This window comes from Pan troglodytes, chromosome 9 (genome assembly GCF_028858775.2).
Source record: "Pan troglodytes isolate AG18354 chromosome 9, NHGRI_mPanTro3-v2.0_pri, whole genome shotgun sequence".
Classification (NCBI taxonomy): domain Eukaryota; kingdom Metazoa; phylum Chordata; class Mammalia; order Primates; family Hominidae; genus Pan; species Pan troglodytes.
Window position 1 is genome coordinate 6,378,277 of NC_072407.2, and position 62,885 is coordinate 6,441,161.

At 59.8% G+C, this 62,885-nt stretch overlaps 3 protein-coding genes, 1 long non-coding RNA gene and 1 pseudogene across 11 annotated transcripts; 2 read left to right on the forward strand and 3 right to left on the reverse strand.

Annotated features, from left to right (window-relative positions):
• Positions 1 to 17,985: 17,985 nt before the first annotated feature.
• IGF2 (insulin like growth factor 2) lies at positions 17,986 to 36,555 on the reverse strand. 5 transcript variants are annotated; one of them, XM_016920179.4, is made up of 4 exons: positions 36,470 to 36,555; positions 24,287 to 24,449; positions 22,437 to 22,585; positions 17,986 to 22,143 (listed from the first exon to the last, which is right to left on the reverse strand). In XM_016920179.4, exons 2-4 carry the CDS (start codon positions 24,441 to 24,443, stop codon positions 21,907 to 21,909), a joined length of 543 nt encoding a protein of 180 aa, XP_016775668.2. In that variant the 5' UTR covers positions 24,444 to 24,449; positions 36,470 to 36,555; the 3' UTR covers positions 17,986 to 21,906. The 5 variants fall into 5 exon arrangements, with proteins under 5 accessions (XP_016775668.2, XP_016775667.2, XP_016775670.2 ...); XM_016920178.4 differs by lacking the exon at positions 36,470 to 36,555 and adding an exon at positions 29,041 to 29,205; XM_016920181.4 differs by lacking the exon at positions 36,470 to 36,555 and adding an exon at positions 27,141 to 27,225.
• IGF2-AS (IGF2 antisense RNA) lies at positions 29,490 to 37,579 on the forward strand. Its single transcript, XR_002938414.3, has 3 exons — positions 29,490 to 29,853; positions 35,260 to 35,431; positions 36,222 to 37,579. It is a non-coding gene; the product is annotated as an IGF2 antisense RNA (long non-coding RNA).
• LOC134807324 (uncharacterized) lies at positions 35,751 to 37,579 on the forward strand (annotated as a pseudogene). The gene has a single exon (XR_010147428.1). The product of XR_010147428.1 is annotated as an uncharacterized LOC134807324 (transcript).
• Positions 37,580 to 48,698: 11,119 nt separating this feature from the next.
• INS (insulin) lies at positions 48,699 to 50,471 on the reverse strand. 2 transcript variants are annotated; one of them, NM_001008996.2, is given in 3 exon segments: positions 48,699 to 48,868; positions 49,661 to 49,864; positions 50,044 to 50,085. In NM_001008996.2, coding segments are annotated over 2 exon segments (333 nt in total). In that variant the 5' UTR covers positions 49,848 to 49,864; positions 50,044 to 50,085; the 3' UTR covers positions 48,699 to 48,722.
• Positions 50,472 to 52,704: 2,233 nt separating this feature from the next.
• TH (tyrosine hydroxylase) lies at positions 52,705 to 60,612 on the reverse strand. 2 transcript variants are annotated; one of them, XM_016920185.4, is made up of 13 exons: positions 60,447 to 60,612; positions 58,420 to 58,641; positions 57,261 to 57,435; positions 56,861 to 56,949; positions 56,636 to 56,703; positions 56,205 to 56,255; positions 55,657 to 55,802; positions 55,403 to 55,538; positions 55,250 to 55,319; positions 54,774 to 54,830; positions 54,440 to 54,535; positions 54,004 to 54,137; positions 52,705 to 53,164 (listed from the first exon to the last, which is right to left on the reverse strand). In XM_016920185.4, the coding sequence occupies exons 1-13, from the start codon at positions 60,534 to 60,536 to the stop codon at positions 53,005 to 53,007; spliced, it is 1,494 nt and encodes a 497-aa protein (XP_016775674.1). In that variant the 5' UTR covers positions 60,537 to 60,612; the 3' UTR covers positions 52,705 to 53,004. The 2 variants fall into 2 exon arrangements, with proteins under 2 accessions (XP_016775674.1, XP_016775673.1); XM_016920184.4 differs by having other exon boundaries at positions 60,435 to 60,612.
• Positions 60,613 to 62,885: the final 2,273 nt, after the last annotated feature.

Below are 62,885 nucleotides of genomic sequence, written 5' to 3' on the forward strand. Positions count from 1 at the left end.
ACTGTGGGGGCAGTGAAACTACTCTGTCTGATAGTCTGATGGTGGATATAGGGCATGATAACTTGCGTCCAAACTCATAGAATGCACAACCCCTAGAGTGAGCCTGGACCTCAGTGTGTGCTGGTGCCGGCTGGTCAATTCTAAGAGAAGGCCCACATATTGCAACATGTGAATAACAGGGGAAACTGTGGTGGAGGCATGAGGCAGGAGGTCCATGGGAACTCACTGTGCTTTCCATGTGATTTTTCTGTAGTCCTAACCCAGTTTTACTCTTGTCCAAGGACCGTCTGTCCATCACTTTTTAATGCCACTCTCAGCAGCTCCCTTTGTGGAGAACAAACCCGAGCCAGGCTGTTTACACGCGCATCGGGTGGGAGCCCCCGTGCTCAGGTGCTCGCTTTTGCACAGGGGGACACTGAGGAACAGAAAAGCGAGGCAACACTCCAGGATTTGAAACAGTCAAAACACTTGCCCCTCTGCTAATTATAAGCACAGCTACTGGCCCCTAAGCCTGGGCTCTTCGACCTCGGTTCTCAAATGTTCGGGCCTCAGGGCCTCTTGCATTCCCCAAAGTTATGAACAAGTCCTTAAAGAGAGTGGGTTGATGCGGGGTCACCCCTGCTGATATTTACTGTCTTAGAAGTTACAACTAAGACATTGAAATATTTCAATATTTAAAATATTAGAAATTTTAAAAATAGGTTAAGTGAATTAATTTAAAAGTCACAACAGAGGCTGGGCATGGTGGCTCATGCCTGTAATTCCAGCACTTTGGGAGGCCAAGGCGGGAGGATCACTTGAGCCCAGGAGTTCAAGACCAGCCTGGGCTATGTTGCTATGTTACCCAGGCTGGTCTTGAACTTGTGGGCTCAAGTGATCCTCCCACCTTGGCCTCCCAAAGTGCTGGAATTACAAGGAGGAGTAATCAAAAAGAAAATCTACAAGCACATAAGGCCATTAAAATATCCTTAATTAAAAAAAAAAAGCCAGGTATAGTGGCACACACCAGCTACTCGGGAGGCTGAGGCAGAAGGATCACTTGGGCCTGGAAGGTCGAGGCTGCAGTGAGCCCGGATTGTGCCACTGCACTCCGGCCTGGGCCATAGAGCAAGACCCTGACTCAAAACCATATGAAACAAATGAACACAAAACAGTAAAATCACAACAGCAATAATAAACTCACTACACATTAACATAAAATATTTGTTTACAAAAGACAACTAGGCTTTTCAAAACAAAGCAAGTTCCGTGAGAAGAGTGAGATGTCTTTGCACTTTGCGAATCTCTGTGGCTTGCTGGAAGGCAGCGGATTCCCATCACGCCTCTGCAGGCTTTGGCCAGCGCATGGGAAGAATGTAGATGAGGACATCTACGAACATACGTGGTTGGGAGTGGGGGGCGGGGGGCGCTGGTACTTTAATGGCCTTATGCGCTTGTAGATTTTCTTTTTGCTACTACACCAAAACTTGACAAGTGTCATTTCTTCAAGCTTAGCTGCAATGCAGAATCTGAAACCCATGACCTTTAGAGACTCCGTGATGTTAAAGTCCCTCAGTTTAGGAAACGACAGAGGCATCATAACCAAATGCACCGGGGCTGGGCGTGGTAGTGCACGCCTGGAATCCCAGCACTTTGGGAGGCCGAGGCAGGCAGATCACCTGAGGTCAGGAGTTCGAGACCAGCCTGGCCAACATAGTGAAACCCTGTCTCTACTAAAAATATGAAAATTAGCTGGACATGGAGGCAGGCACCTGTAATCCCAGTTACTAAGGAGGCTGAGGCAGGAGAATCACTTGAACCTGGGAGGTGGAGGTTGCAGTCAGCCAAGATTGCACCACTATACTCCAGCCTGGGCGACAAGAGTGAAACTCCATCTCAATGTGGCCAGGCACGGTGGCTCATGCCTGTAATCCCAGGACTTTGGGAGGCCGAGGTGGGTGGATCACGAGGTCAGGAGATTGAGACCATCCTGGCTAACATGGTGAAATCCCGTCTCTACTAAAAATACAGAAAATTAGCCGGGCGTGGTGGTGGGCGCCTGTAGTCCCAGCTACTCGGGAGGCTGAGGCAGGAGAATGGCATGAACCCAGGAGGCGGAGCTTGCAGTGAGCCGGGATCGCACCACTGTACTCCAGCCTGGGTGACAGTGAGACTCCGCCTCAAAAAAAAAGAAACTCCATCTCAAAACAAAACAAAACAAAAAACAAAATAAACAAATGCACCGTGGACCCTCAATGGCATCCTGGAACAGAAAGAGGATGTGAACAGAAACATTGGTGAACTCCAGATGAAGCCTGGGTAACATTAATAAGTCGAGAAGCAATGTCACACTCTTAATTGTCACAACCATACCACAGTCAGGTGTGACCTTAACAAAGGGGGATTGGGCGAGGGGGGCTGTGTGTACAATCCTTGCAACTCGTCTGTCATCTTGAAATTGTTCCAAAATAAAAGGTGTATTATGGAACGAGTCAACTGGTGTATCTTGCACTTTCCAAGGATCTTTTCCTCTTTTTTGTTTTTATTTTTATTTTTGAGACAGGGTCTTGCTCTGTCATCCAGGCTGGATTACAGTTGCATGATCATGGCTCACTGCAGCCTCAGCCTCCCCAGGCTCAGGGGATCCTCCCACATCAGCCTCCCCAGTAGCTGGGACCATAGGCATGCACCACCACACCCAGCTAATTTTAACATTTTTTGTAGAGACAGGGTTTCACCATGTTGCTCAGGCTGGTCTTGAACTCCTGGGCTCAAGCAATCCGCCCGCCTCAGCCTCAAGGATATTTTCCTGTGTGTGCCTCTGTAACGTTCCGCATTGATCGTTTGGAAAATATCAATCTCACAATCAGGCAGCTCTTCCAGGAGTGGATGCCATTCTTTATTGTTACGGAAAACTACATTTGTGACTGTCCCCACCAGGCTCCTCAGGAAGGTCTTTAAGGATTGGAAAACCATCTGGTTCAAGGGGGCAGTTGTAAGTTTCTCAAAATTCTGCTGTTTGCATGAAAGCTCCAAGGTGGTCACCAACAGCAAAATCCAGGAGTTGTTTTTCTCTAAGTGGATCTTTTTGTTCTTCTCTGAGGAAACAACCAGCCGGTCGCCGGTTCAGTAAAAGCGGTGCACGCAGCCCGTTGAGCCTGCAACTCAAACCACTGTGCAGGAGCTTTTCCTGGGGACGCTGGCATGCTTCCGGCTACAGTGGGAGTGCTTTGAGCGTGCCTCCGAGAATATTAAAAAGACACACTCCAGGGTCAAGATTTAATAGAATTAATAAAGTTTAATGCTTCATCAAGGACATTCTTAAGTGAGACTGGCAGCTGGCCCACGTCCCATGGGCTGGGAGACCTGGGCTCAGTCCCACCTCCTGCCCCAAACTCAGCCACACCACCCTGTCAGGAGGCTTTGGTGGGATGGTTCCCAGCCGCGTTCATAGACCTGCCCTCTCCCCTGTCCCCTCCACCCTCCACCACCTCACCCTCCCCATTAGATTCTCCTGGAGCTTCTCCTCAAGGTTCCAGGGAGCCCTCACCGACCAGCCCGGCCTAGAGAAATTCACTTCCTGGGGCTCCCTCTGCCCATTCTTTACCATCCCTTATGTTCCTTGGCTTCCCCCACCAGGCTGCGAACTTGGCAGAGGCAGACACCCTGACCCAGCACGGTCTCCTATCTGGCAGTGGTTTATCTCCTACTCGCCCAGGCCGGGACGGCCTCCTGCAGTCCATCCCACGAGCTTGCAGCCATCCCGTAGGGCCCTCTGTCTCAGGCCTGGCAGCAGTGGGATTCCTCTGGATCTGGGAATTCTCTTGACCCCCTGGTGAACCGCAGAGAGCACAGCCCTCGCCTCCTTGCTAATCACAAGCAGAGAGTGGCGGGTGCACGCCTCCTAGCTGGACGGGCCCTGCCCCAAGTTTCTTCTCATGCACAACGTTCAGTGAGGAACTTTCCAGAACGTGCCGGGATGTCAGATCCCAGTGCTGCAGGAAGGAGTTTCCGGGGAGCACTGGGTGAGCGGGAAAGACCAGGAGTAAGGAGTCGACCCCCTCAGGCTTCCTCTCCCATGTTTTCCACAAGGGAGCCCCCCAGGCCCAGAGGCGCTCAGGGGAAGGCCTCGCCCAAGCTGGGCTTGCCGTCTGCCCTGAGCGCCTGGAAGTGCTCGTGCTCTGAGACAGTGCCAGCTGATTCCCCGACTCATGCCCCGGCATTCCCAGGACAGGGATGCATGGAGGGCCTGACCCAGACACCCCTGGGCACACGGGCCCTGGCCTGGACCCAGCGTTCAGACAGGAACTGGGCCCTAGTGGGAGGATCTTGCCCAGCTGAAAGAAGAGACGACTCAGCCCTGAGCCAGCCACACCTGATGGGGTCCTGCTGGGGCACCACAGAAGCCCTTCCTCGCCACTGCCCAGTGGTGGGTCCAGCGGCGGAGACTGGCCTGTTCTGGGAGACAGAGAAGGGAGGCCGCACACAGGGCACTGGCCTCCCTCCTCCAAGCCGCCCTCCTTCCTTGAGGGATCTTCCAAGCTCCAGGTGGTGTTTCCTGGGCCTGAGTGGGGGAGGTGCCTGGTGGAGGAGGCGTAGAGGGGAAGGGAGGGGCACCAGGGCCAGAGCAATGGCCCAGAGGGGACACACACAGGGCAGCCTCCTGGTCGCACCCTGAGCAACCCCGGCCTGCCCCTCACTCGCCGGCTGCGGTCTCAGTCTTCTTACCTGGCAGGTGGGGCTGGTAAGCACAGAGCCTGCCCCTGGCACATGGGGAGCATTTAGGGAGACACACACAGAGGGCTCTCGGTAGGCCCAGCCCCATGAGCGGGAGAAATGTGATGCGAAAGCCCTATCTTCACACCCAGAGTCTGGGGAGGCAGGAGAGCTGGGCAGCAGGCTGGGTCCTCCACCTGCGTGGTTCAAAACCGTACCCTCAAGCAAGCCCTCAGGCCTGACCTGGGGCAGTAGGGAGACCCCAGGTGGGGTCTAGAGCTGGTGCCAGAGGGTCCTAAGCCTCAGAACAGCTTGCTCTTGTCCTCAGGTCAGCAGTGAGGAGTGGAGGCAAACCCTAGGGCTGCCTCTCTGAGTGGCTTTCTGAGCTGGCCAGGGTTGGGCAGGAGGAGGGTGAGGCTGCTTCCATTTCACCTGCACCCAGAGCTGTACCTGGTAGAGGAAGGAAAAGATGACTGTGCTGAGGCCGGGAACTGCCTGGTAGACACAGGCCCACAAACATGTCTGGCCTCAGCCTTGGGAGGCAAGATGGCGTGGGCACTGCCTGACCACAGGAGGACTTGGGGGCACTGGGGTGAGCAACCCCACGGCCCTGCTATTCTCTGCAGCCTGACATCATGCCATCAGGGCAATGGACTCCTTGTTGGCTGTCTGTGCCTCCAGCTGTGTGTCTGCAGTTGCCCGTCTGCTGCGTGGCCAATGCCCAGCACAGTGGCTAACCTGGGGCACTCAAGAACAATGGAACGACCATCAGCAGGTCCCTGTCTTTCTCAGTTGGCCATCAATTAAAATGTGGAGAATAGCTCTACTTTTGAGGATCAAGTGATAGAACAGATGTACAGCAGGTAGCACAGGGTGACACCCTGTCTGTGGAAACTTCTGGAGTGAAGGCTGGCTTGTAAGGACTAAGACTTGCCAGATAGCAGGTTCATCAGATATGATGGAAGGTAAGAGAGATGGGGACTGCTAACACCCGGAATTCTGGTGTCAACAACTGAGGGGCTGGGATGGTTATTCCTTGAGATGGGAGGAAGAGCTTCAGATGCTAGTGGATAAACTGAGCAGGCATTGGATCTACGTGCCCAATCTCAAGAGGGCGAAACAAGAGGTCCGCGTTTGGGAGTCTTCAGGACATATGCTATCATCAAAGCTGTGGTATGGAAGAGTTCATCCAGGGGGTGAAGTTGGAGGAAGGGAAGGATAGAGGAAGCCCAGGCCAGGATGAGGCCAATGCTTAATGGAAGGGAGAGCAACAAGGAAAACAAAACGACGGGACAGTAAAACTGGACCAAGTGGCCACAGGAGCCAAAGGGATAGCACATTTCAGGGTTTAAGGAATGTTATTCCATTGTCTTCCAGCCCCCATGGTTTCTGACCGGAAGTCTGTGGTGATTCAATTCACCATTCCCTGCTATGTGGTGCCTTGTTCTCTTCTTTCAAGATTTTCTTTTTTAATTTTCATTTTTATCCATTTGACTTTGATGAGCCTAGGCATGATTTTCTTCAAACTGATCCTATTCAGATTTTGTTTCTTCAAATTGATCCTATTCAGATTTTGATGAACTTCTTGAATCCATAAGTTTATGTTTTTAAAATCAATTTGAGAACTTTTTCATCATTATTTCTTTAATATATTTTTTTCTGCTCCATTTGCTCTCTCCTCCCCTTCTGGAACTCCAATTTCCTATATATTAATTTTTGGGGTTTTTTTTTCTTTTGAGATGGAGTCTCACTCTGTCACCCAGGCTGGAGTGCAGTAGTGTGATCTTGGCTCCCTGCAACCTCCACCTCCTGGGTTCAAGTGCTTCTCCTGCCTCAGCCTCCCAAGTAGCTGGGATTACAGGCACGTGCCACCATGCCTGGCTAATTTTTGTAGTTTTGGTAGAGATGGGGTTTCACCATGTTGGCCAGGCTGCTCTTGAACTCCTGACCTCAAGTGATCTGCCTGCCTCAGCCACCCGAAGTGCTGGGAATACAGGTGTGAGCCACTGCACCTGGCCATCTGTTAAGTTTTTAACACTATTTACATGTACTTGAGTCTCTGTTCATATTTTTAAAGCCTTTTCTCTCTCTCTCATTTTCGTATTGAGTTGAATAACTTCTATTGCTCTGTCTTCAAGTTCACAGACTTTCTTCTGTCCTCTCTACACTACTGATCCTTTCATCCAGTATTTTGTTTTTTACTAATTTCAGAGAGTGTATTTTTCAGTTCAAAGCATCAATTTAGATATTTTAAAATATTTTCTACTGGTCTGCTGAAATTTCCTGTCATTTCATTCACTGAAAGTGTATTTTTCTTTATCTTCATGGGCATAGTTATAATAGAGGCCTTGTTTGATGATTCCAACATCATGGCTGGCCTCAGTCAATTGTCTTCCCTTGAGAAGAAAATACCGGTTTCTGGCCCTGACATATGTCATACAGTTTGGGATGGCATCCTGGACTTTGTGAATATTATGTTGTTGGAGACTCTGAAATGTCCTGTATTTGTCTGGAGAGCATTGATGCATTTGTTTTAGCAGGCAATTAACTTGATTAGCTGCCAGTTGCAAAGAGTCTCACCTGAGGTGACAGGAGTCCCAGTCTCAGTTCAGATTGCTTTCTGCCCCATACCAGAAACCAGGGCAGATTTGACACATAAAAGGCCCTTCTCTAGCCTTTTTTGAGAGTCTCATCTCACTCTCCAGCGACTTTGATTGCCTCCAGCTCCTTTCCTGCTTCCTCTGGCCATAATAATGGCAGGACTTCTTTTAATCCCCTCTTTTTTTCACAGGTGTTGAACATGGCAGGCTTTCTATTGGAATTATAGACACCCACACCATACCCTGACTACCCCATCAAAATCTACCTGCTTTTGCTAACTTTCTAGAGTCCTTGGTAGTTTCTGTTTGTTTGTGATTCGGGGTTTACAGTTGTTATGTGCAGGAGTGCTGGTTTGTTAAAGTTTGCTACTCCATACTAGAAGGAGAACCAAGAGAAGTTTCCGAGTGGGGAGTGAGAGCAAGCAGGTGAGCAGGAAAAGGCTGCTGAGTGGTCGAGTCTAATAAAAAAAAAAAGGGTGCCCTGAATTTGGCTACGAGAAGGTTGGTGGTTGTCGTGAAAAGTCCTCTCAGTGGGTGAGGAGATAGCAGGAAACTGAGGACTAGGTATCTTCTCTTACGTTGAGGAAGTTTCTTTTTAGTCCTAGCCTGCTCAACACGGTTTATAACTGGAAGTGCATTTTAGATTTTATTACATATATTTTTGGCACTTCTCAATATTATCATATGGTTTTTTTTCCTTTGGCTTATTAGCATCATGATATTAATGGATTTCTTCATGTTGAGTCATCCTTGCGTTCCTGGAAACAAACTCTACTTGGTCATGGTGTGTTATTACTTTAATTTAATACGCTGCTGGATTTAATTTGCTAATTCTCTTATTGACAATTTTTGCATCTTTCTTTACATGTGACCTTGGACTGTGGTTTTTCCTTTTTTGTGCCATTGTGTTTGGGTTTTGTTAATCAGGGTTATGCTAACACCAAAAATGAATAGAAACCGTGTCCATCTCCTACACTTGAAACATTTTGTATAGTACAGGCATGATCTTGAGTGTTTAAAAAACTTTCCCGTGGAACACTCTGGGCCCTGTGCCTTTTTCTGGGGTAGCATCTTATAACCCTCAGTTGACAACCTGGTAATTGGTATGTTCAGATTTTCAGATTTTTCTTTTTCTTTTTTTTTTTTTTTTTGAGACAGAGTCTCGCTCTGTCACCCAGGCTGGAGGGCAGTGGTATGATCTCAGCTCACTGCAACCTCCGCCTCCTGGGTTCAAGCGATCCTCCTGCCTCAGCTTCCTGAGTAGCTGGGATTACAGACGTGTGCCACCACATCCGGCTAATTTTTATATTTTTAGTAGAGACAGGGTTTCACCAAGTTGATCAGGTTGGTCTCGGACTCCTGACCTCATGATCCACCTGCCTTGACCTCCCAAAGTGCTGGGATTACAGGCGTGAGCCACTGAGCCCGGCCGATATGTTCAGATTTTTCTAGGTCCTCTTGAGACAATTTCCAGGTATATGTTCACTTAAACAAGACCTTTACATTTCATTTTTAAAATTCCTTTTAATATCATTCCCGATAAATTTCATTTAATCGACAAATATCTTTTAATCTCTATGATGTGTCAGATCCTAAAAACAGGATATATTCAACCTGAATCAACACATAGAATCTCTATAAGCACAGACATACAATGGATTACAGTCTCTTTGCTCTCTTCCCTCACAAGGATCATGTCAGAAGAGAATCCAGGTAGACACTTGTTGACCTACAGCTGACTTGCACCTATCCACACATCCATTTATCCATCCATACATCCATTCACCCACCCACACATCTATTCACCCATCCATCACCCACCCACTCCATCATCTACCTATCCATACATCTACCCATCTGCCCATCTGCTTATCCATCCACCAACCCACCCATCCATTCATGGAGCCCACATTGAAGGTCCAAGGCTGAGAAATATAAGCTAAGTGGCTGGAAGACCAAACTGATACTTTAAACGGCCTCCACAGGCTAAAACCATGGACAGAATAGAACAAGATACGACGATGTTCTGGGATCCAGGGAAGATCTGAGTGAATAATTTACAAGGTGCTAGCCGGGCCCCTCCTCAGCCCTGCTGTTTGTTACATTTATGTTGAAGTGCCACTTCCTAGAGTTGTTTTGAGGGCAGGAATGGAACTTTATCCATCTTCATGACTCTAGGGCTTTGTACAGGGCCTGGCATATGTGTATTGAACAGAGGATGAAGGCAGTAAGGACCAGAGTGTTGTGGAAGGTCCCGCACAGAGCCCGGAACATGGGACATGTGGCCGCTGAGGGCTGGGTGCTGGGGAGGGTTGTGGCTGCTTGCTTCAACACCACAGAGGGCTCCAGTGTAGATTTCTTTCCCTCCCACAAAGCTGTGAGCCCAGGTCCAGGGGTGGGGGAAACCCCTGTGGTCTCAGCCCACTCCCACCTGCTGGGGCCGGCCAGCCCTCAGCCACTGCAGCGCCACGGAGCATCAGGAGAGGCCTCGAAAGTCTTCCTCCCCACAGTGCTGCTGAGCTGGGGCCAGGGACCAGGCTGGGGCGCATCCTAGGCCCCGTCCTCGGCAGGAGAAAGGTGGGGGTGGGCACTGCTTGTCCTCTCCCCCACTACCTCCACCGACTCTGCAGAGAACCAATTTGCCTTATCAGAAACTCCCGAGAGTGGCTGGCTAAACCAAATAGCTAGGATTCCTGCTCAGAGGCACATCTGTTCCTGATAGACGGGAGGCCAGGGACGACAAGGCAGGGGAAGGGAAGCAGAGGTACTTGGCCAGACCTTCCCGAAGTGATGCTCCCAGCCAGGCGGGGGAGCCAGCCAGCCTGAGAGTGGGCAGACCTGGGTTGCCCCCAGGGCCTGAGGCAGGAGGAGCTCCCTGCTCCCCATACTCCCCCCAGCTGAGGAGCCAGGGTCTGCATTTGGTGGGGCTGGGGGCAGGGTGGAAATGACCCCATCCGTGCATGCGTGCGATGCTGCTGGGCCACACCGAGCTCCTCCCAGCTGGGGCGCCTCCCTGCTCCCGGCCCAGCACCACCCCTTCCACCCCACCCACCCCACCCGCTAGTGCACCTCCAAACCCTCTCAGGCTCCAGGAGTTCCCACACTTAGACCATCTCTCCAGAATTGATGGCCAGAGTGGCTCACTCTCCCCTTCAAAGCCCCTCCCCGCCTCCCAGAGCTCACTCAAGGTGAAGTTCAGCTTCTCGGCTCAGCACCGAGGCCCTTTGAGCTGCAGCCATCTCCCTCCATGTGTGCACACCTGTGCCTGCACATGTGGTTCCCTGTGCCTAGAACGCCCTTCCCACCCATGTCCTGCCAATGCCCACGCTCCTGTCCGACCCCGCGGGAGGAGCACCCCTGTCTGCATGGTCTTTCTCAGCCCCAGACCTCCAGGTGCCTTTGCCTCCCCCCGCTCACACCACCAGGTCCCCTTGGCCCAGGAATTCCTTCTTCTGAAGCCCTGGCTCCCCAGCACCAGGAGCAGGCATAGCCAAGTGCGCGAACAAAGAATGAAGACTGGGAGGAGGCGATCAGGAGAAGGCAGTGGAGGAGGCTGGAAGGAGAGAGGGGCAATTCTGGCTCTCCGAGGACTCCGAGGAGGACTCCGAGGAGGCCTGGGGAAGGTGAAGGTTTGCACCACTTTTCTGTCTCCTGGGAGAGCCAGGCACGTGGGAACAGTCTGAAGATGGGGAGGGGCCTGTTCTTGCTTCCAGTCATGGCACCTTGGGGTCCCACCTGCCCCCTACCACTGGGCTCCAACATGTGCCTGCACCCCCCTCCCTCAATGCAGTCTGGGGCCACCCTCCTCCACACTCACCACCCCACTGACACCGCCACTCTGGGGCTGCAGGCTTTCAAGGGCAGAGGCATCCCCATCTCTGTGTGCTCCACGGCCGAGCTGAGTCAGGGGGTCTCAGGCTTTGGACAATCAAGGAGGGAGGAGGCGAGAGGATGGAGTGCAGTAGAGGGGGTGGGAAGGTAATAGTTCCTGTCACCCTGAGGGTCTAAGCACCTGTCTGTGTGAAGGGGGTACTGAAAGGCAGACTTGGAGAGGGGTTCCCTGGAGGGAGCGGCTGCAGGCGGCCGCTCTCCTGCCATCCTTCCCTGTGTAGCCTGTGCAGGCAGCGTGGAGTCCCCACTCCAACTCCCAGATGGACATGCACCCCGGTACCCCCAACCCCCAAGACACATCTCATTCAGCCATCCCCCAGAGGAAGCAAGCCCCACCCTCGCTCCAAGTCTGTGGTGCAGTCCCCTCTCCCCGGCCTCGGCAGCCCCTTCCACCGAGGAGGAGCCCAGCACGGAGGGCACGGCACTGGGGAGAGGGCCGGGCTGGCGGCCGGAATGTGCCGCGGCCAGTGTAAACAGATCATTTCTGTCTGCCTTGGGGGGAGGGCTGGGGGCGGGGAGGGAGTTGTCTTGGGCTTTGTTATGTTCTGAAAAAAAAAGGCAAAAAATTTGGGTCACAAACCACAAACTGTTTTGCTTTCGGCATGACTGGCATAAACAGGCATTTTCTCTTTGGTTTCAGGCCGGCTGAGGCCTGGGCTGGCTGGGGCTGGGAGCCGGGAGACAGGCTGGAGACTACACTCTGAGCCTGGGGCTGCAGCCCCGGCCTGGGCCAGAGGGGAGTGGGCAGGGCCAGGGGCCCAGCTGAGAAGGTAGAGACCAGGCTTGAGGGGTGGGGCTGTCAGCCTGTGGGTGCCAGCCCTGGCCTGGCCGCACCTGTGTGGGAGCTGGGAAGAGCAGGGACCCTGGGGGCCAGACCCAGAGGGACAGGTTCCTCCAGGATGAGGCCTGCTGAGCGGGCCGGTGGGCAACCTCAGCAAGGATGCCTGGCAGCTGGGTCTCCCCGGCAAGCTAACCCGGGGGGCAGGGGGCAAGCTAACCCGGGGGGCGGGGGGCAGGGGCCAAGCTAACCCAGGGGCAGGGGCCAAGCTAACCCGGGGGGCAGGGGACAAGCTAACCCAGGGGGCAGGGGACAAGCTAACTCAGGGGGCAGGGGACAAGCTAACCCAGGGGGCAGGGGACAAGCTAACCCAGGGGCAGGGGGCAAGCTAACCCAGGGGCAGGGGGCAAGCTAACCCAGGGGCAGGGGGCAAGGGGGAAGCTAACCCAGGGGCAGGGGACAAGCTAACCCAGGGAGCAGGGAGTTTGCCATTGGTGGGGTGCCAGAGTCCCTCGAGGCACCCTCCAGGGCCTTCTGTCTGACCCCTCTGGTCTGGGAGCCCCAGACAGAGCCCCAGGGATCCTGGAGAGGACTTGCCAGCAGGCGTCTTGGGACCATGGTTAGCAGTGTCTCTGGCGGATGGTGGGGGGCTCAATGCCAGAACAAACAGGAAGGGAGACCAGGGAGGCCAGACTCCTGGGGGTCAGGATGGCACAGTACAGCAGAGGGCGTGCGTGAGTTACCAGGACAAGGGTGATACCAGAGGGCCTGGGCAAGAGGGCAGCAGGTGCAGCCTGGGACTGGGAGTGGAGGGGTGGGTGGGAGGACCAGGGATGGGGCCAGGTGCTGGAAAGCCTGGCCAGGGCCTGGATTTGCCAGTGGCCCACGGGATTCACGGAGGGCTCTAAGTGGAGAGAGGCAGACTCTGGCCCCACTGCTCTGGTCCCATATGGAGCATGGCCAGAGGGGCTGGCTCTACAGGAGGCTGGACAGCAGCAGGGGCCAGGGCCTGGTGGAGTCCGTGGATCTCCTCAACTAACTCAATGTGAGGTGTGGTGGAGGGCAGTGGTGGACTGGCAGATGCACACTGGGTGAGGGGTCTGCAGGACATCCTGGAGGAGTGAAGCTGGCCACAGCAGGTGCCATTGGAAGTGTGTCCTCTTCATTCTCAGAGCGTTTGTGGGACAGGTCCACACGGGCTGCCATTGTGCAGAGGAATTCCAAGGCAGACTCCATGCCGAGGGTGCAACCACGCCAAGATGACCTGGGCAAAGGTCTGCAGGGGAAGGGGTCTAGACAGGGGCAACCCAACCCGGGACCACTGTGGCTGGGCAGGTGTCATAGCAGTGGTGGTGATGGGTAGTGTGGGTCAGGTGGCCTCATGGGTCATCACGAGGGTGTTGCTTGTCACCAAGGAAATAAGGTACCACTGCTGGACTATGAACCGAGCTGTGCCACGAGGCCACGTGGGTGCTGCGTGGAGGTTGGGTTAGGGTTAGGGTTAGGTTAGGCTGGAGTGCAGTGTCTGTTCACAGGTGCCATCGCAGCTCACTATAACCTTGGACTCCTGGCCTCAAGTGATCCTCCTGGCTCAGCCTCCTGGGTAGCTGGGATTACAGGTTCGAGTCACTGCATGTGACGGGACAGACCTTTTTGAGGGCCACAATTCACCCCACGGCCTCAGGGTCCTATGGTGTCTGTTGAACAAATGGCATGGCCTATGCAGCCCAGGCCATCTGCCCCCCATTACAGCTCTGACCTCAGCCCCCTATGCAGGCCCCCCACCTCTTCCTGCTGCAGCTCCCACCAACCCAAACCCCCGACTTCCTGCTGTGGCTCAAACACTCCCAGACCACTCATGTTTTATCCCTGTGAGGAAGAACGCTCTTTCTGGGTGCTTCATACTCCATCCTCAGCTCCTTCCAGTCTCTGCCCCCATGCCAACTTCTCCAGGAGGCCTGCCTTGCTTAAAAGAGCACCCCACACCTTTCGCTTTCTTCCCTCCATGACGCTGAGCTCATCTCTTGGCCTGAAAGTCCAGCATGTGGGTAGTGCCTGTCCATGTGTTTGTATACGTGGATGAGTGGGTGGGTGGATGGAGGAGTGATTGGATGGATGGATGAGTGGGTGAGTGAGAGTTAAGTGGGTGGATGGACAGATGAGTAGACAGATGACTGGGTGGGTGGATGGAGGGTGAGTGGATGGATGGATGAGTGGGTGAGCGGGTAAGTGGGTGAATGGGTAGATGGATAGATGGATAGATGACTGGGTGGGTGGATGGAGGGTGAGTGGTTGGATGGATGAGTGGGCGAGTGAGAGGTAAGTGGGTGAGTGGATAGATGGATAGATGAATAGATAGATGACTGGGTGGGTGGATGGAGGGTAAGTGGATGGATGGATGAGTGGGTGAGTGGGTAAGTGGGTGAGTGGATAGATGGATAGATGAATAGATAGATGAGTGGGTGGGTGGATGGAGGGTGAGTGGATGGATGGATGAGTGGGTGAGTGAGAGTTAAGTGGGTGGATGGACAGATGAGTAGACAGATGACTGGGGGGTGGATGGACGGCGAGTGGATGGATGGATGAGTGGGTGAGCGGGTAAGTGGGTGAATGGGTAGATGGATAGATGGATAGATGAGTGGGTGGGCAGATGGGACGGTGAGTGGATGGATGGATGAGTGGGTGAGTGGGTAAGTGGGTGAGTGGGTAGATGGATAGATGAATAGATAGATGAGTGGGTGGGTGGATGGAGGGTGAGTGGATGGATGGATGAGTGGGCGAGTGAGAGGTAAGTGGGTGAGTGGGTGGATGGACAGATGAATAGATAGATGACTGGGTGGGTGGATGGAGGGTGAGTGGATGGATGGATGAGTGGGTGAGTGAGTGGGTAAGTGGGTGAATGGGTAGATGGATAGATGACTGGGTGGGTGGATGGGAGGTGAGTGGATGGATGGATGAGTGGGTGAGTTTGTGGGTAAGTGGGTGAGTGGGTGGATGATGAATGGGCGAGTGGGTAGATGGATAGATGAGTGGATGGGTAGATGGGAGGGTGAGTGGATGGATGGATGAGTGGGTGAGTGAGTGGATAAGTGGGTGAGTGGGTGGATGGGATGGATGAATAGGTGGATGGATGGGTGAGTGGATGGGTGGGTGGGTGGACTGTTGGGTGGACGAATAGATGGGTGGATGGATGAGTGGGTGAGAGTGGGTAAGTGGGTGAGTGGGTAGATGGGATGGATGAATAGATGGATGAATGGGTGGATGGGTGGAGGGTGAGTAAATGGATGAATGAGTGGGTGAGTGAGTAGTAGGTGGGGTGTTTGTGGATGGGATGGATGAATAGGTGGATGGGTGGGTGAGTGGATGGTTGGGTGGGTGGATGAATAGATGGGTGAATGGGTGCGTGGGTGAGTGAGTGGGTGAGTGGGTGGAAGAATAGATGGATGAGTGGGTGGGTGGATGGAGGGGTGAGTAAATGGATGGATGAGTGGGTGAGTGAGTGGTAAGTGGGTGGATGGGATGGATAAATAGGTGAATGGGTGGATGGTGAGTGGATGGTTTGGTGGGTAGATGGACGAGTGGATGGATGAGTTGGTGAATGAGTGGGTAAGTGGATGGGTGGAGGGATGGGTGCATGGATGGGTGGAGGGATGGGTGGAGGGATGGGTGGCTGGATGGGTGGGGGATGGGTGGAGGGATGAGTGGATGGATGAGTGGAGGGATGGGTGGAGGGATGGGTGGAGGGATGAGTGGCTGGATGGGTGGGGGATGGGTGGAGGGATGAGTGGATGGATGAGTGGAGGGATGGGTGGAGGGATGGGTGGGGGATGGATGGGTGGAGGGATGGGTGGAGGGATAGGTGGATGGATGGGTGGCTGGATGGGTGGGGGATGGGTGGAGGGATGAGTGGATGGATGAGTGGAGGGATGGGTGGAGGGATGGGTGGAGGGATGGGTGGATGGATGAGTGGAGGGATGGGTGGAGGGATGGGTGGAGGGATGGGTGGAGGGATGGGTGGAGGGATAGGTGGATGGATGGGGGGATGGATGGGTGGAGGGATGGGTGGTTGGATGGTTGGATGGATGGGTGGAGGGATGGGTGGATGGATGGGTGGCTGGATGGGTGGGGGATGGGTGGAGGGATGAGTGGATGGATGAGTGGAGGGATGGGTGGATGGATGGGGGGATGGATGGGTGGAGGGATGGGTGGGGGGATGGATGGGTGGAGGGATGGAGAGTTGGAGCTGCCAGGATGAACTGAGAATTTGCAAAGCAGGGAGAGGGGAGAAGAGAGGGCCCTGCAGTCTCAGAACCCCTGGAATGAGGCTGGGCCCAGTGAAGCAGGATGAAGGCTGGGCAGCCCTGAGTGGGCGGCAAGAGACCAGGCTAAACCCAGGGGAACCAGGGTGAGTGGCTTTGCCCAGTTCTGCAGAGAGGTCAGGGAAGGTCACAAGGGTTCTGGGGAGGCAGAGGGCAGGCAGGCTGCAAGTGAAAGGAAAGAAGCTGCACAGAAGCTCCTGAGTGTGGGCAGGAGTGGCTGAGCAGGCCCAGGGTGCAGGGAGAGCCAGTGTTGAAGTGCCCTGGGGCCAGTGGGGACAGGAGCAGGAGGGCCCAGGCTCATGGGGCTGGAGGCTGGGCCCTGAAGCAGACCCAGAGAGGAAGCGAGACCATGAGGCCAGCCCTGCATGGGCCTGGGGGACTGCAGGGCTGGGGGAGGGGCACGGGGCAGAGCTGCCTGGGCTTGCAGGGAAAGAAACTCCACCTGGCCTCAGGAAGGTGGACAGGACTAGGGTTCCATCTACATCTACAGAAGGGCCTCAGAGCAGCCCTGACCCCCTGGGGGTCAGCAATGCCACCTGGGCCCTGGACCCTCCAGCTTAGCCCTAGCACTGAGGTGCAGAGCCAGGGACCAGCCCAGGAAGGGCATGGTGCCCCCCATATCCAATCTGCTCTTCTCCAACCCCCAGCCCTCCTCATCTTCAAGGCTAATCCCTCCTCCTCCAGGCAACTCCCCAAACCACCGCCCACCCTCTCCCTTCCCTTGGAGTGGTTCTCAGATGGTGTGGGCAGTGACACTGTCCGTGTAGACGTGTCCCCAGGCCTCAGAGGCTTGGGTGACAGCCCAGCACCCTCCAGTGCCCGGCACAGGAGAAATGCTAGGGACAGAGGCAGCCATCAAGGGACAGGGCTTGACCAGGGGCAGACCCTGGGGGCCAGGATGCAAGCACGCCCCCAACCCAGTCAGGCCCCTCCCCACCGCCTGCCCAGCACTGAAGGCTGCAGGGCCCTGGGCACACTTCCGGGCTCCATCTGTGGCGCCCCTGTCCCTCCATCCGCACAGCAGGCGGGGCACAGGCAGATCCACTGCCCAAGGCTGCTGGAAAGTTCCTGGAGGGGGATGGAGAGAAGAGGCTGGGCCAGGCTCCCAGCAGCCCAGCCTACCCCTCCTCCCATGCTCAGGGACCCTTGAAAGCTAGAGGCCAGCACCCTTGGGACAGGTGGGTACAGGCTGAGCCCTGGCAGGAGGCAGTGGTACTAATGACATCTGGGCAGCCTCAACCTTGGAAGGGGGCTGAGTCCCTGGGTGAGAGTGGCCCTGAGCCCCCATCTCCAGCCACAGATACGGTTTCCAGAACCTTTTAGAGGTTGCCCAGCCCCAGTCCTCTAAGGTTGGTGCGGGGGGAGGCATTCCCTGGAGTTGGTACTGATGGTACTTTGCTTTTTCTCTGAAAAAGCCCCCCAGGCTCCTACCCTTCGTGGCACCCCCATCTTTGAGAACTTGGTGCCTGACACTGTCCCAGACCCCCTGGCTTCAGGTGCACAACCGTGAGTCTGAGAGTCTGGCTTCCAGCTCTCTCATTTCTCCATGTATGTGATCAGGGGATGGAGAGAGGTGTCCACACCCCTAAGGCCTTCCTTCCCCTTCCCTCTTCTATCCCCCTCTGCCTGCTCCCAGGTGCTCAGTCCCTTCCCTCCCTCCTGCAGTCCAGTACCCAAGTCAAAGAGTGGAACACTCAGAAGATCATGACTTTTAATGCTTTATTGGGATTGCAAGCGTTACAAGGTTAAAGACAAAACCCAAGCATGGGATTTTGCCGGAAATATTAGCGTTAAAGGAGCTGAGTTGAGTCAAACACGGGCCGCAAGGTGGACTGAGGCGGCAGGCACAGGTGACATTCAGTGTTTGGCGTGGGGGTCTTCAGGTGATGGCAGAGGAGGGGACCCAAGAGGGGGCCCCCCACTGAAGACATTGGGGACACGGGGAGGAGACAAGATGGAGAGCCACGACTAGGCACGGAGGTCAGACAGGCAGCCCGGGCCAGGATGGTTAGTGGCACAGGGGAGAGCTGCAAACCTGGGGACGCAAGGGGCTGGTCGGCAAGTGCCCCCGGGAACACCCACTCCGGCGAGGCAGAATATAACACTGGGTGGGTGGGTGTCCTGACGAATGGGCAGGTAATTTGGGGTGCCTCGAAGTGTTTTGGATTTCAGGCCAATGTGGGTTCCACAATTGTGACAATTTGGCTCTTTGGGCTTCTGTCCAATGTTCCGAATGGCCCACTCTCAGGGCGCTTGCCGAGGGACCCTCTGCGACTGAGGCGGACTGGCATGGACGACCCCCGGGGTCATGCCAGCCCCGTCACCAGGACCCAGAAGCCTCAGGCCTCTAGACTGCTAGTCGGGCTGCGTGCAGGGGGGCTGAGCTGGGGGCACAAGTGGGGGCGAGGTAAACCTCCCAGAGGCCGAGTCCCTGCCGCAGCCCTAGGCGCCGCGGTGGTGGCTGCTACGGCATCACCAGACCCGCGGGCTCCGGGGCCCAAGCAACCTGGTCGATGGGCAGACCTGGCAGCTCTCCTGCTCTGTGGGCTCAGACCCGCCTGACCTCCCTACTCCCCGACCTCACCCCACCTTGCCCCCAGGAGGTCCCACAGAGCTTCGGACCTCCTGGAGACAAGGCAGGGTGCTGAGGGGCGGGCAAGATGTCACCGAGGGAGAGGGGAGGGTTCCTCAAGTGTGCGGAAGGCGGCCACCCTGCCCCAGCCTGATGGAACCCTCTGTTTACACACCTGCTAGCCCCTTCCCCTCCGGCCGGCCTCAGGCCAGCCGGGAGCCCCCTCCTGTGGCCTCCGAGCACCCTCCTGACACCTGAGGAGACCCTGCCCCACCCCCCCCTCCGCCCTCAGGACTTCTGGGGACCAGCCACTGTCCCCAGAAGCCAGGCCGGACAGTGGCCTTCTCCACTCCCCTCTGACTTCTCCAAGGGGGCTCAGTGGCCAGTGCCCCCAAGGAGGCTCCACCCTCAACTCAACCCAAGCAACAGGGACAGATGAAAAACAAAATCCAATCAGGGCGATAAATGGCGGGGGGCAGGACGTGGTGGTCTCCAGGCTGGCTTCGTGCGTTCTTGCTTTTGTCACTGCCCCCCTGTTACATAGGGAGGGGGTTTAATTTGGTTTCTGAGCGCATAAAGCTAAGGAGGGGTAAAAAAAAAAAAACGAAAAAAAAAAAAAGGAAAAATGCCCCAAGAAACAAAGAGGGGAAATAGATCAATTGACGTGAAATTTGGGGGTTCCTAATTTCTCTATGTAATTCTGCAAGTCTGCTGTCAATCCTCCTGACTTTTCCATCCAAAATCTCCCGGGACCACTTCCTACCCCAGAACTCCCCCCGCCCAGCCCCCACTGCCCCCCACCCACCCCTCCAACCGCCAGACTTCCCACACTCCCCGCATCAGTGCACGGCCCCCGAGGACTCCACATTTCTTGGGGGGTCCCCAGGAGACGGGCAAAGATGATCCCTAGGTGTGCTCCGGTGGGGGGTCCCCAAGATCTTCCTTCCAGGAGCACACGAGGGAGTCAGGCTACTCGTGGGGGCATGTCTGCTCAGCTACCGCCATCTCCAATGTGGCCAAACTCCTTCCTCACTCTGGCTGGGCCAACACACAGTAAGTAAGGTGTATCGGGAATGGGTGGGGTATGGGGAGCATCGTGGCTCACACTGTGGGGGCCGTGGGGACAGGCGCCAAGGAGGCCAGCCTCACAAGGGCACCTCTGTCATGGTGGAAAGATGGAATTAGGCCTGGGACACACCCCGCCCACCCTACGGGTGTATCCCAAACGCCGCCGGCCGCACACTCAGGCCGCACCATCTGAGCCCCCTCCTCTGAGAGGCAGGGCACAGACAGGGCTGAGGGGCAGTGGAGATGGGAACAGGAGGGGGGCTCAGACCATGAAAACACTGGAGAATCTTAGCGGGACTTTGACCTGATCCGTACAGATATCGTAGTTGCTTAGATATGCTTATTGTTTTCATCCAATTGTGTGGGGGTGTGCGTGTGTGTGTGCATGTGTGTGTGCAGGTGGGTGCTTGCGTGTGCACGTGTGTGTTGCGTGTTTGTGTGCTGTGAGCTGTGTTCATGTATGTGCTGTGCATGAGTGTGTGTGCCGTGTGTGCATGTGTGTGCTGTTTGTGTGTGTGCTGTGTGTGCTGTTCGTGTGTCTGCTGTGCATGCGTGTGTGCTGTGTGCATGTGTGTGCTGTGTGCTGTGTTCGTGTGTGTGCTGTGTTTGCGTGTGTGTGCTGTGTGTGCATGTGTGTGCTGTGTCTTTGTGTGTGCTGTGTGCTCGTGTGCTGTGTGTGCATGTGTGCGTGTGCTGTGCGTTTGCTGTGTGCTCGTGTGTGTGCGTTTGCACATGTGTGTGCGTGTGTGCTGTGCGTTTGTGTGTGCTGTGTGCTCATGTGTGTGCTGTGTGTGCATGTGTGTGCTGTCTTTGTGTGTGTGCTGTGTGCTCGTGTGTGTGCTGTGTGTGCTGTGCGTTTGTGTGTGTGCTGTGCGTTTGTGTGTGCTGTGTGCTCGTGTGTGTGTGTGCGTGTGTGTGCTGTGCATTGGTGTGTGTGCTGTGCTCATGTGTGTGCTGTGTGTGCATGTGTGTGTGCTGTGTGCTCGCGTGTGTGCTGTGTGCTCGTGTGTGCTGTGTTCATGCGTGTGCTGTGCGTTTGTGTGCTGTGCGTTTGTGTGTGTGCTGTGTGCTCGTGTGTGTTCTGTGTTCCTGCGTGTGCTGTGTGCGTGTGGCTGCGGGGATGCATAAAGTATGGGTGCTTTTTAGGATGGGAATTGAGATGTAAGATTTGGGGGTGGGGGTCGTGCCAATTACATTTCATTTGCATGGATTTTGGTTTTCATGCTCTGTCCTCCCCTCCTTTGGTCTTACTGGGTCCCTCTGACTGCTCTGTGATTTTTAGTGATGGAAAAGGGAGTGAGGAGCCAGTCTGGGTTGTTGCTATTTTCGGATGGCCAGTTTACCCTGAAAATTCCCGTGAGAAGGGAGATGGCGGTAGCAGCGACATGCCCACCTGTGATTTCTGGGGCCCTTCTTTTCTCTTTGCTGGTTCAGGGACTCAAGTCCAGGCCAATTTGACTCAAAGTCCAAGGGAGAAGAGAAAGAGGGGGGTGGGGAGTGCCAAATTCCTTTATTTTGCCAATTGTTTCTCAGCCAATTCGTTTTTAATACTTTTTTTTTAGCCAATTGATTTTTTTTGGTGGTTTTTTTTTTAAAGCCAATTTCTGAGCTTTTGTGGGGTGTTTCTAAAAAGCCAATTAGTTTTAAGAGGGTTGTTGGGGGGGGAAGGGGGTTAGTTTAATGTTTTGATTTTTTATGTGTGGGGATAATTGGGGATAATTTGGGGGGAAGGTGTGTGAAGGGTGTTTAAAGCCAATCGATTTTGTACATGTTTGAAGATGTTGCTGTGCTTCCTCAGCCCGATGGAGGGGGCCGAGGAGAGTAGCCTGTTTCGGGGAGGCGGGGCACGGGGACTGGGTCAGGAGAAGCCCCAGGGGGACGTGGAACCGAGAGATTTTCGGGATGGAACCTGATGGAAACGTCTGTGGTCAGGAGGAGGCTGCAGGGTGGTGGCGCCGGGCTGCAGACTTGCGGCAGTTTTGCTCACTTCCGATTGCTGGCCATCTCTGGGGGGGCGCCCCCGTGGGCGGGGTCTTGGGTGGGTAGAGCAATCAGGGGACGGTGACGTTTGGCCTCCCTGAACGCCTCGAGCTCCTTGGCGAGCATGTGACCCCGGCGGGCACGCAGGAGGGCAGGCAGGCCCCTGCGCAGGCGCTGGGTGGACTGCTTCCAGGTGTCATATTGGAAGAACTTGCCCACGGGGTATCTGGGGAAGTTGTCCTGGGAGGGGAAGGGGCTGGTCAGCAGGTGCCTGCTCTCCACGCTCTTCCGCCTGAGCCGCCCGCCTGACCTGACAGGCCACCCCGGTGACTGATCAGTGACTTGAGCTAATGTCCACGGGCAGAGGGACAGAAGGAGCCAGCGTCTGAGCTGCTCCCGGGCCACACAGCAAGCAAGGAAGTCACGGGTCCTTGTCCCTGGCCAAGAGGTCTCAGAGGCCACAGGAAACGCTGGGCGCCCGAAGCCCTATTTCTCTGTCTCTAGAGAGCGGGAAAGGGGCCCAGGACCCTCACCGGAAGCACGGTCGGAGGGGTCGACACGTCCCTCTCGGACTTGGCGGGGGTAGCACAGTACGTCTCCAGGAGGGCCAGGTCACAGCTGCGGAAACAGCACTCCTCAACGATGCCACGGCTGCGACGGCTCACACGGCTTGCGGGCCTGCCTGGAAGTCCCACAGCACAGAGAGAGCCGTGTTAGCACCGCACTGCCCCCAGCCCCCGGAGGCTGGAGGAGGAGCAAACCACCCCTGCCCTCAGGCCAGGCCCTGGAAGGACGCAGCCACCCTGCGGGTCCGGGGAGGGAAGTGAGAGCTGGCAGGCAGAGGCGTCCCAGGAAGAAGAGAGGTGAGAGGGGAGGTGAGTGGGACCCAGACCAGCCCGTGGCCTCTGCTGCCTCCTTCCTCAGATGAAAAATGGGCACAAGCTCTTGGTCCCACGGCCAGACGGACACCACCAGGACCAAAGGCTCACAATGGGAGTGGTTTGGAAAATGTGTGGGATGTGAGCCCAGTTCAGGGGCCCCCACAGGAGGGACTGCTGTCCCTGAGCTTGCACTCTGGCCTGGCACCACCTAGGAGGCTGGAGGGGCCCACACCACCCCTGGAGCTGCTGAGACAGGGAGACAAGGGCAGGAGAGGAGAAGACGGGAGGAGAGGAGTGAGGAGGCGTGATGGAACCACTCCCTTCTTTCCTCCCGTCTTCCCCCTCTCCCCCACAGCAATGCTCAGCTGGAAGGGGAAGGTCGCTGGGGGCTCCACCTTGGGGTGCCAAAGGGCAGGTGCCATCAGCCGGAGGAGGGAGCAGGAGCCCCATCACGGGGGTCCCCCAAGTGGGGGCTTGGCCCTCCCCTCCTCTCAGGAAAGCCTGGTGCAGGGAAGCTTCTCCCTGGGCAAGGACTGGCTGGCACCAGGCCCTGCAGTGCCACTTCCTACCCCCAAATGGGGCAGGCAAGAGAGAGGGCACAGGAGAGGCCAGGGCGGGCAGGGGCTTCCAGAGTCAAGCAGCAGGAACTTTTCAGAGAGAAGCTTTGAAGTGCATTTGCATCCTGTGAGCCCATTTCACAGCGTGAGTAAGCAGTGGTGGTAAAGATGTCACGTGGTGAGTGTCAGGTGGAATAAGCCGTGCGGCCTCTGCCAGTGAGGAGCGGCCCCTCCCCTGCCCCATCAGGCATGCCCAGGCACCATGCCTGCCTCTGCATCCACCCAGCGCCCCCATCTGGGGGTGGGGTCTCAAGGACAATGGGCCATGCACCCACCTGCCAGCCCCCAGGCTGGAGAACCAAGAGAGAAACACGAGGAAAGGCTGAAGCGTCCCTGAGGTCAGCAGGTGGGCACCCTCCACGGCAGCCTTGGGGCCCAAGGAGGCTCATGCACCGCTCACCCCTGCCACCCACCAACTGCACTTGTCTTATTGATTTTAATTATATAAATCACTTTATTGATTTTAATTCTGATCATTCACCGAACGCACGTCCCTTGTCAAAATGTCCAAAAGGTGCAGGAAGAAAGGCAGGCTCTTCCTCCAGAGCCTGAAGCCCTGCCCTAGGCGTGCGGTGCCTCAGCAGCAGGAGCCTCACGGCCCCCAGCAGAAATTCTGATGCCCAGGGAGACCCCTGTGAGTGCCCCTGACGTCTAGGGGGCACCTCTGGCCCACCCTTCGAAGGGGGCGTGTGATGGGAAAGGCAGCTGGTGTGGATGCCCTGGGACACCGCAGGTGCTCAGAAACGCGGCGGGAAGGTCAAAGTCTCAGAGCAAGGGGCTGGGCCGCTGACCTAGCAGTGTGCTCCCCTGGCTTGAGGTTGGGCGTCCTCACTGGTCACTCTAGGGGCCTGACCAGGTCTGAGGAAGCCCCTCCCAGCTACTTACTGAAGTAGAAGCCGCGGTCCCCACAGACGAACTGGAGGGTGTCCACCAGCTCCCCGCCGCACAGGGTCTCACTGGGGCGGTAAGCAGCAATGCAGCACGAGGCGAAGGCCAAGAAGGTGAGAAGCACCAGCATCGACTTCCCCATTGGGATTCCCATTGGTGTCTGGGGGCGGGAGAGAAGTGGCGTGAGCGGGGCAGCCAGGCCAAGCCCCAGGCCAGAGGTGCCCCTCCCAAACCAAATTTGCCAACCTTCAAATTCAGTTGAAAATTGAAAGCACGGCTTTCCTATAAACATTATTTTTATTACAAAAGTAACACACAGGTCATAATGCCGAGGTGAGGGCGCAGGGCCATGTGCAGAATGAAGCGTCCGGAAGCACACAGAAAAGGCCCAGTTCCTTCCATTTGCAAGAAGCACTAGTAATTTTACACGAGGGGTGACCATCTCCACGGTCATTATTGCAGGAGCTCAGCGGCATCCACAGCTGCAGGGGCCCAGGCTGGACACCCGACCTGGCTTCCGTCCTATGACACCATGGGGGCAGGGCCAGCCCAGCGTCACATCGCCACTTCTCAGGCCTCCAGCGCCAGCCAAGATGGCAGACAGCCCCACCCCTACAGAGCATGTGCATCCAGGAGGACCAGTCCCTTCCTCCCCACAACCCCCAGCTGAGCAGGGGGGGTCCAGGAGGACCATCGCCCTCAAAGCAGCAGGCCGTCCTGCTGGGCCAGCCCCGCCCCTCCCCCTGGCTTTTCCACCTTTCCAGTCTGCAGCTGAGCCAGGCCTGGGTCAACGACTCCAATGGTTAGCACAACCACGCCACGCATGCTCCTAGAAACCTTGTTTTCCCAGTCACCCAGTTCTCCAACTCCAGTCTGCCTTGGGTACCCCCAAACACACACACACAAGCCCAGAGCCTCCTTTCCAGGCCTCAAATCGAACCAGTAAGGCCAGGGGCCTCCAGAACATCTCCCCGTTTGCGCTACCAAACTCTCCCCGTGGGAGCTGGAGAGACCAGCTCAGGCCACCTGGGAAGTCCGACACCAGGTTCCCCAGACTACAATCTGGAAGGGGAGGCCAGTCTTAGGACACACCCCCTCCACAGGCTGCAGGGCCACAGGGCCGGGTTAACCCACTCGGGGGTGGGAGGCCGGGGGCCACCACAGCAAGTTGGCCCTGCCCCTGCAGAAGGTGGAACCCTCCAGGCGGGCAGCCCCAGCCTTCGCTCCGCAGACCCAGGGGAGTTTTTGATGCAATAAATTATGTGAGCGACTGAGCAGGCAGTGGGACAGAAGCACAACTTTGCATGCCCTCTCTAAAGACTAGTGGGCAGCTGCGCCGAGGATCTGAAAGCCTCCTTGGTCATCTCCTTGACTGGACCCTGGCCAGTCCCCTCACCGCCCCCTCTGCCACCCCCTTCCAAATTCTAAGAGCACACTCCGCCAGCTGGCCACTCTAGCCCTCGCCGCGCTTCCGCAACAAGCCCCACCACTCTGAACTTGGAGGTCCGGGTCAGGGGACCGGCAGAAAGCAGGACAGGAAGCATGCAGCGGTGCGGAGCAGGTAAGGGCCCAGGAAAAGCCCTGAGCTGGGCAAGGAGGGGGCCGAAGGGAAGGAACAGAAAGGGAAGGAGCAGGTGAGGGAGCAGAGACCAGGTGGGGGCAGGGGCAGAGGAAAAGAGGGGAGGGGGGTGCTGTCCGAGAGGCAGCGGGCTGGCGGCTGCAGGGCCCGAGGCCCAGGCGTGGGCCGTGCCCCCTGCTGCCCTGCCTCAGGCTGGAGTGGGATGGCAGCGGGGGTCCTCACTCCACAGCCCTGGTTACCTACAGCTCAGCAGAAGGCTCGCTGGGGCAGGAGGAGGAGGAGGAAGAGGAGGAGGAGGAAGCTGGAAGTCTCTTTCACAGGAGAAGCTAATGTCCAGTTTGCAGGCTGGTCAGTGCCTCAGCTTTTATGTGTGAGCCGACTCCTCCCAGCCCGGGCTCCACCCTACCCCCCACCCCTCCCTGCTGACCACTCCCCCGCGCCTTTGCTCCCGCCCTCTCCCTCCTCCCAGCCAGTCTCTTCTCTCCTGCACCCCCAACCGCGAGCCCTGGACCATCCCGTAGCGAAGTGCCATGGGCTCCCATCCTGCACCCCCGGCTCATCTCTGCACAGGGCAGCGAAGGGCGGGGGGGTCTCCTTCCCACCTCCTTGTATGGAAACTTCCACGCTGCCCACTGGGCAGGGGCCCTGGCCTCTCTCTGGGTCGAAGGCTCTGCCCTTCTTAGCCTCCGACCCGCAGCCCCTCTCCCCCTCTCCCGGGACTCCTGTTTGGAAACGTTGCGGACAGAGCCAGAGGGGGTGTGGGGGAGATATCGCGAATGTGGCGTCTGCCATGACTCCTGCCAACTCGGCCCCTCTCCATCCTGGCCCCGCCCACCCCCGTCTTCCTCTCGCGGTCTCGCTGGCACCGCGTCAACATACCAGGGTGGGCTTCTGCGGCTCCGCGCCCCTCCTCGTTACCCAGCACCCCGGAGGCCAGGGCCCGCAAGGCACGAGTCACACATGTGAGGCGGCACCCCCTGCACCCACAGACCGACCAGGAAGTCGCCCCTGCAGACAGCTCACACCTCCCTCGGCCCTTCCCGACGCCCCCACCCCACCCCCAGCTCCGCCGCCAGGGTGAGCGCGGGGCTCCGCGCAGGGAACGGGACGCGCAGCCGTCCGTCCTCCTCCTCCTCCTCCTCCCCGGGCTCAGCCGCCCCGCCGAGCCCCGCAGGCCCCGGGCCGGGAGCAGGCGGAGGAAGGGCCGGGCGTCCGGCGCAAGCCCGCGCCGCCCCAGCCCCGGCCCCGGCCCAGCCCGCACACGCCGCTTACCTGGAAGCCGGCGACGCTGCCGCCCACCTCCCTGCTGCGTGTCGCAAACCGAACAGCGGGCGTTGGCCCTCCTGCCGGACACTCCTCTGCCAGCGCCGCTCTGGCCGAGTCGCGGGGGCCGAATGTGCGACGGGGCAGAGCGGGGGGATGGCTTTTTTTTTGGGGGGGGGGAATTCGTCTGATTGTCCAGGGAGGACGGGCTGTCTTCGGGCTGGGGCGGGCCAGATGTTGTACTTTTCGGGGGGGAAAAGGTATCGGGAAATGAGGTCAGCTGTTGTATCAAGGATAGAGGGGGGCAGAGATAGTGGGAGAGACAGAGTGAACGTGAAAGGGGGGGGCTGAAGAGAGGGCGAGAGGGAGAGAGGACAGCGAGAGGCGGGCAGGCGCACAGCGGGAGAGAACAGCACGGAGAGAAACAGAAAGCGTGTAATTAATCCACTTTGGTTCGGCGAAGGCGAGAGGGCGGGCGTGAGGGGGGGAGGGAGTCGGAGGCTAGGAGCTGGGGGGGACGGGAGGGAGCGAAGGGAAGGTTGCGGGAGAAAGAGCGGGGGCCGGGGCCAGACGCCAAGAGGGGCGCGGGGAGCACAGAGAAGCGGAGGGAAGGGCGCCACGTCGAGGGGCCGGGGGAGGCGGTGACTGGGGGGCGGAGTGGAGGCTGCACCCGGACCGCGGGCGCCCAGCTCGGTTTGGGCCGACGGAGCCCTCTGCCGTCGCGAGCCCGGGCCTCGGGAGGGGGACAGGCGGTGGCGGCACCGGGGCCGCTCCGGGACGCAGCGCGGAAAGGGGAGCGGCCCGAGGCTGCGCGCCGGGGGGAGGGCTGGAGGGGGAGCGCGGGGGGGTGACAACGCCGGCGGCCTGCGAGCCGGACTGCCTGCGGGGGGAACCGCCTCCTCGGGCGAAGCGGGGATGGGGGGAGTTGAGGTAGATGAAGAGGAGGCGGCGGGGAATCCGCAGGCCCGGCGGAGCGCGACCCCGCGGACGGCGCCCGGGACGGGAGTCAGCAGCGAGGCAGCGGGCGGCGTCGACGCGGGGCCGCCTTGCCCGATGGAGGCGCTGGTGGGCAGAGCGCGGGCAGGCGTGGGCCAGGAGGCGGGGGCGGCCGGAAGGGGGGGGCCGGGGCCGGCCGGGCCTCACGCAGCTCCGCCGGAGAGCAGGCGAACTGCGGGCGCCCACGCCCCGCTCTTATAGTCGCGCCAGCCCGCGGCCCAGGGCCCGCGCGGGCCTCGCTGGCCTCGCGCCCGCGCCAATGGGCGCCCGCGGAGCCCTCGCCCCGCCCCCGGCCCGCCCCCGCAACCCGAGCCAAGAGCGGGGCGGGGGGTGCGGGCTGGGGGCCCTGGGGCCCGGGGGGGGGGGCGGCGGTCGCAGGGGCTGGGGGGTGCGCGGGGGCGAGGCTGGGTGGGGGGCAGGGAGCCGCAGAGCGCCAAGGCCATGCTGAATGCCCGTTCTAGAGAATTCAGGGGCCCCATCACGGGTTTCTGGGGTGCCCGGGCGGCCTGTGCTCGTGAGCTGGGGTCTCCGGGCAGGCAGGGGCAGGCGGGCTCCCAGCGCCCCACCAGGAGGCTGCACTGCGGGTGCGCCCCGTCTGAGTGCAGATGCAGGTGGCTTGGGGCTGAGTCGGGGGGTCCTTGCTGGTTGTTGCGGCTGAGGGGGCCCCTGGGCTCGGGCGGGGCGCGCAGCCGCCACCTGCCCCAGCAGGAGGAGCCGGCCACGCGGCGCTTGGAGCCTCAGCCAGATCCCGAGCGCCCCCCGGTGCCGCGCCGGAGCCCCGGAGCCCCCGCCAGGTGCGGGACGCGCGGAAGGCCGGCTGCGCCGGGCCGAATCTGGGCCAGGCTTGAGCCTACGGAGGCTCCGGCCGCCAGAGGAGAGAGGATCAGGGCGGGAAACACAGCTCAAATCCTACCTGCATGGCCGAGCTCACCGGGGTGCGTCTAAGTAGCTCGCCTTTGCGGCCCACCCAAAATATCTGGATAATGGTTACCCCGTCCTCAGTGCGTTGGACTTGCATAGACGCGAGTTCAGTCTCGGGGGCCACCACGATAATTTGGGGGTCTGGGGAAACCATCTCCTGGAGAGTTTGAACGATGTAAGAAAGCACTGTGATTTTTACCAAGTCAAAAACCACGCACAAAATCCCGCACCCCGCCAGCCCCCCGCCGCCTAAGCCTAGCCAAGGGGAAGGGGCCGCCGGCGGAATCTCGCGCCCCCCTGGCCCCCCTCGCCCCCCTCGCTCCGCCATCAATCACTTCGCCCGCGCTCCGCGCGCGCCTCCCGGCGGAGTCCTAGGCCCGCGGGCTAGAGGCACTTTACCGCCCGGCGGGAGCACCTCTCCTCCGCGTCCCTCGCCCCAGCCCCCTGCCCGCCCCACTTTGGGACCCTCCAGCCGCTTTCCCCACAAATGAGATCTTTGCAATGAGCAAGCGAAAGTGGCGCGGATTTCGGGGCGCCCAGCCGGAGCGAGCGCGGCCGCCAGCCGCAAGTCCGCAGCCGTGTCCCGCGCCCCACGCCGGCCTCCCCGGCGGCAGCCGGAGACGAGCGCCAGCACCGGCGGGACAGCAGCAGATGCGGGCCGAGAGCCGGTCAGGGGCGCAGAGGCGGCGGGGATCGGCGCGGCGGGGAGCTCACCGCGAAGCTGGAGGCTGCGTCCGCGGGCGCACCAGGAGCTCAGGCAGCGGGCGATCGAACGCTCTGTGGCGGGCGGTGGACGCTGCTGAAGGTGAGCGAGACCCCGGGGCCAGTCCTCAGTGTCCGGGAGCAACGCCCAGTCCGTTGGAAGACCCGGGGACAATGCCCAAATTTGGGGGAGACTGGGGGCAATGCCCGGTCGCTTTCCTGGACACGGGGAAGCCCTCCCTGTCCACGTCCTGAGGGCGCGCGGCCGACCCAAGTGTGTTTGGGCAACGCTAGAGAGAAATTTCCCAAATCCGAGTTGCTCTGGGGACTTCGTAGGAGACAGAGAGGCCCGAAACCAGTGCCCGCTGTGCGCGGGGTTGGGGAAGCTGCAGTGGGCGGCCGGCGAGCCGGGAACAATGCCCAAATTTTGGGGAACGCAAGGCAGAGTTCTTTCTGCCTTGCGGGCTTAGCGAATGGGTGTCCTGGAGGAGGGGACCCCGGGGACTCCGTTAATGTGGGAACCGTGATTAATGACCAAACTCGAGACTCCAGAAAAATAGATTACAGGTTTGGGGGATGAGGGAAGTTGCTCCATGCAATTGGGAACATAGAGAAAGAGGTCTCAAATAGGGGCCAGCTAGCTTGGGGGACCAATTTGTGAGGAGGGGTAGTTAAAGAAAATTCTCCATATGAAATTGGGAATTTTGCCTTAGAGCCACATTGCGTAAAATTGGCAGATGAAAGCAAGGAACACATTTTGGGGATCCAAACACATTCTTGGTGTGTTAGGGGGAAGCTGAGATTAATTTTCACATCTTAAGAATATAAGTTAGTGGCCTGGACGCTGGCAGCAGCCGGGGAAAAAATAACCTTCATAATTACCGTGGCTTCAGGGAAAGGTTTTAACACCCTTCAGAGATGGAAGAAAGCACTGTCTAAATTTTGGGGGAGCCTGGAGTGTGATCAGTACATTTGGGGAAAGCAAAATAAAAAATAAAAAAATAAAAAATCAGTATTATTTTTCTATGCTAATTTTTAAATGATTTCCATTAGCTTATTTTTGGTAAATAAGAAAAAGACTATATATTTTCCTGGACGTCGTCTGCATTTGGGGGAGCCCCAGTGAAACACATTTCAAGTTTTTGGGACACATGGAAATTACCCAATGGAGATTTGATATCTAAATTTCTGGAAACCTAGTTAGTAGCTAGGAAACTTATAGGTCGCAGGCTTTTCCATGCCTGGGATTTCTTGGGACCCAGGGACATTTTTTAGTGTGCTTTGGGGGTCCATGGAACATTTTCTAAATGTAGGGGGACCCAGGGCAGAGACCATAAAGTCAGGAGACTCATAAATCAGTATTTAAAAAAAAAAAACCTCAATTGTTTTGTGAAGGGAAAAAAATCTCAATTTGCTTTGGAAGCCTGGGAGACAATACCGCAATTTGGGGGCTCCAGGAAAATCGTTTTTGAATCTAAAGATCTAGGGAAGTTGCTCAGAGTCCTTGGAGGACTTGGGGGTCCATATGTACATTTTAAAGAAAGGGGATTCAGAATTCCTAGGTCTTAGGACTTAGGAATTTTCAGATTTTGTGATAGGGAGTGTGCAGTGTGTTTGAAGGAAATATTGCTTAACTTTGAGATGACTCAGTGGGTTGTTTGGAGCCCAAGAAATCAGTGCTGTCCTGTGATCCGAGGGCAATGCTGAATGTTCCTAGAGGGCCTGGAGGGCAGCGTCCAGAACATCCAAGTATGGGGGACCAGGAAAAGGGTCCAGTGTGATCCTGGCCGTTGGGGTTTCAGACCAATGCCTGAATTTTAGAAAAGCAAGATTCTTGTTATGAAGCTCCTGGGACCCAGAGAATTGTTTAATAGTCAATATGTTGTGATGCAGAGAAAGTGCTCAGAATGTTTGGGAACTGGGGCCGTTAGCAACACCTGGCATAACAGAAATAAAAGTAGGCTCTGCCCAAGGGGTCCTTTTGTGCTTGGTGTAGCCCAGAGGGACCGGGAGACCCTGTGTGATTTGGGGGGACCTGGAGAATCCTGGGTCACACTTGAGCACCTCCTGGTAACTGCTCAGTGTGCTCCAGGGACCTGGGTGGCACTGTCTACATCTTAAGGGACCTGATTCGTGGCCAGGCAGCATATAGAGCCATAGACGTTAATGCCCCAAAGCTTTGTGACTCACACACCCACAACATTCTCAATAGGTTTGGGGAATCACTGGGGAAATCCCTCCATTTTATGAAACTCAGGCAATCAGAGGGCAGGTCGTTTATGATTCAGAAAAGGATTCAACATGCTCTGGGTGTAATGACCGAATTTGGGGGAAGGTATGGGAAGCAATTTTCATACTCTGAGGGTTCCAACCTTCCAGCCCTGCTGAGTGTCATGAGGGACTTGGGATTCAACGTGTAAAGTTTAGGGAACCCAGGTTAGTGTGAATAGATTTGCGGGACTCAACAGCAAATGTCCCATGCTGAGGTGAACGGGAAGGGGCGCGGGGGTGGGGTGGGGGGGCGCGGAATGGGGCGGACGTGTGCGGGAAACAGTAAGCTTAGGAGACCCTGGAGTTAATATTCAAAATTATGCGGGAAAGTTCCACTTGTTTTGGAAACAATGCCTAAATGTGGAAAAGGCACTGTCCACATCCTGGGGAGCCAGGCAAATTGGTCAGCGCGACCACCACGGACCAAGGGCTTCGTCTTTAAAATTAGGGAACCCGGGTTAGTGGCCTGTAAATCTGTGGGACCTGGAGGGGGTGTATAAAACTGTCCAGAGCCTGGGAGAAAGCACATCTGGGGCCCCAGGCCACATAGTGTAAGTCTGGAAAAGCCCGCCGGGACTGATGTGTTTTGACGTCCCCGGAAATTAACGTCCAAGAAAATTATTGTGACCCGTCGAAATGGTGAATATATTTAGAAGACTTGGGAAGCAATGCTTAAATTTAGAGGATCCCAGAAAAAGTAAAATGTCCGAGTTCGGGGAAAGCAGGGAAGTTGTTCCGTGGATTGGAATCCCCCGAGGATCAAGGGCTAATTGTTGAGCTCAAGCTTCCCGGGCCGCGGAAGGAAGGCGCTGCCGGGGATTCACCTTGGCTGGGGCGCGCGCGGAGCACTGGCGCCCTCCCCGGGAACCCGAGCGCGGGCGGCGCGGGCAGGTAGCGCGGAGCGCCCTGGCGCGCACGGCCGGCTGAAATTCTGCTTTTCGTTCTTTGGGGTTTTTCTTCCTTTTGCTTTTATTTTTTTTTTCTTTGCCTTCTCCACACGGAGAGCGCGTTTGTGGCGGCAGCCCGAGCTTAGCGGGCGTCTGGGTGTAAGGAAGAAACCCAAGGGCCGCGAGGGAGCGACCAGGACGCTGCTTCCCGGGCGCTCCCGGGACTCCCAGATACCTGCTCGGTCCCCGCGTGGGAGGTCCGCAGGCTCCCCCTCGCCACTGCGCCCCACTCGCCTCCGCGCTGCGAGCCTAGGCGAAGCCGCGGCCGAGCCGCCACCGGGGGCAGGCTAGTCCCCGGCTTGGCTTGGGGGCCCGGAGCACCCCCGGTGGCCACCTCCGGCCTGCCCCGGAGCTTTGCGCGCGCCATTCGGGCCTTCGCCAGCACCAAACAAGGGTGAAACCAGTTTTGTTTGGGTAACACTGAAGAGCAGAGGAAGTAGGGAGGAAAATGAGAAACACGGGGCCCAGGAGGAGGGGGGTGCAGGGCTGCACGCCGCTGGGGTGCCAGGGGTCTCTTTTCGTTCTCTCCAAGCGAATTTTCAGGGAAAGTCTGTCCACTCCGGCTGGGGAAAGCCCAGTTCCTTATAGGCAAATATTAAACCCGCATGCAGGCGCCCAACGGCCCTGTCGGCAGGAACAAGGTCACCCCTTGGCGTTGGGCAATGTCGGGCGATGGGGCAGTGGCCCTAAGGGGACCTGTGGGGTGGGTGGGGGTACTGCCAGAGAGGGGGCACCGCTGGGGACCAGCAGAATGGTGGGGGATCCTGGGGCAACTACAGTGGGCATTGCTTGTCCCCATTGTCACCCCATAGGAGGACCCCGGCTAGAAGGGGGGCATCTCAAAGCCTGACACTGGGGAGGCAGAAGTTAATGGCCTTGGACAGGTGTGGGGAGCTGGGCAGGATGAGGCATCTCTTTCACATTAGCTTGGCAAGACAGGGAGAACCCGCCCCCACCATGAAAAACAGCCCATTTTCCACCCACAGAACAAGACACGTGGGAATGTCCCCTTCAAATTTCCGTCTGCATCAATCACCCCCATGTCCCATTCCAAGAACATCTGGCCCATCTCTCCCCACCCATCACTGCCCCCCTTCCCACCAGCCTTCTGCAGCCTCCCCGTGTCCCCAGCTCTCTGGCCTCTCCGGCTGTGCCTATAGAAGGGGGAGCCTCCAGCAGAGAACCCCGGGCTGTGTTGATGTTTTCCTCTGCAGGGTGACTTGTAAATTTGGGGGTGAGGAGCATTTGAAAGGTGCCTGTCTGCAAACCTGGTCCCCGGGAGAGCAGACTAGGTTGCCGAGGCTCCCGTCATGGACAAAACCAGGGCCCCCAGGGCCAGCTCTAGGCTCCCCCCACCTTCTGCTCCACGCCTGCTTCCCAGGCTGGGGACAGGTTGGGCATCGGGGGTGAGCCCCAGTTCCGAGTTGTGGGTTCTCCTCCTCTTTGGGGGTGCTGGGGACAATTACACCAGTGACCTGTTTGGGGGTCCCTTCCCTTTGTTCTGCCCTGCCGAGGTGCCTTTCCCCAGGGAGCCACCGATCATGCTTGGAAACGCATGCCTGGACTTTTTGAGGTAGGAAGAAGGCTGAGGGTCACCTTGGGGTGCCCACAGCAGGGTGTAGTGGCCCTGTAGGGAGGGAGGAGCAGGTGGGGGAGTGGGGGGACACACATGTTCCCCCTCCCTCATGGGGCTGCCTGCTGAGTGCTCTCCTTATTTAGTCAGAAGTGACCAGGGCAGGCTGGAGGCTGGGGCAGACGCGGGTCACCCTGGGGCTCAAAAAGCACACCGGCTCCCCTCTAGTCAAGACCAGCATCGGGGTTCTTCCTCAAGACTGGCTCCTCCCCCACTACTTCCAGCCCCCGGAGGTAGGAAGGGTCCCGCCAGCAGTCCAAGGGTGTCGGGAGGGGGCCAGGGTCTCCTCCCACCCAGAGCTTGGCTGGTGGGAACTTTAGCCCCAAGCAGCGTCCGCCCCCCAGCCGTGAACCAGCACCTCACCAGGGCAACGCTGGTCTCCTCTCCACTGGCAAACCCACATTCCACAGAGGATGAACATCCCCTCAAGGACTCAGACTCACCCCATGGAGCCTGGCCCATGCCCCAGCCTCGGCCTGTGGCTGCTCCCCATCCCCTCGCTCACCAGTCCTGAAGTGGGCCTTTCTCATTCCCGTTTCCTCCCCAGCTCTGGCGCTGAGCTCACCGCTCCGCCGTCGGTGGGACCAAGCCCAGCATTTTACAAACCCAGCTCCTTTCTCCAAGGGTCCTCAGAGTGCCCCTCCGTCACCCCCTGCAGGGCGCCGCAGACGAGGCGTTGACCTTGCGCTCGCTCCCCTCGCTGGGGAAGGACACACTCGCTGGCGTCAGCCCGGCCGGCCTGGGAAGTCAGACTAAGGACCCGAACTGCAACCCTCCACACCAGACAGCACAGACCACCCCAAGGCTGCTCAATCTGCCCAAAGCCAAAAGTATGTGGGGGATATGGGTCCAGGTTGGGGTGCTTGGGAGAGGGCCCTGGGAGAGGGGTTCAGACGGTGCACACTCCAAAGGACTGAGGCGGCGCCACTGTGTTACCATTTTATTGAGTGTCTAAGGTAAAGACACCTTTGAAAGAACACTCCCGGCTTCTATCTGGGATGGGCAAACCAGCCTGAAGGGTCACCTGCTGGATCCCTGCCTGCAGGCCCTGTCGTGGGGCAGGTGCAGGGACTCCAATCCATGTGCCTCCAGCTCCAACGCTCCCCAAGTCCTGGAGCCTCCCCTGTCACCCCAGTGCCTGACCAGTGAATGGGTGCTGTCCCCACTACAGAGCTCCCTCTGGTTGAGGCAGAAGCCACTGGCTGGGCCTTTCTAGCCACCTTTCACCCCCCTTGCACACGGGAAGCCCCGCAGGCTCCTGACCGCAATGGGATCCTGACGCCGGAGCCCCTTAGGCCCTTTGCTCAGAAGGCCTCTGGTTATTACCTCAATTCTGAACAGCCAGGAGGCCTGAGACTGTCACCCACTTTGATAAATACAGACTGACAGAAAGGTCAGGCCATTGGTGCAAGACCCCATGGCCAGCAGCCTGGGGCGGGGAGAACCCGGGGGTCTCACAGCCCCCAGCAGAGCCCAGCTTTCCTTGGGTTTTTGGGTTCTTCCCCAATGATATTTTCCCTTTTTCCCTCTCTACCCACTTTCTGCCCCCCATCTTCTCCCCTTTGGCTGCCCGCTCTCTCCCTGCCCCTCTCCCCTTCTTTGCCCTCTTTCCTCTCCCAGGAGCTCCCCTGCCAGGACCTCGGTGCCGTGGAGACTGCGGGGAACCTGCTCTGCCCACACCTGCTCTGGCCCCTGGACGGAAGCACCTGGAGCCAACCACGGAACTCCAGATCCCAGCTGTGTGACTGAATCCACGCCAGCCTCTCTGAGCCAAAGCTGCTTGCAGAAGGGGGAGATCCCAGTTCGAAGACTCCCGCGCAGAGCCTGTGGCCCTCTCTGCCAGGCCTCAGGGTGCCTGAGACACTCACCTCTCTGCCTCTGCAGTTGGCGCTGAGGCTGGGGCTGGCCGCCAGCCTCAGTTCTGGGAGCGCTGGGGTCGCCTGGGCCACAGGCCGCAGCAGCTCACCTCAGGACTGGGCTCTCTGGCCTGCTGGGGCTCAGGCTGTGGGGCAGGCTGGGCAGGGGGCTGAGCTGGCAGCGATTCAGAGCCCTGGGGCTGGGGGCTGGAATCCACCTCCTCCCACACAAGCTCGGTGGTGACTCTTCGGCCCCTGGGGAAAAACAAAAAGATATTGCTGAGATGACCTCTTTTAAAAGCAAAGCCCCCCCTCCCCATACACCCCAAGCCTGAGCCCTGTGCCATCCCCCTCCCCGGGTTCCTTCAGGTCACCTTGTCAGGATTTGGGCAGCGGCTCCCCCTCTAGCCCCTCCCCCGCCTAGAGCTCCCGTTTTCAAAGTATAAGGGAGGGAAGAAGTGGTGAGAAGTTTGCCTAGAAAGGGCTTCCCGGTGCTGATGGAGAGGCCGAGACCCTTCTGTTGGACAGCTGCCCTGTTCCTGGGTGAGGATGGGCTTCTGCCTGGCACTGGGGGTGGAGGGTGCACACGAATGGCCCGCCTTGAGGGGTCATGGCACAGAATATGAAAGCCTCCTCCACCTCCAAACACCCCCACCTTGGAAGGAGATAAGGAGGGGGCCCCAGCAAAAGCCACTGGACACACAGCTCTGCTTGACGAGGCCAGTGAGGGAGGGGGTGGCTGTGCTTCCTGGGGAAATGAACCCCCGCCCCACAGACACCACCCTGGGTGGATTGAGGAGTCTGGGTCCAGGGTGCAACAGAGAAAAACTTCATGCATGAATGAGCATTCCCAGGGAAACTGCCTTGGCCCCAGGGCCCCTCTCTGTGCCAGGGAGGCTGGGAGGGCAGCAAGGGGGACCAGGTGCGCCATCAGGAGGAGAGAAGCTAAACCTAGGGGGACATGGAGGGCCGTTGTTGCCTCTCCCGGCATTTCTCCTCAGTCTCCTGTCCAATTTCTTGCTGGTGGTCAGGAGGCATAGGGAGGCAGGAGGGAAGGAAGCTTTACCTTTAAAATGGTGTATATATATATATATATATATAAATAAAATATCTGCGCCAGAATCTCGGGCCCCTGGCTCCTCTGCAAAGTCTCCTGTTTGTCTCTGGGAATGGGATGGGGGATGCAACGGGAGGAAACTTTTCACACAGAAAGACTCTTCCTTTCACACTTGTGAAGACAGCTGTGTGTTCCCGCTGGGAAGAGCAGCCTAGCCCTCCTCCCCTACCCCTCCCATTTTGCTTGGTGAATTAGTCAAGGAAAACCTATTTTCCTTGCAAAAGCCTCAGTGGCTTTGTGCAGCCCTAAAGAAGAACCCTCTCCACAATGGCCTTTCCTGCACACCCCATCCCTGAAGTTGAGGCTGCTCTCAGGAGGCTTCCCTGCACCCTCCAGCAGCAGCAGTTCTTCCCCTCCTTCAGAAACCAGGATCCTGGCAGCTGCCCCAAGCTCCCGGCCCACCCACGCCTGAACACTTAAAGTGCAGCTTTTCTCTCACGCTCAAGGGATGGGAGCCCAGTTACCTGTACTCTAGTCCCTGCGCAGTCCCCGCAGCTCCTGGACAGTGGATAAAGAGGACCGGGGAGTCACTGGTTCCCAAGGCTCTCTGCCGAAACTGCCTGGATGATGATCCGCCGGCCTGGCCGATATTAGCAGTCACCACCAAAGCAGGGGGTGCCCTGGCTGTGGCGTCCAGACCCTCTGGCCAGGTTGACGTGGAGGAGGAGAGGGACAAAGCTGAGGCTGGAGACACGAAGGGCACTTTTAGAGTGTGCATGTTAATACGGCCCCTACAGATGGGAGAGCCTCATCTCCGCTGAGCATGGCACCTGCTCAAATGCCAACTGAAATGATGGGTTTACCCCTCACCTCCTCATCCCCTCCACTCGTTTCCCTGAGCCCCTCCGAATTTGGGGAGCTTTGTGCCAACTTGGTAGTGCTGAGGCCGCTGGGGCAGCTGGCTCAGGCACTTTCCAGCACCAGGGCATGGTACATTAGGGGGTGGAGGTTTGGCCCACCCCTGACCTGGCAGAAAGGCGCCTGTGGGCGTGGGCATAAGCCAGAAGCTCCCTGCCAGCTAGGAGGTGGGGGCTATGTGGAGGTGGTGGGGAGTGGGTGTAGCTTTACTTAGAGTGACACTTGGCAGTTACTTGACACCCCGGAATGTTGGTGGACGTGGCACTGGTAAAATCGGGGGGGGGGATAAGGGGGACAAAGCAGCATTCAAGAATGAGCAGAAAAATTGGATTTGAGGTGCTCCCAGTACAGTTATGTACTGTGCAGTTAGGTCCTTCCATCTTCCATGAGCAAGGTACTCAGCTGGGGGGGTTTTCACTTCACTGGTCACGTCTGATCTGACCTCGGACACACCCTGTGTGGTACTAAGCTCTAATGACACTGCTGCAGGGGGCACTTGCAGGCATTTCTGGATTGGGCGATTGGACAGGTTCGCAGCCTTTCTAATTAAAGCACAGACTCAAAGCTGGCAGCAGCTGGGTGAGGGTTCATATAGAAGCATCCACCAGATTGGACTAAATCACACTGGAAATTTCTAACCTCTTCCCCAAGCTAGCAAAGACTCAGGAAGAGGCAAAGACGTGTACTTTCCAGAGAGCCACCAGTCCCTACCCTCCCAACATCCATGCACCCCAACCACCTTCAGTGTGATTAGTTTTACTAGCCTGTGTTGGGATTTAATTGTCCCCTCTCCCTTTTTCTTTCAAGCCCTCGTCTTAAATCCCTTCATTAGCTGGAGGAATAGGACATCTAGTGGGGATAACAAGGATTTCAGCAGGGAAGAGAGTTAGACTTGAAGGGGATTCAAATCTGGCATGTGTTGGGGGATGTCTCAAATAAGACGTAGATGCCCCAGAGCCATGCCCTCCCATGGGAGGAGGGAAAATGGGATTTTTCACTCGGCTTTTGAGTGGGGAGGGATGTTAATGGCCCTGTCAGGTCCAGAGCACTGAATGGGTTCGCAGTCTTTCCAGCTAAAGCACAGACTCAGAGCTGGCAGCAGCTCAGGGAGGGCTCAGATAGAATCACCCATTGGATTAGATCAAGTCTTACTGGGAATTCGACACCTCTTCCTCAAGCCTGCAGGAAGAGAAAGCACAAAACAAAGACTCAGGGAAAGAAACAAAACAAAGATACAAGGAGGTCAGCATGAAGCAGCCCTTGCTCCGGGGCTCTATGGCTTAGAGACCCCGTAGCATGTGCTGGTCCCAGTGTCTGCTGCAAGATGCCCAAATGTTGCAAACAGCGACTGCCAGAGCCCTCTGGAGACACTTGGCTGGGACTTTCCAAGCTGCAGATGGACCTAGAGAGAGTGACGGGCTGACACCCAGCCAGATGAAGTGATTCCATGGGATGCCCCCCAAATGAAGAGTCCCCAGGTTGAGGAGGTGGGCAGCTACGGGGCTGAAAGGGAAGCAGCCCACAGGTCAAACTCCTGGAAACCTGGAGCCTCCCAGGCCCACAATGGTGTCTTGAATCCAAACTCTGCCCTGGACTGGAATTCCGTCTCTGGATGGGCCCAGGAGGAGCTCACTCTAGTCTCCAAGGCTATTTTATCCCATCAGGATCTTGGAACCCAGGGTGTGTAAACAGGAGAAGGAGAGCAGGGAGAAGCGGTCAGGATAGAAAGGGCCCCCGGGGAGCAGCTAAGCCATGGTGCCACCGAGGCAGGACTAGAGGCATTGGGGATCAGTGGGTTCGGGTGTGAGGGCTGTGGCCCCACAGCACTACATTCCACAGATTTTCCACGCAAGGGTCTGGGGGACACATGCTTTATGGAGACAGGTGAGAGGGACCGCAAAATGGACAAAAACTGGGGTGCAGGATTGAGGGACACGACATAGAAAAACCTCCTTCCTCCACTGCCTCTTAGGCCTGGGAGAGGCTCAGCCCACCCTTGTTCATGCATGAGAGTCTTGGGAACCCCCAGAAATCTGCTACACCAAGCTTTCGCCATTTAGCTTCTTAAGTGGCCTTATGCTGACCCCTGGCGGCCATTTCTAGAATTACAGTGGCATAACCCAAAGGTCTTGGGCGCCGCAATTTGGGGCACTCTGGAGGGGGACTCTGGGGACAAAGTCAGGACGCCTCCCTACAGTGTCAGGGTGCCATGGGTCCTGCACCTTTGTGTTTGGAACCGGGGCTCTTATCTGCTTCTGTCCTGGCATTACAGGACTGAGAGGGGGCGCTGAGGGAATTCCTCCCTTCGGGTGTCTCCTAACCCGAGGGGGCTGTGGCCTGGTGAGCATCCTAAAGCTTAGGGCCTAAGCCACAGGATAGGTCTGGAACACCTTTCTGAAGCATCCGTTTTGTTCTAAGAGAGGAAACCACTACATTAGCATGAATATAAAATGAGATATATTACTGAGAGGCCCGGGGCAGAACGTTGAGACCCCCTTTCAGAGACAGCGTCCCTAGGATGAGCCCAGATGGGCTGAATTTCGTTCTTAACTCGCTTCCCAGCCCCACCCTGCTCCACCTGTAAAGCGGAGATTTCCAAATCTGGCCCGAGCCTGACACCATGTGGCCACTTGTGAGAATTGCATCCACAGCTTCAGAAAGCACCGCCAGTAAATCCATATTGCCATGACCACAGCCACAGGGCCGCTTAACAAACCTTGGGAATTGAGAGAAGAGGAGGAAGTAACCGACAACCTAGTCCTGAAAACACCAGATTGTGGCCCCAGAGCCCTACACCATCGAGGTACTGGAAGGCCAGGCTGCCTCTGCTGGGGAAGTGAGGCCGTCCTTCAAAGGCTATAGGGCCACAGCCCGAGGGGCTGGCAGGGCCAAGGGGACCACTGTGCCACTCACACATCAGTGCTTGGAGGATGGATGGGCAGGAGGGGCCTGGGGGCTAACCCAGTTCACAGCCGCGCTCTGCCAACGACCTTGGACAAACCAGTTCATGCCTCCCCTCTCCCTTCCAACCTCACGGCTGCAGTGGATGGGTCTGGGTAGCCACCTCTGGCACAAAATCAATGTTAATAAACGTTCAATTTTATCCTCCGCCTGACGTAAAGTGACATTTGCCCCTGCCTCCCCTACCCACGGGTGCCGAAACCTTTTTTGGTGGTCATGTGCTCAGCAACTCTTCGGCAGGCCTAGGCAGCTCGGGAGCTCGCTGCAAAGACTCCTCCACCTGCTCCAGCAAAACTTGCTGGCTGGTAGGGGTTGCAGTGAGCCGAGATCGCGCCATTGGACTCCAGCCTGGATGACAGAGCAAGACTCTCAAAAAACAAATAAACAAACAAAAAACAAAACAAAACTTGCTGCCTGGGAGGACTATGGGGTTTTCACAGCCTGTGGCCCATGAAGAGGAGGGAGGCTCCAGGAGCACAGATTTCAGCAGTGGGCCGGATCTGCATCCCTGGCAGTGGGGGCCCAGTATGGACCCATCCTCAAGGCCTCAGTGCCAGCAAGGCGGGAGACACCTCTTCCAGGAAGCCTCCACAGCCCCACTCCCTGCTAATTTCTGCCTTCTCTGTTCTGAGCTCTGATGGTGCAGCTGAGGTTTCTCCCTGCCCTGGGCTTCCTTGGATGCTGGGCTGGGGGTTGAAAGAGCTGCAAAGACCCCTTCCCTGTGATGGGCCTCAGGGCCACGGATTGTACCTGGGTGTTGCAGGCACCTCAGAGCCCCTCCTGCTTGTTTTTTTTGATTGTTTTGATTTTTTTGTTTTGTTTTTGTTTTTGTTTTTTTGAGACGGAGTTTCGCTCTCGTTGCCCAGGCTGGAGTGCAATGGTGCCATCTCGGCTCAGCGCAACCTCTGCTTCCCAGGTTCAAGCGATTCTCCTGCCTCAGCCTCCCGAATATCTGGGATTACAGGCATGTGCCACCACACCCAGCTAATTTTGTAGTTTTAGTAAAGATGGGGTTTCTCCCTGTTGGTCAGGCTGGTCTTGAACTCCTGACCTCAGGTGATCTGCCCGCCTCAGCCTCCTAAAGTGCTGGGATTATAGGCATGAGCCACCGCACCCAGCCTCTCCTGCTTGTTTTACTCTAAGATGTGCAGAGGCCTCTGTACCCCAGCCCCAGGCTCCTCCCTCGGGGAGCTGCTCCTCCCTCCAAGGTCCCTTCCACACGCCCTGTGCATGCCCGGTAGCCATGGGGACTGCCACTTCCCACGGAGGACATGTCAGCTTCCCCTTGCCTGTGGTGCCCAGACCTGAACCACACCCACGGGGCTGTCCCCGTGATTTGAAGGCCTGGGCACAGAAAGCAGCTCACGGGTGTACTGAAGCCAGAGGCACGGCTGCCCAAGGGCCTGCCTCTCACAGACAACACTGAGCTACACCATCCAGCAGCTGAGGCAGGCAGGGCCTCCTTTGGTTCCCTTCTGATGGATGAGGCAACCAAGGCCCAGAGATGCTAAGTGACTTTCCCAAGGCCACACAGCCACTGGCAGCAGAGCCAGGATGTCAGCCCCGCCTCTCAGCTCTCACCCTTCAGCCCCACACTGGCCCAGGTGGACACTCACTGGCCCTGAGGATGCTTAGGGCCCATGACTTCTTGGCACCCACAGATCACAACCTGTTGTAGACCTTGAGGCCACAGCTACCCCTTCTTTATTGTCGAGGCCAGCCCATGCCCAACCAGGGGGAAGGACCCAGGTGCTAGCTCTGTAAGGGTCCCTGGCAAGGGCAGCATGGGCAGTGCTGGGCTGGGTCTGCGGCCCTGGAAGCAGGAGCCCAGCGTGGACTCGTGCTCAAGGCTGCAGTGCTGGCAGAGGCCTGGGACACCTCCTCCAGGAAGCCTCCCAGCCTGCTGGCTCCTGCCTCCTCTGCTTTGAGCTCTGGTGGTACAGCTGGAGCTGGCATGGGGTGCCCCAGCCCTCCCTCTCTCCCTAAGTTCTCAGGCAACTCTTCCCCCTGCCTGGAGCCCAGCCGCCTGCTCCCTCCTTCCCCACAGCTGGGCCTAGGTTGGGAAGTGCTCACGGAGCATCTGTCCTGGGCCCGCCCCCCAGGTGGCAAGGGAGGAAGCCCACCTTCCACTCACCCCTGCCCCTGAAAGCTTTTCTTGCACCTTGAAGGTCAGGGCTCGGAGGGCCCCGTGGAAGCAGCCATCACTGGAGTTGGGGTTTGGGTGCCTCATTGCCTCCACCATGGGGTCCCCAGGATCTCCTCCCAGCCCCGTCCTCACCACCCACCGAGCCACCCATGTGTAACGGGCCCATGCCAGGAACCCCGCGCTCTAGAGAGGATCAGGGGATGCCCAAGGTCCCTCCGAAACTGGGCAGCAGCGGGCCTGGATGTGGGCAGGTGGTGGCCCTGTGGAGGCCGGGCTGGGGTGGGACCGAGCTTTGAAGTGAAGGTGGACTTTGAAGACAGAAGGGTGCGATTTGAGTCCCAGCGTGAGCAGCCGCAAGCTGGCAGGGCCGCGGGGGGCTCTGGCTCTGTTTTCCAAAAACACAGATGGGCTGGGAAGAGGGTCAGAGAGAGGCCTGGGCGGAATGTGGGGCCCGCGGCGCCCCCGAGGTTCTGATGACTCAGCAGCCTGGGCCACACAGGGCCACAGGGCCACAGGGAGCAGAGCCTCCCCGAAGCCCACAGGCCTGTGGACCCCCAGGGCTTGGCCTCCTCGAGGCCGGTCTCCATCCCTGGCAAGGGCTGGGCTGGCTCTGCCTAGGGGTCACAGCCACCTGGGTCTAGACATTCTCAGCCTCCCTGGGCGAGGAGAGCCTGGCAGGCACCACCTACCTTACCCTCGGCCTGAGGGACCCCGACTCTGACTTAGTCCTAGATCCATGGGCACCCTGAGATCCCTGCTATCAACCTGCCTTGGAGAGTGGGGACTGTGGGGTGACCTTTTGGTACAGCCCCAAGCCAGCTTCTAGGGGCAGCCTCGGGGACACTGGGAGGCTTGGAGGCTGCCTCAGCAGTCCCTGGGGTCAGGGAGAGGGTCTCCCAACAGCAGCAGATGGGCAGGAAGTGGGGAGTCCAAGCGAGGTGGGGTGGGGACTGGGGCCACCTGGGAGCAGAGGAGTGAGCTGAGGACGCGGAGGAGCGGGTGGGAGGCCGGCGGGGAGCTTGGCGCCAGCACAGCACGGCTGGGCCGCGAGAGGGACGATGGGGTGCCGCCTCCGGCCGGCCCCACTTTCGAAGGAATCTGCCTTGCTGTTCCTGCGGCCGAGGCCAGAAACAATAGTGGGAGGAAGGGCGGAGGGTGCGGAGGCGGCACCCCAGTGTGTCATCTCCGCGTTCCCAGACCCTGTCTACCCCTGCCCTCAAACATTCTTTCCAGAGTGGACCTCCCTCTCCTCACGGCGCTGGCGGAGGGGAGCGTGGGAACGCACTAACCCTCAGCCGCCTGGACCCCAGCTCCAGGCCTTCCGTGCCCCCAGGTCCCAGCCCCTGAAGCCCCCTCCTCACATGGAAACCAGGACTCGACCTTCTGGCTTGAGTGGCTGAGGGAGGGACCCTCCTGGCCACCGCTGGCCTCCAGCCTCAGTAGCCCCCAGGGGCCCTGGGGACCCTCAGCAAAGGCCACAGCCTGGTCCACCACAGGCCACGGTGGGCTCAGCCATGACGAGGGTGGGACGGAGTCCCCCTGGTCTTCTCACCCTGGCTCTCTGTGATTCTAGGGGCTCGCAGGTGGGGCTCAGAGTCCAGCCAGAGGCTTTCTTGGAATATTAGAGACCCAGAACATTTGTCCCGGCCGTCTGAGAAACCCAGGCTGGTGAGAGGCTGGCCTGAGGCTTGACTTAGGGGCCGAGACTGGACCTGAGCAGTCCGGGGGCCTCTGCAGCGCCCCCACCATCATCATCAGACAGCTCCTCTCATTCCTAAGCCCCATGCCCTTCAGAGTGCCCAGCAGGGCCCCCCACAGCCCCCATAGTCCCTGGGAGTGCCTGGCAGAGCCCCTCACAGCCCCCAAGAGTGTCTGGCAGGGCCCCCACAAGCCCCACAGCCCCCGGGAGTGCCCGGCAGGGGCAGGATGCAGCTGCTGGGTGGTGCCCTGGGTGGTGGCCCGAGCCTGGACCCGTGGCTGGTGGCTGGAGTGCATCAAAAGTGAGGCTCTGATGCCATCTGCTGGTCGCACCCATGAATGGCGGCTCCTGGCCACATTGCTAGGTGTGGAAAAGTGCCCATCCTGGAAACAGCTACCTCACAGCCTGGCTGGAGACAGACACTGGCCGACGTTCGGCCCAAGTTCTGCCCAGGGCTACCTTTCCCAGAAACTCAGGCTTAAACACTACCTGTCCTGGCCTCAGTCTCTTCCCTGGGCTGGACCCCTGCTGGGCACCAGGACCTGAAGGGCAGGGGGCTACCCTCAGCACCGCTGAGTCCACACTCATCCCCCCAGGGTCTGCTCAGGCCTGGAGAGTCCTGGAGACGGAGGACAGTAAATATTTGCTGCCGACACGGGAAGGCAAACACTGCCCCAACGGCCAGGCAAAGGTGCCAGTTATCCATGCCAGGAGCAGACGCAATCTAGGGGGCCAGCCTGGAGGCAGCCACACCGCAGTGTGTCCTGGGTGGGTGGGAGCACGTGCCATGTGCCTGGCTCCAGGCTTCAGTCTCTGCTTAAGGAATGTGGTATAAGAGTTTCCTCCCTGTGCAGCATGTGTGAAGGCAGGATGCCCAGACAGAAGGCTGTGTGCGGGATGGCATGCAGGCTGCCCTCGGTCCTCCAGGAATGGACAGAGGCTTCTAGAGGGGCCAGCAAGTTTGGGGAGCCTTGGGGAGCAGCTGCCTTGTGACTGCGGAGCAGTTAGATTGACCCAATGCCAGGGTGACCGCCGGGGCTGGAGGCAGCTGAGTGCCCCTGCCAGCCCGGTGGGCATGTGAAACCCAGGCTCCAAGGCCAGGCAGGTCTCTGGACACTGAACGGCTGTCTTTTAGCTTCCCAGAAGGGGTGGAGCATAGGCAGCGGCCCAGCAGGCATTGCAGAGCCAAGCTCTGTGGGCCTGGCTCACATGGGGTGACCTGGGGGCTCCGGGAGCATCCACACTCCCCGCCAGGGCATCTGGGGACCGGCACCCAAGGTGGTGCCTGACAGAAGACTGGGTCTGATGCTGCCTCTGCCACCTGGATCACCTTGGCCAACTGCTTCTCATTGGGCCTGGGGGGATGGAGGGGCGATACCTCGCCCTGGCTGTGGTCTCCTGTGTCCACCTTTTCCAGGACACAGTGTGTGGGGGGTGGGGTCAAGGCGCTGGCGAAGACAGGCTTGGGGGACAGAGTCCTGGGTCTCAACAAGGTGAAAGCTAGCCCCAGCTCTGGCCCAGGGCAGCTGAGGGCACCGCGAACCATGGCTGCATCTCTTTTGGGTGGGCGGCCTTGCCCTCTCCTGAGGCCTCAGGTCAGAGGTCCCCCAGGACAGAAGTCACAGAAAATTTGGCCCCTCAAAAGACACTCCTCAGCCCCCAGCACCAGCCAGTGCCAGCTGCCCTGCAAGTCCTGGAAGGCTGGGGCAGCTCCAGGAGTCCCTGGACACCAAAGGGCTCCTCCTGCTGCCCTCCACTCCAACACATGGTCCCCCACAGAGCACTGACCCTCCCCTCCCAGAACGGGCCTCTGCCCATCACTCCCTGCGGCCTTGTTGGCCATCAGGGTCAGCCAGGGCAACAGCTTGGCCGATGGCTGACTGGTGGGCAGCCTCCCAGCCGGCCCACCGGGCCCCGCTTTGGCCCAGCCCCGCGCGAGCTCACATACCTCAGCTCCAGCAGGGCGCCCCTGTCTCTACCCGTGCGAGTGGGGCCGGCTGGGTGTTCCCATGGACGGCTGCTGCAGATCCCAGCCACCGCCTCCCTCCTCTTCCGGGGCCAGTGTCCGGCCGTCCACCCGCCTGCCCAGCCTTGGCCCCCACTCTGGAGGCGGGGCTAGCTGGGGGCTGTGACATCTTTGGGTGGAAGGGGGCTGATGTGGTCATGGGGAAGGGGTGAGCTCAGAGCTTCAGGAACAGGGCTGCCCCAATGGCCAGGTCCCCAGCTGGAGGGGTGAGCTCCTGGCCTCGAGGCCCAAGCTGGCAGTGGTCTGCAGCCACAGCCCATGCCAGCCCCAGGCCCAGCCATCCCCAGCCCAGCCCTGGGTGGTGCTCTCAGGAAAGGTGCAGATTGGTTTGGCCTGGGTGGCAGGCAGACTGGCCCAGCCACAGGGTAGCTAGGGTCACCCGCTGACCTCCCAGGCCACAGTAGGCCCAGGCAGCCCCTAGGTTCTCGTCTGCCCACTAGGCTGGGTGCCCAGCGGAGCCACCCTGTCCTCAGGGTGCGGAAGAAGAGGCTCTGTGTCAGGACCCCCAAGGACCTGGAGCCACAACGACCTTGTCACCAGGGCCCGTGGGCCCTTCTGGGTGAGCAGCAGGTCTGTAGCCAAGGAAGCCAGCCAAGCAGCCCTGCTTACTGGGAGGCAGTGGGCTAAGGGGCTGCAGGGGGACCCTGGCCCTGGTCTCTGCCCTTGTGGCCCTGGCGGTTCCCTGCTTCTCCTGGGCTGCAATCCTCAGGGCCTTATGGCCAGGGTGCCCAAGGCATGGGTTCTGAGGCCCTGCCCGGTGCTGCCACGGTCCCTGCACCTGCCCCAGCTCATGGTGCCATCTGACCTCTCCTGCTTCCTCCAAGGCACCAGTGGGTCCCTCAGGTGTCTGGCTGGACCTGGGCTGGCATAAGCTGTGGCTGCAGACGGCTGCCAGCTTGGGCCGCGAGGCCAGGGTGTGTGACTGTCCCGGGGCTGCCCAGAGCTGGGGATAGCGGGTGGCTCTCGGCAGCCTCTCCCCACCTTCCCAGCCCCCCGCCCTGCAGGACCCCCTCCCTCAGCCCAGCCTCCTCCCTCCACAGGGACTCCATCAGAAATAACTCTAAAAATAGAACCTGGGAGGGCTAGGTGGGGGGAAAATTGCTGGAATGTTCTCATTCCCTTTCCTGAACAAGGTCTCTGGGGACTCCAAGAGTCCAGAGCTACTGAACAAGAAGTCATTTCTCAGTGGCTGCACCACCCCTGGCCCCTCAGAGACCCCCGCAGCTCCCATACTGGACCCTGAGCCACAGGGTGGGGGTAGCAGGCAGCCGACAGGCATGGCCGCTTTGGGGAGAGCCACTGCATGCTGGGCCTGGCCGGCATTGGCACCTGTGGGCACCCAGAGAGCGTGGAGAGAGCTGGGAGGGGCTCACAACAGTGCCGGGAAGTGGGGCTTGGCCCAGGGCCCCCAAGACACACAGACGGCACAGCAGGGCTGGTTCAAGGGCTTTATTCCATCTAGTTGCAGTAGTTCTCCAGCTGGTAGAGGGAGCAGATGCTGGTACAGCATTGTTCCACGATACCACGCTTCTGCAGGGAACCCTCCAGGGCCAAGGGCTGCAGGCTGCCTGCACCAGGGCCCCCGCCCAGCTCCACCTGCCCCACTGCCAGGGCGTGCCGCGCAGAGCAGGTTCCGGAACAGCGGCGAGGCAGAGGGACACAGGAGGACACAGTCAGGGAGAGACAGTGCCCGCCTGCCCACCAGCCCTAGGTCGCACTCCCACCCATCTCCAGCCAGGCTGGACCCAGGTTAGAGGGAGGGTCACCCACACTGGGTGTGGACCTACAGGCCCCAACGCCCACATGTCCTACCTCCTTCCCCCGCCCCGGGGCGGTGTCACAGCGGGAGCCTGAACAGGTGGCCCCAGTACTTCTCCCCAGGGCCTGTCCCCAGCATCTTCCCCATCTCCTGACTATGGAGCTGCCGTGAGGCCTGGCGACAGGGGTCTGGCCCACTCAGGGAGGCAGCCACGCCCTCCTCAGGGCGTGATGGGGTGTTCGCCCAGAGGCAGGCAGCGTGGGGCACCCTGTGACCCCAGGTCACCCAGGACTTTACTTAACAAAACACTTGAATCTGCGGTCATCAAATGAGGGTGGAGAAATGGGCTGTGGGGCATTTGTTTGAGGGGCGAGTGGAGGGAGGAGCGTGCCCACCCTCTGATGTATCTCGGGGCTGCCGAAGCCAACACCGTCCTCAGGCTGAGATTCTGACTGGGCCACATGGAGCTGGTCACTTTTAGGATGTGACCAAGAGAACTTCATTTCTTTTTTAAAAAGTGCACCTGACCCCCTGCTGGGTGGCAGCCTCCTGCCCCCTTCTGCCCATGCTGGGTGGGAGCGCCAGGAGCAGGGGGTGGCTGGGGGCGGCTAGGGGCAGCAACGGGCGGTTGGCTCACCCTGCAGGTCCTCTGCCTCCCGGCGGGTCTTGGGTGTGTAGAAGAAGCCTCGTTCCCCGCACACTAGGTAGAGAGCTTCCACCAGGTGGGAGCCGCACAGGTGTTGGTTCACAAAGGCCGAGGCTGGGTCAGGTCCCCAGAGGGCCAGCAGCGCCAGCAGGGGCAGGAGGCGCATCCACAGGGCCATGGCAGAAGGACAGTGATCTGGGAGACAGGCAGGGCTGAGGCCGGCTGAAGGCCAGGTGCCCTGCCTTGGGGCCCCTGGGCTCACCCCCACATGCTTCAAGAGCCCAGCCACGTCCTCCCTGCTGCAGAGCTGGGGCCTGGGGTCCAGCCACCCTGGAACCCTGAGCCCACCTGACGCAAAGGCCCTTGGAACAGACCTGCTTGATGGCCTCTTCTGATGCAGCCTGTCCTGGAGGGCTGAGGGCTGCTGGGCCCCCGCTGGCTTTATAGTCTCAGAGCCCATCTCCCCTACCTGTCAACCCCTGCCGCCTGGCCCATTAGGGCCTGGGGTGGGGGGGTCGGCAGATGGCTGGGGGCTGAGGCTGCAATTTCCGGACCATTTCCCTGGTGCTGGGTCTGTGGGAAGATCTCCTTGGTCGTCAGCACCTCTTCCTTAGGGCCAGCGGGTCATTAGAGTCTTAACCAGGGGCCCGGTGGCCAGACCTGTCCCTGCTCACAGCTGGGGGCAAATGTCTCCAGGAGAGCAAAGCCGTCACCTGGGCCACTTTCCACATTAGACCAGGACAGCTGGAGGCTGCAGGGCGGGGCTCTTTGCACCGCTGTCCCCAGACCCCTGTCCCCAGGACCCTGTCCCCAGGACCCCTGTCCCCAGACCCCTGTCCCCAGGACCCCTGTCCCCAGGACCCCTGTCCCCAGACCCCTGTCCCCAGGACCCCTGTCCCCAGACCCCTGTCCCCAGGACCCCTGTCCCCAGACCCGTCCCCAGGACCCCTGTTCCCAGGACCCCTGTCCCCAGGACCCCTGTCCCCAGACCCCTGTCCCCAGGACCCCTGTCCCCAGGACCCTGTCCCCAGACCCCTGTCCCCAGGACCCCTGTCCCCAGGACCCCTGTCCCCAGTCCCTGATGGCCCAAGATGCCGCCATAGATGGGCCAAGGTGGTGGGGGTGGTACAGTGGGAGTGAGGGAGGGGTCCCCTCCCTGCTGGCTGCCCAGTTCCCACCCCGCCGTAGGACAGCAGCCCCAGCTGTGGCCCTCAGCTCCCGAGGGTGGCAGAAGGAGGGCATGACCCGTGGACCCAGGGACAAGCAGCAAGTCCTCAGCAGGCCACTCGGACCTCATCTTCCGTGTGATCTGGGGGTGGCGGCAGGACTCTGGGGGTGGGCAGGTGTGGGAAGCTGTGCACTGGCCCAGCTCCGTCCGGGCCCCCCAGGCACCCTCTCAGCCCCCACTCCTCTTCTGGGAGCCCATCTCCCCTCTCCTGGCCAGGTCCCATGACACCATCACCCCCATAGTGTCATCTGGGCTGAGCCCCTGGGGTACACCCCTCCGGCCCTCCCAGCTCCCCAGAACAGGCACCTGGAGGTCCAGCCTGACCCATGGTGAGGGGGCATGGGCTCCGAGCCCTGCTGCCCGCAGCCCCTACCTGCCTCTTAGCACCAGGGGCAGGATCAGGAGGTCCCAGAAGCAGGAGGGTTGGAGCATCCTGCTCCAACAATGGGGGCAGGCAGGTTGGAGTATCCTGTGCCCTGGCCCCTCACATCCCTATGTCCCACCCTGGCCTCAGCCTCAGAACCTCTCGGGGCCACTCTGCACACACCCAGCCTTAGGCTCTCCTGCCCCGAGCGGGTTTGGTAGTGGGCACCAGCTATCTGCAGGGCCCCTCCCTTCCGCCCTTTCCACCCTGAGCCATGCCACAGCAGGACATGCGGTGGCTGCCCCAGGACACCACAGTGCTCTGAGGCCCGGCAGCTGGAGAAGACATGGGTGCCTCCTTAAGAGGAGTGTGTAGGGAGGGAGGCTGGATGGGGGGAGCCCAGGTAGGAGGGCAGAGCCAGGGGCTGGCAGGGCCGGGGGGAGGCAAGGCAGGCACTTCCCCAGGGCTTCCTTGGGGCTCACAGCCCTTCAGAGACACCCCCAGTTGCAACCTCAGGGGCTGGGCACTGACAAGGTGTGTGAGGAACAGACTGCCAGGCTGGGAAGGACCGCCATGCCCAGGAGGGCCTTTGTGGATGAGTAGGAGTTTGCCAGGGTTGTCGGCCGGGGAGCTGAGATCCAGGATCCCAGCAGGGTGTAGTGGGGTGGCTGGAGGGAGGCAGAGGCCTTGAAGGCCAGCTGGTGTCCCAGCACCCCTTGCAGGACGCCCTGGGGCTGCTCTCTCCAAGGTAGGAAGGGGGCACCCTGGCCGGTCAAGCCTGGAGGGTGTTGGGTGCTCTCTCTGGAGGATGTCCAGGCCCCTCGAGTAAGCCAGGGGCATCTTACAGAGTGAAATCCAGCCCCCAGCCTGCCTCACTGGGGAGATAGGCCCAGACCATCTGCCTGGGCACCAGCTCAGCCAGACCCTCCCCATCAGCACACATGCTGGGGGCCACACTGAGGTTCCCCTTGGTTCACAGGGCCTGCTCCGGGTGGGTGAGGGCATCGGGGCAGCTGTTCCTCCATCCCTGTTTCTCTCAAGGGCTGGGAGCCCTGTCAGCAGGGAGGGTTAGGCCTGCAGGCCCACCTCTGAGGCCACCCCCAGCCAGCACAGTTTGTGACCCCTGCTCCCTGCCAGGCCTGAGAGAGGCCCTCCCACGGTCACTCGGCTCCCCACCTTGGGAGGGCACCCCACGGAGATGGGGCAGCTCAGCCAGGGTGCCCGAGCCTCTGGAGCTGCTTGGGGCTCAGAGCTGGGCGGGGCCTCAGGGTGAGCGGGGAAACCAGGCCCGGAGGGGCCAGCTGCCTGGCCAGGGCGGCCAGCCACCTCCCAGAGGAGGAAGGAGGCCAGGGCGAAAGCTCTGAGTGAGGCTGGGGTGGGGATGTGGGGGCCTGAGGATCCCAAGGTCTGTCTCTGTGGCACAGACGTGGGGCCAGGCAGGTGTAGAGACCACACTTTCTTTTATTGTGACGGTGACTGGGGCAGCAGACAGTGTCAGGGAAGGGGAGAGGGCAGTGCAGCAGCCCCCAGGACCCTGGGAGCCAAGACAGGACCTCACCACAGGCAGCACAACCTCACCACGGGCACACACAGCTGTTGCGCTGAGAAGCAGGTGCAGGGGCAGCGGGAGCCTGGCAGCAGGGAGGTGGGGGCACCCGGGACCCAGCCCCTCACCAGGGCCTGAGCTCCGGGACAGTGCAGGACCAGGGGAGGTTGGGAAGGGCCCTCAGGGACGCCGTGCACCTAGCCAATGGCACTCAGCGCATGGGCAAGGGTGTCCAGCTCATCCTGGACACCCTCCAGGGAGCGCCGCACGGCCTGGGGGCTGTCCAGCACGTCGATGGCCAGCGTGTACGGGTCGAACTTCACGGAGAAGGGGCGCTGGATGCGTGAGGCATAGCTCCTGGGGAGGAGAGCGGCAGAGCCCTCATCAACTGGCAGGCAGAGTCTGCAGCCTCCAGGAGAGGGGAGGCCAGGGGCCGCGTTTCCACCTTCACAGTGGCTCAGAGCTCCCAGGGCTTTTCTGAGCCACCTGGTCACAGGCGAGACACTGAGGCCTCTTCCAGGGCTGGGTGAGGGGGTTCATGGGGGAGATAGGCTAGGCGCCTTTTCCACTAGAGACTGCTGGGCACCCCATCCCTCCCTGCACCTCCACTGGGCCTCCTCCAGGAAGCTTTCCTTGACCATATCCCTAAGCCTGTGGGTGGAATTCAGCACCCCGGTCCGCTGGACACATAGCCCCTGGCCTCAGTTTCCCCAGTGCACAAGAGGCTGGAGGGAAAATGATGAGACCTTTTATGGGGATGAGGCTAGAGGGCTTTGCTCCCCTCTCCTGACACTCTGGTCACTGAGCCAAAGGCCCCCAGCCCGGGGGACCCCACTCCCGCCCTGCCCCCCACCTTGACTCTGTCTATCCCCCTGACTTCTCCCCATCCCAGGGCAGGGGGCCGGGACAGGTTCCACAGGACATCCTCACAAAGCTCAGGCTCTGTCAGCACCTCCAAGACTGGCCTTGACCCGGCCACCCAGCAGCCCCCAGTCCTGTAGGTCCGCCCCTCCCCAGATGCTGGGGTCCTTCTCACGGATGGTGCCCCTGCTGTGTAGGGGCTGCTGCAACCAGGGGTCGGTTTTCTCATCTGTGACCTGGGCTCACAGGTCCAGCCCTGCTCAAGGCCAGAAGGAAGGCCTGGCTGGCCCAGTTTGGGGGCACCATGGGGGGCTTGCCCTAGCAGCCTAGCCCACCTGAGCTTGTCCTTGGCGTCACTGAAGCTCTCAGACACGAAGTAGACTGACTGGTACGTCTGGTCTTGGTAGGGCTGCACGGCTGCAGCTTCAGGGTCGAAGGCCCGAATCTCGGGCTCCTCAGACAGGCAGTGCTGGCAGGAGGCCAATGGCATCACTGACTCCACTGCACCCAGGTCCCCGAGGGAACTGGGGCACCGTGGCCTGACGCTGGGTGGGTTCCTTGGGCAGAGTCACCCCCATCTCCCCCGCCGGGCCTTCGGAGGCCTGGGATAGTGTGGGGTGAGGACTGGGCAGAGACAAGCCTTCTCCCAAACAGAGCCTGAGTCCTGGAGGCCCAGGCCTCAGTTTCCTCCCACTGGGAGCCTGTCCCCTCCCTGCACTGTCCCCCAGCCCTGCCCCTCTGCTGGGGGCTGCAGCAAGGAGACACTCTCACCAGGAGCTCCCCGTAGGAGGACAGCAGCCCGGCACCATAGGCCTTCACCTCCCCATTCTGCTTACACAGCCCGAACTCCACCGTGAACCAGTACAGCTGCGGGGAAGCCGGGCAGCATCAGCCCAGAGACAGCTGCCGCCCACCGGGCAGCCCCTGGTCACCCGTGACCAGGACACCACCCCCAGGGAGGCCAGGCCAGGATGCAGGCAGGCCAGGGTGAGGGTCACAATTCATGGGTGGAAGGAGAGGCCTCAGCCTGGACGGCAAGAGGGTGAGGCCTGGATTCAGACCCCCAAACCCACACCCCGGGCCCTGCAGGGAGGGGTCAACCCACCGTGGACAGCTTCTCAATTTCCTCATCCGAGGCCCCCAGGGATGCCAGGCCAATGTCCTGTGGAGTGGGGAGGATGAAGGATGGGGATAGGCAGCCCTGGGTCATGCTCGAGGTGGGGGCACCGGGGGTGTCAGCAGCCCCTCCAGGGGTCTCTGGGACACTTCCCGGGTGGCAGAGACCTTCCCTGGCCACCCAGGATCCGCACCTCCACCGGGCCTCCTCCTCCAGGCAGCCCTCCTTGACCATATTCCTAAGCCCGTGGGCGCCGTTCCCAGGTAGCCGGCAGGTGGCAGCACAGGCCGTGGGAGGCTCCGCTCCAGCCCCGCCCTATGCCGCGCGACCCTCGGGGCGCTGAGCCTCCTTGGCGGGGCCCGGGAGCAGGCAGCACACTTCACCCACCCGCACATCGACCCCCCCGCCCCCGGCGCCAAGCCAGCCCCTGGGTGACCCCGGCTCCCTCCGAGGCCGCGGCGTACCTGCGAGAACTGCGCGAAGGTGCGGTCAGCCAGCATGGGCACGTGCCCCAGCAGCTCGTGGCAGCAGTCCCTGCGCGTAGGAGGGAGAAGGGGGCTGAGGGGCCGCCCGTCGCACCCCCCACCCTCGGGCTGGCGGCCAGGGCGCGCACTCACGGCTCAGGGGAGTGCATGGGCGAGGACGCGTGGCGGATATACTGGGTGCACTGGAACACGCGGAAGGCCAGGCTGGCCAGGAAGTCCCGGGCGGACAGCAGGCCGGCCACAGGCCGCAGCTGGAAGCCCGTGCGCTCTGCAAGGGGCCACGCGGGTCACTGCCGAGCCGGGACGGGCTGGAGCCGCGCTGGGGTGGGGCGCTTGGCTGACCATCCCCGGCCCCCCGGCTCTGCGCCCCTCCCGTCTGGGCACACCCTTCAGGAAGCGGGAGACGTCCTCCAGCTGGGGGATATTGTCTTCCCGGTAGCCGCTGAAGCGCTCCAGCAAAGCAAAGGCCTCCAGGTGCTCCCCGCAGGCGTGCGTGGCGTAGAGGCCCTTCAGCGTGGTGTAGACCTCCTTCCTACAGGCAGCCAGGCTCAGGGCCCTCCAATGCCCCACCCCAGTGCCCGAAACCCCCCTCCTGAACTGTGGGTGCCTCTGCCTGCCTGAGCCCCTACCAACGCAGGCCTCTTGGGGACCCCTGAAGACCCAGGCCCCTGGGAGGGGCTTTTGCTGGTGGCTTTAGGGAATCCCAGGGGATAGGGGGCCGTGAGGGGCGGTCCCTCAGCACACTGGGGATGGCCAGACAGGATGGGTAGCCTCTTCCTCCCAACCCAACATTCTGAGCCCTGCAAGTCCCTCTTCTTCCCAGCCTTAGTCTCTCCTGTTGTGCCAAGGTCCCTGGAGGCGGCCCTCACAGGCCAGGATTCCAGGAGGCATCCCCCGGGCTCCTCCCCAGCCCCTAGCTGCACGGAGGTCTCACCAGGTGGCAATCTCCTCGGCGGTGTACTCCACACGGGGAATCGGGTCGCCACTGGGGAGGGGGCCAGTGGTCAGCAGGTCCCCTCGGGGAGTGAGAAGGGCAGGAGGGAGGGAGGGAGCCTCACTGGGCACAGGTCCACACCCGCCTAGTGCAGCGAGGCCTTTGGGTTGGAGGATGGACAGGAGGGTGCACCCCGGCTGACTGTGCCGTGAGCCAGCTGTGTGGCCTCGGCGGGTTGCTCTAGCCCCCCTGGGCCTCAGTTTCCCCACTGGGATTTGGGGACATGGAAAGCCCTGGAGCAGAGCTGCCTGGCAGGAGGCACTGATGCTGGTGACAAGATGGGTCCTCCCCTTTGTCCTTCCCTCCCACCCCCCAGGTCCAGCGTCAGCCTGCAGGACGGAGTCTGGGTCCCGAGCGCAGGGGCCCCTCACTGCCTGTACTGGAAGGCGATCTCAGCAATCAGCTTCCTGCGCTGGCGGTACACCTGGTCCGAGAAGCCCTGAGGGCAGAGGGGATACACGGGTCAGGAGGCTGTGCTGGGGTGGGGGCACAGGCCACAGAGGCTCCTGAAGCCGACAGACTCCTGTCCAGGGTTGGGCTAAGGGTAGGGGATGTGATCAGGGGCAGGAGGCCTGAGTGAGGGGCGCACCACTCACCGGGTGGTCCAAGTCCAGGTCAGGGTCGAACTTGGTGACCAGGTGATGACACTTGTCCAGCTCTGACACTTTTCTTGGGAACCAGGGGACTTTATGGGTGATGGAGGAAGAGATCTTGGTGAGCTCGGAGCCGTGGGGCTGTGTCACCCACCTTGAAGCAGCCTCCCCTACAAGACTTCCGGGGGGCAGAAGCAGCCGGGGCTGTGAGAGCTGCGGGGGGATCCTGGAGTGGCCCCAGGCCCGGACACGGATGTGTAGCAAAACGGGGGGCGGAGTGGAGCCCGCAGAGAGGGAACCAGGCCACCACCACGTGGTCACTGTAGGGTCCCCCTGCAGGAGCCCCTGCACCCCAGCCTCTCGAGGTCATTTGGTGGCCCTCAAGGACAGAAAACCGCCTCACCCTTGGGCCCCGCGGGGCTGCGCACGTCCTCTGACACCTGGCGCACACCACTGAGCAGGGCGGCCAGGTCCCCTAGGCGCACCTCGAGGCGCACGAAGTACTCCAGGTGGGGGCCCCCAGCTCGCGGCCTCTGGGCGGGCCGGGTCTCTAGATGGTGGATTTTGGCTTCAAACGTCTTAGGGAGCAAAAGCAGGAAGAGAGAGAGAAGGAGAAAGAGACAGAGATGGAGAGAGAGGGTGGGGTGGGCGGGGAGGAGGCACATCTGGCTGGCTGGCCAGGCCCTGCCCTTGACTTTTGTGCTAGCGGCACACAGATCCCGTTCTTCCAGGCTCAGGTCAGCTGTCGGCCACCAGGCCAGGGTTTGCCACTGGCAAGTTGGATTTTGTGTTACGTGCCTAACCAGGAGTTGTCACAGCTTGAGGCTTAACCTGGTTCTGGGCGGCTCGGTGTGTGTGTCCCAAGGCCATGCCACACAGTCCGGCTCCTCAGCCACTGGTCAGAAGGTGCCCCCAACCCTGGTGGCCTCATCCAGGTTTGTAGGATGGGCCCTGAGTCTCACTGGCCCCTGAGCGTCCAGGACACTGGCCGGAAGGGTCCGCTCCACCCCCACCTCCTGTTGCCTAGCAACAAGGGCGGTGGGTCGCAGTGACCCTCCGGCCACAAAACTGGCTCTGGGAGCTGGGGGGCGGGGAGTCTGGCTTTAATGTCATTTGGGAGCTTCTTCCGGGAGCCGGGTCACCTGCCTCCCGGGGCACAGTGGGGCCGGAGTGACTAATGCAATCAGTGGTCACCTCAGCCGCTGTGCTGGGTGGGTGGGAGAGGGCACACTGCCCTGCCCCTGCCTCTCGTGCTGCCCTGCTGGGAGCCCCCCACGTGGGAAATGGTGGGTGAGGGGGATCCAGGGGATGGGCAAGGCAAGAGGCACAGTGGGGCTTGGTAGCCTCAGCCCTAGGGGTGGGCTCAGGATCCCTCAAAAACACAGGGGTGTGGCTAGATGCCATGGAGGCTGAGCTGAGGCCTGAGACTCCCCTGCTGCATCCTGTGCCGGCCTCGGGGGACTGGGCAGCTGCACCTCTGCTATAGAGGAGTCAGGAACTCAGCCCACACAGCCCCACCCACAGGTGAACTTGCCCCAGGGACACGAAGGCCACCAGCTCACCTCAAACACCTTCACAGCTCGGGACAGCGCGGAGGGCTTGGTGGCCCTCGGGGAGAAGAGCAGGTTTAGCACGGCCTTCCCCTCCTTCTCCTCAAAGGCCACGGCCTCCAGGGGGTCCCCGGGCTCCGAGGGGACTGCAGCGGCCGCTGCTGCCACCGCCGCCTCCCGCTCCTTGCGGGCGTCCTCGATGAGGCTCTGCCTGCGCCCAATGAACCGCGGGGACTGTGGGGACAAGGGGCACCCATGCCTCCTCCACCTGCTGAGACCCGGGGACCCCCACCCAGAGCTGGTCCCACAGTCGGGCAGCGCTGATGGCACACAGAGGCCGGGGATGAGAGCACGTTTTTGAGCGCCTACTGTGTGCCTGCTGGGGCAGATGCTAGCCGAGGTGCCTGCGGGCATTGCACGCCCTTCCCGATGGGGGCAGCCCAGTCAGAAGCAGTGGCGGTGGGGGAGGAGTGGGGGCTGGGAAGGTGCTCGCCTGCTCCCCACTCTGTGGCGAGCAGACAGACAGAGACGCTGTGTCACTCATCCCCAGGCCAGGCGCTAACTGGATTAGTGGTGGGAAGAGGGCGATGTCTTGATGGGCAGTGGCATCGGCTGCCGGGGAGGGAACGGCAGCTCAGGAAGGAGCTGCCCCCACAGGGCCCCAGTGAACAACCCCCTACCCTCCTGGCTGCCGCACAGGGGACCCTTTCTCACACTCCCATCAGGATGCCTGTCCTCGGGCCCTGCCCCTCTGTGCCACCCCGCAGGCGCCCGCTCCTGGCTGCCTTGTCATCCCTCCACCCTTTGTCATAGCTCTGGGTGCAGGTGTCTCTCCCTGGGCTCAGCGCCTCTGACCCCTCGATCCCAGAGCCGCGCCAGGCCTGAACAGAGGGGGGCTTGGCAGACACCTGGGGCTCATCCCTTGGAGCTGAACTCCCAAGAAGGCTCTGGGCCCCGTGTAAGAGAAGAATCAGCTTCATCCTGAGCTTCCAGGGTTGTGGAGCATGAAGGGGAGCAGCAGAAGCCCCTCCCAGAGTCCCCTCTTACCCTTGGGCTGGGGGTGTAGGATGCAGCTGGGGCTGCAGTTCCAGGCCACGGAGAGCCTGTGAGGCTGGGCCCCGGGGCCCCCTGGGGAGGGGATGCCTGATGGGGAGCCTGGTGGGGGAGGGTAGGGGAGGGCGGGGGAGGACGGGGGAGGGTGCTCTGTGTCCCTGAGAAGGTACCTGGAAATGACACTGCTACAACTCACACCACGTTTCAATCAAGGTCCATAAATAAAAACCCATTTTAAATGTGCCAGGGAGCCCAAGGTTCTGAGTGCCCAAGGAGGCACCGAAGACCCCTCCTGTGGGCTGAAAAGCTCCCGATTATCCAGCCTGGCCCACACAGTCCCCTGTACACAGGGCTTCCGAGTGCAGGTCACAGGGAACACAGACTCCATGGTGAATGAATGAATGAATGAATGAATGAGGGAAATAAGGGAGGAACAGGCCAATGGGAATCACCCCAGAGCCCAGATACCCTTTGAATCTTGCCCAGGACCCCCCACCATGAGCTGCTGCTAGAGCCTGGGAAGGGCCTTGGGGCTGCCTCCCCAAGCAGGCAGGCTGGTTGGGGTGCTGACTAGGGCAGCTGGGGCAGAGGGAGGCAGGGGCAGGTGGGAGTAGGGTGGGGGCTGTGTGCAGCAGCCGGGGACCTCTGGCCATCTTGGATTTTTTGGATGGATTTGTTTCCACATTCTGATCGTTAAGATTCAAGATGAAACAAGACACAGGGACCCACACGACCCCCGAGAGAGGTCGGCCTAAGAGGGGCACACACAGGGACAGGCATCACCTCACCCTCCCCCAACAGGGACTCAAACACCAGGCACAGGGGATGCCGCTGTGCCCAGGCCTCCATATCCACGCCGCGTCCCAGGGGTTTGCATGGACCCTGAGCCTGGGGCTGCCAGCCAGGCTGGGGAGTGGCAGAGGCAGCTGGCACCAGCCCTGGGCTCCGGTCCACTACGGCCGCCGGGCACCTACCTGCCCTCTTACCATGATGGCCTCTGCCTGCTTGGCATCCAGCTCAGACACGGCCCTGCGGAAGCCCTTGGCCTGTGGCGTGGTGGCGTCGGGGGTGGGCATGGCTCAGTGTGGAGGTCCGGGCTCCGTCTCCACAGCCCTGGCCCAGCAGCCTCTTATAAGCTGAGCTGACGTCAAAGCCCCCTCTGGGTCCCCCACCTTCCCCTCCTTACATCCCCCACCCCTGCCTGCTGTGCCTGATGGAGGCGGGGGTGGGTGAGGAGGGAGGGAGGGAGGCGCAGGAGAAAGGGCTCGTCCGTAGAATCTAATTGCCTTCACTCCCCAGCCCTGTCTGAATCATCCTCAGCCCGCGGGCTTGCGGGGACCAGGGGCTCGTGCTCTGCGGGGGGCTGAGACAGCCAGGGTCCCCTTGGCCCCATAGCCCTCAAGGGAGCACACAGGGAGGGGCTTTCTGGCAGCCCAGGGGCACACTTTTAATGAACACCAGACCCTCGTGGCAGACCGACCCAGAAAGCCCCAAGACGGGGAATTCAGCCTCCAGCCTCAGATGTCAGGAGGCAATTTGTTTGCTTCTCCAGAAGATTCCAGGCTGTGTGTGTCGTAGACGTGGTTCCTAGGAGTGCCATCTGCCCACAGCCCCCGGGCCCTGCAGGTGTGGCCCTTGCAGCGGCTTCCCAAGCTCGCCCCGTGGGGTCCAGAATGTCCCAGGAGGGCCCACCTGTCCAGTGTGGAGGACCCTGGGAGGCTGAAGAAGACATCTCTAAGGAGACGCCACACGTTTCCAAATGGCTGCCACTTCCTGCATCACAGTCCCCACCAGGGTGGCCAGGGCGACCAGGGCCAGGACAGCATGCCAGGGACGGCTTCCACCCACCCCACTCAGCCCCTCTATGGCCCACTGCTAGCTCCTGGCTTCCCTCGGGGTCCTGTGGCCCCTTCTTTGAAGAGCACGCACGTCCCTCAGTGCTGAGGGCCCTGACGCCCTTCCCCTTGGAGAGACCTTTGCAGTTTCTCCTCTACCCCACCAGGCCCCGGGGTGAGGGTGACCCTGGGGTGACCTGAGAACTCCCTTGAGGACAACCCCAGCCTAGAGCCTCCCCCAAGTTCCATGTCCGCCCCGCAGGCACCTGCATCCAGCCCACGCCCACTGGCACCTCCTGCTCCCAGCCGCTGCCCCACCCAGGGAGAGTGATGCCCCTGCCCAGGGTGGCTTCTGGCCCTTCTGGTGGAAGGGGAGGCCTCCCCATCCGTCTGGGGTCAGCAGAAATGGCCAGAGCCCGCCTTGACAATGGTGAACTGTACAGAGGGAAGGACGTGGCCCCAGAGTGCATGGCCTGCGGCTGAACGCTGCCACGGCTGTCCCTCCTGGAGAAGAACCGTTTCCAACAGGGCTTGGGGCTTCCTGTATCTGCTGGGCTTTCTGGTGTTGGCAGCCCAAGATGACACCCTGGGCCCAGCAGGAGCCAGAAGCCCTAGACGCTCCCTGACTTCTTGAAGGCCTACCCCGGCTGGTCACTGTGGCACCCAGAGCTGGCATCTCTCAGGGCCCACTCTGCTCCTGTCAGCTGTGGGACTCCCCCCTCCCCGTTCTCTCTTCAACAATAGCCCCTGGGACCTTTCCTAAAACTGCTTCAGCCATGGCATCCCTGTCCCACACCCCTCCGTGGCTCCTCGCCGCCCTCTGCAGGCAGGCTGAGTGCTCAGTCAAAGCAAAGGGAAGACCCCCCAACCCTTCCCACTTCCTGCCCGAGAAGGATTTGGGGCTCCGTGATCCCCGGTTTGCAGTGTCATTCCTCACCCCCCTCTTATCCGGGTGAACTCCTGTGCATCCCACAAAACCCAGTTCCGTCGCTGCTCACTCTGCAATGCCTGCCCTTTCTTGCCACGATATTAATGCCCCTCCCTTGCGCTCCTCTGGAACATACCTGGGGGTAGGGAAGCCTACCGCTCGGCCCCTGCTGTCTCCCAGCACCCAGTGCAGACCCTGTCCTCTCTCGGAGATGCTGTGCCCCTCCACGGCGTTCCCCAAAGGCCTCCACCTCCTGTGGGTCCTGCCCACAGTAGGTCTGGGTGCCTGCTCAGAAGGGCGTTGGAGGGATTTGCCTCCAAGACCCCAGCCTGAAGGCTCAGCCTCTGGCCTCGCCCTGCGGCCCGTGAGCTTCTGTCACCCGGGGCTGAGGCCCACCCACCTGAGTCCCTGATGATGGCCCTTGGGTGGCCCAGCCTCCATGCCCAGTGTCCAGGCCTGGTGAAGCTCTGCATGGCTCCCCCGAGCTCCCCTCAAGGTCCCCAGAAAGAGTCTCATTTGCCTCCCCCAGGGTCGGCTGCTGGGGATCCCTCGGTGAGGCAGCTCCAGGCCCCCCAGCACCCCGCCCCAGCTCTGCCCAGGGCGGCCCCAGTGCTCAGGTGCCCAGGCCAGGAGGAGAGACATGCCTGATGAACACCACGCCG

Bases quoted from the DNA above. Each gene is read 5' to 3' on its own strand.
- INS (XM_016919751.3), bottom strand. From the start codon at position 50,129: ATGGGCTCTGAGACTATAAAGCCAGCGGGGGCCCAGCAGCCCTCAGCC. The intron at 48,869-49,660 runs GTGAGCCAACCG...ACGCCCTGGCAG, and splicing joins GGAGGCAGAGGACCTGCAGG to TGGGGCAGGTGGAGCTGGGC.
- IGF2 (XM_016920178.4), bottom strand. From the start codon at position 29,202: ATGGTTTCCCCAGACCCCCAAATTATCGTGGTGGCCCCCGAGACTGAA. The intron at 22,586-24,286 runs GTAAGTAGCTGG...TGGGACTTCCAG, and splicing joins GGACCGCGGCTTCTACTTCA to GCAGGCCCGCAAGCCGTGTG. The intron at 22,144-22,436 runs GTGAGGGTCCTG...TTCCCCTCCCAG, and splicing joins CCCCTCCGACCGTGCTTCCG to GACAACTTCCCCAGATACCC.
- TH (XM_016920184.4), bottom strand. From the start codon at position 60,536: ATGCCCACCCCCGACGCCACCACGCCACAGGCCAAGGGCTTCCGCAGG. The intron at 56,256-56,635 runs GTGAGGGGCCCC...CCCCCTCCCCAG, and splicing joins ATCGCCTTCCAGTACAGGCA to TGGCGACCCGATTCCCCGTG. The intron at 55,539-55,656 runs GTGTGCCCAGAC...GGCCCCTTGCAG, and splicing joins CGTCTCCCGCTTCCTGAAGG to AGCGCACGGGCTTCCAGCTG.